The 71,288-nt window shown below is 47.4% G+C and overlaps 2 protein-coding genes across 3 annotated transcripts in view; both read right to left on the minus strand.

The window, feature by feature from the left end:
* Positions 1-202: 202 nt before the first annotated feature.
* On the minus strand, positions 203-28,049 carry CCM2L (CCM2 like scaffold protein). 2 transcript variants are annotated; one of them, XM_061630810.1, is made up of 10 exons: positions 27,980-28,049; positions 19,867-20,034; positions 17,504-17,587; positions 16,019-16,202; positions 13,849-14,294; positions 12,961-13,096; positions 11,712-11,775; positions 6,412-6,559; positions 3,575-3,713; positions 204-2,648 (listed from the first exon to the last, which is right to left on the minus strand). In XM_061630810.1, the coding sequence occupies exons 1-10, from the start codon at positions 28,007-28,009 to the stop codon at positions 2,374-2,376; spliced, it is 1,674 nt and encodes a 557-aa protein (XP_061486794.1). In that variant the 5' UTR covers positions 28,010-28,049; the 3' UTR covers positions 204-2,373. The 2 variants fall into 2 exon arrangements, with proteins under 2 accessions (XP_061486795.1, XP_061486794.1); XM_061630811.1 differs by lacking the exon at positions 19,867-20,034 and having other exon boundaries at positions 203-2,648; positions 27,980-28,040.
* A 22,541-nt stretch (positions 28,050-50,590) lies between these two features.
* Positions 50,591-71,288, minus strand: part of XKR7 (XK related 7) — a gene marked incomplete at its 5' end in the record, with an annotated part of 75,475 nt that continues 54,777 nt past the window's right edge. The window contains 2 exons of the mRNA XM_061630819.1: positions 50,591-51,552; positions 56,025-56,224. Of these exons, the coding sequence (XP_061486803.1) occupies positions 50,591-51,552; positions 56,025-56,224 (1,162 nt within the window). The remainder of the gene's footprint in view (positions 51,553-56,024; positions 56,225-71,288) is intronic.

The following is a 71,288-nucleotide window of genomic DNA, read 5'->3' on the forward strand; positions in this document are numbered from 1 at the left end:
ATGCACAGACACACATGCATGCAGACATACCAAAGACACAATCAGGCCAACTGCATAAGGCTACGGCTGATGGTGAGTCACCCGCTGCAGACTTCTGCTCTGTGTTATTGCAAAGGCACCAGGTGAATTAAAATGGCCAGAAAAGGGAGTGAGCCCCCCCCCCCATGACAAAACGGCCAAGGAACTAAAAAGCAATCTGGCACTTCCACCTCAAGACAGAAGTTCTCAAACTCTGGTCCTTGAGTTTCATTCAGCTGGTTCGTGGCACGTCACATTCTCCTTGATTTTGTAATTGTACATTGATCGCTTCTCTTGTTTTTCAAATTGCATTTTTATCGTATTACAATTTGAATTCAATATACAGGAAATAAAATAAGCAATAGAATGCAGTTATAAATCATACAGCACCTAGCACAGCTCAGTGCAATTGCTACACCAGGCAGAAAAACCGTAACGTGCTGCCAAGATCCTCAGCCATTTTCAAGTAGTCCACGGGGGGGGGGGGGGAGTTGGGGAAGGGCTGCCAATAAAGGGCTTTACGTTCCCACTGCATGTGTTCTCCAGTAGACCAGCAGAGGGCAGCCTTGCTCCATTGAACCTTGCTTGGAGGTGGGCTGCTCTACCAGCCAGAATGCAGGAGGTAAACCCAAAGACCTCCTCGGAGGCATCTTCTGGAGCTGAGAGAGCAGCAGGAGTATGTAAGCTGCAGAGAGCAAGCCATGGCTGCGGCAGGTACGATAATAATAATAATAATAAACTTTAATTTATAGGCCGCCTATCTGGCCAATGGCCACTCTAGGCGGCTTACAGTAAAATATGATAAAATACAATAAATAAAATATAGTCAATACATTACATACAAGTTCAGTATAATAAATTATCAGCATTTCAATACAAGGCTAATTTATCCTAGAAGTCTCAGAGGCTGTAAAGGCCTGGTTAAAGAGCCAAGTCTTCAGGCCCCGGCGAAATATTTCTAGGGAAGGGGCATGTCGAAGATCTATTGGGAGGGAGTTCCAGATCGAGGGGGCCGCCACAGAGAAAGCTCTCTCCCGAGTCTTCACCAGCCTAGCCACTTTAGTTGGCGGGACTCAGAGCAGGTCCTGTGTGGCAGATCTCGTAGGGCGGCACAATTTATGACGGTGGAGGCGCTCCGTCAGATATACTGGGCCTAAACCGTATAGGGCTTTAAAGGTTAATACCAACACCTTGAATTGAGCCCGGAAAATAACTGGAAGCCAGTGGAGATTGTAAAGCATTGGAGTAATATGATCGTATCGGCGGCTATTCGTGAGTAAACGAGCCGCCGTATTTTGTACCAGCTGTAGTTTCCGGACTGTTTTCAAGGGTAGCCCCACGTAGAGCGCATTGCAGTAGTCTAAACGAGAGGTGACCAGAGCGTGCACTACAAGGAGCTGGTGAACAGGAAGATAGGGTTGCAGCCTTCGAACGAGGCGCAGTTAACCCCAAGCTGCTCGGCACACCGATGAAACTTGGGCCTCCATAGACAGCTCGGAATCAAGAATCACCCCAAGACTGCGGACCTGATTTTTCAGGGGCAATTGAGAATGGTCAGAGAATGAGCAGGACCCTGCTGGATCAGACCAAACGTCCATTTAGTCCAGCATCCTGTGTCACACAGTGGCCAGCCAGAGCCCCCACCCCACCCCAGGAAGTTCACAAGCAGGACATGAGCATGCCAGCCCTCTCCCACTCGTGGCCCCCAGCAAATACTATTGAGGCAGCTGGACTGCCACTTCTCGGGGATGCTTCAAGTTGGATTCCTGCATTGAGGAAGGGGTCAGACTAGATGACCTTACAGATCCCTTCCAACTCATTCTAGGATTCTATGAGTGGTATACTGCCTCCCAATGCTGGATGTTCCCATGCTGATCAGTTTCACAACTGTGAAGAGAAGAGAGAAAAGGGCAACTCGTGTCTGCTGTGGGACCCAGAAATCCCCTCATCATTGTCACTGACTCAATTCCTCTTCCAGTATTGTCTGTCTTAGCAGAAGGATTCGGAGCAGTATTAGTTGTCTCTCCATATAAAGGCTGGGGAAGGGCCATGGCTCAGCGGCAGGATACCTATTTTGCATGCAGAAGGGCCCAGGTTCAATCTCCAGGTAGGACTAGGAATGACGCCTGCTTGAAACCTTGGAGAGCTGCTGCCAGCCAGAGTAGGCATTACTGAGCTAGATGGTTGAACTCAGAATAAGGCAGTATCCTATGTTCCTGCCTGGAACCTGCATAGAAGTGTTGGTCTGGTGTAGCCAACGAGGCAGAAGCTGGACCAAGAGTCTCACTCAGTATTAGGTGCTTTCCGAAGTTCCTGGCTCGCCTCCTCCACCTTCCAGGCCTCGGCGCCTCCTCCTCAGAGATAGTTGCCTTCATCATCCTCTTCCTCTTCGTCGTGCGCCAGGGCCTCAATGTCGTGGGTGATGTCTGTGATCATGCGATTGAAAGACTCCGACTCGGAGCGCAGGGACCAGCTGTCGTAGCTGCGCACGGCTGAGGCCGAGGTGTTGCTCATGCTCCGCTTGATGCGCCCAAAGCTGTCGGTCAGGATGCCCCCTTCCCGGATGCCAATGTTTTCCAGGAAGCTCTCAAAGTAGCCAATGTCCTGATCGGGAATGAACGGCCGCATCCCTGTGAAGAAAGAAGGGAAGGCAGAGAAAGACGTGGGAGAGGCGTGTGAAGACGCCCTTGCCCTTAAGACCACTTGGAGCCCAGAGGGCTAAATACCTCCCAGCTTAGACCTTGGCTTAGGAAGGGCTAGCTCATCACAGAGGTGAAAGCACTGGCGGCTGGTGGCTCCATGTCAGTGGGGCAGTGGAATCTGCTCCAGGTTTTAGTTTTACGTTCTTAACTCACTGCTCGTCCCTGACATCGCATTGGAACTCATTTCCAGAATGCTGAGATTGTATCCTAGAACAATGACAGGAGGACCAAGCCTGGCATAGTCTGCACCCTGGCCCAACCCCTCCCCTCCCCACCTGCCCATGTGTGTGACAAGGGCTGCCGGGTATTCTGCAATTTCATAACAAGAATGCAGAATAAGCAAGGGATGTGGCAGTTGGGGGGTAGAACTGAAGCGCCCAAGAATCTCAGCTTTCATTTAATTTTTTTTATGTGGAAGTTACTAGAACCGAGGGCTGCAAGGATAGATGGGACAGAATGTGTGTTCCACTAACTGAAGATAACTGGCACCGAATTCGGGGCACATAGGTATGCAAATTATGTGCTCCATCGTGAGGCAGGACCATAGCTCAGTGGCAGAGCATCTGCCTTGGATCCAGAAGGTCCGGGTTTCAACCCTTGGCACCTCCAGTTTTTGAAAGAGGATGAGGAGCAGGTGATGGGAAATAGAATCATAGAATAGTAGAATTGGAAGGGGCCTATAAGGCCATCAAGTCCAACCCCCTGCTCAATGCAGGAATTCAAATCAGACAGAAATGTCTCTGCCTGAGTCTCTGGACAGACTGTTGCCAGTCGAGAGATGAAACTGGGCTTGATGAACAAATTGTCTGATGTTTCCATCTCTTTTTCCCCCCAGCAGAGTTTTTTTCATTTACCCAACAGAAGGAACTTCCGCTTTTCTCCATAGAGTTGGAGAAGACCAGCACAGTATTCCTCCACCGCTAGCCCCATGCGATATTCCCTGAGCAACAGCGCAAACTGCTGGATCTCCTGCGGGGTCAACTTGTTTCTCAGCTGTAGGGCAAAAAGACAGGACAGTTACATCAAAGCGTTGAACTAAAAATTATAATTTGCTTTGAGACAATGGCCAGAGATGCAAAAATGGAGGGCAGATGTCCTAGGGCCCCTCCAGATGCCCTTCTTAAAATGTGCATTCATGACGATTTCTGCTTGTGACGCTATTGCAATCCCGCTTTCAAAACTCTTTGTCCCTGCAGAAGTGTTGGGGCAGACTTACTGCTTCGTTTCCACTTGGTGCATGTCCTGTAGCTTCCTGCTGAAATCCTACACATTTTTACATTACAAATGTTCTGGAGGAGGTTCCTTTGCTGCACTTTTGTCATGCGACAGTGCTCCTCCAGACAGCAGTGATGTGGTAACATTGTGGAAGCAGAACAACTAATAAAGCAGAATGACGTGTGCATGGCCCAGTATAAATCCAACACTAACGCACTATTATTGGCAGAGCTTGGAAAAGTTACTTTTTTGAACTACAATTCCCATCAGCCCCAGTCAGCATGGCCACTGGATTGGGCTGATGGGAGTTGTAGTTCAAAAAAGTAACTTTTCCAAGCTCTGGTTTGCTTGTGGGTATATTCTGTAACATGTGATTGACCCAATAAATTATTGGGTCAATCACATGTTACAGAATATACCCACAAGCAAACACACAAACACCAGTCTGGATAGGCACATACACACCTTTTGGACTTGTCCTAAGATGATAAACCTTTGGTGAGAGGTGATGGGGATTACATATGAAATTCTGAGTAGCAATGCACTCTTAACACCAAAATATGCTTTATACTGGGATATTTGAAAGGCAAGTAAATGAAGCAATCATAGAATCATAGAATAGTAGAATTGGGAGGGGCCTGTAAGGCCATCGAGTCCAACCCCCTGCTCAATACCGGTATCCAACGTAAAACATCCTCGAGGAAACTTTGGAACTTGCAACAGCTATGATTAGTGGTGGCTGGTGTCCGTTGGGACTGGAAGGGCAGATGGCAGTGTCGGGCCAAGTGAACTCATTGTACTTTTGTTTCTATTCTTCAGGGTAACACTGAGACAAAGGAACAGGAAGCTGATAGGCGGGGCCATCTGAGCGAACCGGCTGAAAATAAGAAGGTAGGCAGGCGGGGGTTGGTGGGCAGTGCCCCATTTGCCCAAATGGACGGGCCTCCACTGGCTAGGAGTGCTGCTGTCAGACTAGTCATAGCAAGAAACCGGGCATGAGAGAAACCAGCTGGCATCTTGCAATGGTGTAAGACACACAGGACACAGCTTTGTTGACAAAACTACTCACAGATTAGAAAAGAGATTTTGAAGCATGTGCTCCAAACAAATTTACTGAAAAATTGAGTCAGTCTGTGAACTGTTGGAATGTAAAATTTCAAGACAAAAGTTCATCATCATATATTGTTTTCTTTCATATAATTCAACATCCTGCTTATAACAGTAACCAAGAAACCTAATAAGAGTATACTACAGCCTTTAAAGCATAATTGACCTTTTGTATATAGATACATGGATTATGAAATTAAATTAAATTATAAACTGAATCCTTGCAAGACGGAGGCGCTGTGGGTTGGTGGTTCCCGAGTTTGGATAATTGGTCAGTTGCCTGCTTTGGATGGGGTCGAACTCCCTCTGAAAGAGCAGGTCCGTAGTCTGGGGGTTGCTCCTGGATCCATCTTTGTCGCTAGAGGCCCAGGTGACCTCAGTGGCTAGGAGTGCCTTTTACCAGCTTTGGCTGGTAAGACAGCTGCAGACGTTTCTGGACAGGGATAGCCTGACCACTGTTGTCCACGCACTGGTAACCTCCAGGCTGGATTACTGTAATGTGCTCTATGTGGGGCTGCACTTGAGGTTAGTCCAGAAGCTGCAGCTGGTGCAAAATGTGGTGGTGAGACTGCTCACTGGGGCAGAGTATCGCCAGCCTGTCACCCCGCTGCTGAAAGAATTGCACTGGCTGCTACCGGGCCAAGTTCAAGGTTCTGGTCTTGGTGTACAAAGCCCTATACAGCTTGGGACCAGGATACCTGAAAGACCATCTTACCCCTTATATACCCAGTCGATCCCTGTGCTCTGCAGGTGAGGGCCTCCTGCAGATACCATGTTGTCAGACCTTTAGTGTGGTGGAACCTACCCTGTGGAATTCCCTCCCCTTACAGGCACCATCTCTGTTATCTTTTGGCACCTATTGAAGACCTTCCTCTTTCAACAAGCCTTTTAAGTAGAGACCTTATCCCAGTCTGCGTCTGTGTTGGAATTGCTTTTTAATATGTTTTTTAAACCTTTTTTTTATTTAAGAAAAACAATATGTTTTTAACCTTTTTTCTTTTTTAAAAATGTCTTCAAAGCTTTTAACAAAAATGTTTTTAAAGATGTTTTGTTTTAATGTATTTTAAAGTCTTTTTTAAATGATGTTTTAAAGTGTTTTTAGTGCTATTGTTTGCCACCCTGGGCTCCTGCTGGGAGGAAGGGCAGGATATAAATCAAATGATAAATAAATAAATAAATAAATATTTCATGTTTGCATATATAAAGGAAATTGTTTTTTTCTTTTGTAATGAGATTTTAATGATAATAAAGACGATAATGATAACAATAGGATTGTTACAAGGAAGGAGTTCCAGAAGCACTTAACGGCTGCAAATTTCATGGATTCCAGGTGCACCATTCTCCCCCTTTCCGTGCAAACCCTACTGACCGTGATCATGTAGTCCTGCAGTTGCTCCAGGCCAGCCCCGCTCTGGTCGCTCCCGCTGCAGGCCGTAGCCAGGCTGTGATGTGACTGATGAAAGGAGGGGGAGGAGGCACCACTGCAGTAGGCTTCAAAGGTGTCGTGGGAACCATCACTGAGGAAAGAAGGAATCAGTTCAGCAACACTTCTCAGCTTTTGGTAGAAGAAGAGCTTCAGCTCAGCATCTGTCGCAGAGTAGTGAAATTAGGTATTTTGAGCGTATGAGTGAACTTTGTGCGTTTGAATCTTTGCTAAAGATTACACCTTCCCTGGAATTAGTCAGACAGAGACTTTAAGCTTTAAAATAAGAAATAACCACTTTATTCTGGAAGTACATACTTGACAGGAAAGAGTTCTACATGTAGCTAGCTAGCTAAGTTGGAGACGCAAACACTAAGCCTAGTGTTGGACCTCATGCTTGGAGGAGAGGGAGAGACCAAGAGAATACTGTATGTCTGCTCTCCCTCTCAAGAGAAAAGAAGGAGGAAGAAGATGTGGTCAACATCCTTTGCATATCAGTCTAGCAGGAGGGGACAGAAAGCAGGAGACCAAAGGATAGGTATTAGCCTAGCAACCAGGAGGTCTCCTCTCTAGCTACCCTTTTTAACCCCATGCAGCCTCAACCCACAAGTTGGAGTTGAACCACATATTCCAACAGCATCTGCTTTGCAGGTAGAATCTCCCAGGTTTAGTTCCCAACATCTCCAGGTAGGGAGGGGGAAAGCAGTGGAGGCTTGTGGCTCAGTGGAACAGTTAATCCGTTCCGGGTTTTAGTATGAACTTTCAAGGACCTGTCCAAGGTACCCAGCTTGGCCAGCTCCTGGAAAGTTCAGGCTAAAAGCCAGAGTGGATTCACGGCCTCATTGACATCAGAGCCGCTAGTCTCCGCTGGGGAAAAGACTCCCTGCTTGAAACCCTAGAGAGCTGCTGCCAGTCAGTGCAGACAGTAGTGAGGTAGATGGACTGAGCTTCCTATGTTCCTAAGAAGACAACTTTGGGCAATGCAGTTGGCTTTCCCTACACCTTTAGACCTGAGGAGATGTTGATCTAGATCCGCCTTCCCCAACCTGCTGCCCTCCAGCTCTTTCAGTCTACAACTCCCATCAGCCCCAGGCAGCATGGCCATGGTCCCATGTAGTCCAAACAGCTGGAGGGCATTGGGATGGCCAAGGCTGCCTTAGAACCACAGAACTGGAAGAGGCTTCAAACATCTTTGTCAGTTAATTACATGAGTTTTTGGCTGATCTGTCAATGAATTGATCAATATAAATCTGCAGACATTTGCATCTGAACAAAACCAGCTGTTCTGAGAAGCATAGTTAATGTGTCCTTAGAATATGTATGCATGTGCTCTAGCAGGTGCTGTCCTGTAGAAGCTGGGTGCCTTGAAAGAAAATTGCTCTCCTCAAATTGCACCTGCCATCTTATCTGTTGTGTTTGAAAGCTCTTGGTTCAGAAACAATTTTTTAAAAATCCCATGCCAGGTTAACAGGGGGAACCTTTTTGATAGATCCAAAGGTGTTTAATTGATTAATGCTGTTGGAAATGGGGCAAGAGCAACTCCTGTTTTGTTCTTTTGTTTAAGCTCCAGAGGGAAGATAGAGCTAGGGTCCTCCAGATGGACAGGCTTGTTTACCTTTTACCTGTGATGCTCTGACTGACTTCCTTCTGTCACTAGACTGATACGTCTTTAGGGAGCTTATCTGCCCCTCCTCCTCCTGCCCTTTCCCTTTCTTTGTCCTTGGACTGTCCAGGAGAGAGGAGACATCCCTTTGTCTCTGCTCTCTCTCTAAGCATGGGGCTAACTCCCGCACCTGGGAGTTATGCCTCCAACTTAGCTAGTTAGTTAGAACTAAGTATGCCTTTTCTATCTACTATGTATTTCTATAAATAAAGGAGCTTTTATAATAATAATAAAAATTTATTTTTGAGTCGCCTATCTGGCCAAGTGAACGGCCACTCTAGGCGACGTACAAAATACAAAATACAATAATGCCATAAAATACAATATAAAAACCAAGAAGGACCATAATCAGTAATTAATAAAACACCAGTTAGTAACAAAGTTAAAAGACTAACCCACCCCAGCAATCCCATAGGCCTGTCTGAACAACCAGGTCTTCAAGGTCCGGCGGAAACTTGACAGGGAGGGGGCATGGCGAAGGTCGAACGGGAGGGAATTCCAGAGGGTAGGAGCCACGATCGAGAATGCCCTCTCTCTAGTCCACACCAGCCTAGCTAGTTTAACTGGTGGGACCGAGAGAAGGTCTTGTGTGGCTGATCTTGTTAGGCGGCATAATTGGTGATGCTGGAGGTGCTCCTTCAGATAAACTGGGCCGAGACCGTATAGGGTTTTAAAGGTCAATACCAACACCTTGAATTGGGCTCGGTAGACAACTGGTAACCAGTGTAGATCTATTAACACCGGAGTAATGTGATCACGGCAACGGCTGTTCTTACTCAAACGTGCCGCTGCATTCTGTACCAGCTGTAGTTTCCGGACCGTTTTCAAGGGTACCCCCACATAGAGCGCATTACAGTAGTCTAAGCGGGAGGAGACCAGGGCATGTATTACCCGTGGGAGCAAATGAACAGGAAGGTAGGGTTGCAGCCTTCGTATCAGATGTAATTGATACCAAGCTGCCCGGCTCACTGTCGAAATCTGAGCCTCCATGGACAGCTGGGAGTCAAGAATGACCCCGAGGCTGTGGACCTGGTCTTTCAGGGGCAGTCTTACCCCATCGAACATCAGGTCTATATCTCCCAACCTTTCCTTGTCTCCCACGAGCAATACCTCAGTCTTGTCGGGGTTTAGTTTCAGCCTATTCCTTCCCATCCAACCACTTATGGATTCCAGGCACTTGGACATGGTCTCCACAGCCAACTCTGGTGAGGACTTAAAGGAGAGATAGAGCTGAGTGTCATCCGCATATTGGTGACACTGCAGCCCAAAACTCCTGATGATGGCCCCCAGCGGCTTTACGTAGATGTTGAATAGCATGGGGGAGAGGATAGAACCCTGTGGTACTCCACAATTGAGAGGCCAAGGGTCTGATACCTCATCCCCCAATGCCACCCGTTGACGCCTGTCTGAGAGATAGGAATGGAGCCACTGTAAAACAGTGCCCCCTATTCCCAATCCCTCCAGGCGATCTAAAAGGATACCGTGGTCAACAGTATCAAAGGCCGCTGAGAGATCCAGGAGGACAAGGAAGGTATATTCTCCCCTATCCAATGCCCTCCTCATATCATCTACCAGAGCGACCAAGGCCGTTTCAGTTCCATGTCCTGTCCTGAAGCCCGATTGGAATGGATCTAAATAATCTGCTTCATCCAAGTGTGTCTGTAACTGTTTGGCCACCACTCGCTCAGTCACCTTGCCCAAGAATGGTAGATTAGAGACTGGGCGGAAGTTATTCAACTCTTGAGGATCCAAGGAGGACTTTTTCAAGATGGGCTTTATTATAGCCTCCTTGAGGGCTAATGGCATTGCACCCTCTTCCAAGGATGCATTTACCATTGCCCGGATCCATTCTCTCAGCCTCTCTTTGCAGCTCATAATGAGCCACGAAGGGCAAGGATCTAGTAGACAGGTGGTTGGCTTCACAGTAGAGAGCACCTTGTCCACTTCCTGAGAAGGAAGAGGCTGAAACCGATCCCATCGGACCAAAATGCCACTGACCGCCTCCGGCTCGCTTCCTGTGTCCATGGCCTATGGGATCGTACTCTTCAGGCACTCGATTTTATCTGCAAAGTGTTTAGCAAATATGTTGCAGGAGGCTTTAGAATGCTCCATGGGTTCCTGAGCTACTGGACCGACCAGGCTTCGGACCACTTGGAACAACCTCCTGGGACAACACTCTGCCGACGCAATAGAGGCAGCAAAGAAGTCCCTCTTTGTTGCCTTTGTTGCCACCTGGTAGGCAGCTATTGCTGTTCTAACCCGTGTCCGATCGCCTTCAGAGCGAGATTTCCGCCACCGGCGCTCTAGTCGTCTCACCTCCTGTCTCAGACCCCGCAACCGTGGAGTGTACCAGGGTGCTATCTGAGCTCTATTCAGGGGGAGAGGACGTTTCGGAGCCACCTGGTCTACCGCCCTAGTGATCTCCCTATTCCACTCCATCACCAGGGTTTCGACCGGGTGTCCTTCAGCCGGCTCCACATCTCCCAGCCCATTCAGGAATCCCTTAGATTCCATCAGGCGTCTGGGGCGGACCATCTTAATAGGTCCTCGACCCCTGCGGAGGGTGAGCGGCATTGAGAGGCCTATATTTACCAGATAGTGGTCTGACCATGACACGGGGTTAGAAGAAACAGCCCCCATTTCCAGATCATTTCCCTCCCCTCCTGAGACAAACACAAGGTCAAGAGCATGACCGGCTACATGGGTGGGCCCTATATTACTAAGGTGCAGTTCCCAGGAAGTCATGGTTTCCATGAAATCTCGAGGGGCTCCCATGAGAGCGGTCTCAGCATGCACGTTGAAGTCCCCCAAAACTAATAGGTTGGGGGAGAGCAATCGCACAGCCGAGACCACCTCGAGCACCTCCGCCAGGGAGTCTGCTGTGCAGCGAGGTGGGCGGTACACAAGCAGAATCCCTAAACTGCCCTTTGGGCCCAACCTCCAGTACATGCAATCGACAACCTTGGTCTCACGGAGAGGGGGTCTGGCGAAAACCAAGGACCCCCAATAGATGACTGCCACTCCGCCTCCCCGCCTGCCAACCCTCAGCTGTTGTGCATATCGGAAACCGGCCGGACGCATGGCCTCAAGTGTAGGAGCTGAGGCCTCATCCAGCCAGGTCTCCGTAATACACACCAGGTCCGCGTTCTCAACCAGAATCATATCATGGATGATTGTTGTTTTTTGTACCACGGACCTGGCGTTACACAACAGCAATTGAAGGTTGGATGGAGTCCTGCGTCCCGCAGTTATCTTCTGGTTATGGACAGGCCCGGAACAGGCCTTTCTTATCTTACTAAGTCTCAAGTCTCAGTGATGCTGACGCAGGGTAAAAACCTGCTTTCTTAGGCAAACGCACGCACACGCTGGCAGACTCGCATTTCAACATCCGCTGTTACTCTGCTGCTGTGGCACTGCTTTTATACGAAATCAAGCAACACACAGCACAACAAATGCAACCACCTGAGCGACTAAACAGGTCAGCCTTCTCCAACCCAGTACACGTCAGATGTTCTGAGCAAGAACTCTCAGACACCATGCCACAGACATCCAATTTGTTACCAGCACAGGGAGCAGGACTCACAAAGAGCTACAGCAGCTGAAATCAGCGTCGTAGCCATACGTCCCATCCGTCCGGCAGCTCTCACCTGGAGACATGTAACACAAGTGGTGATGAGGTAGGAGAGTGAGACTTCTGTATTGCTAACCCTCAGATTCCCACACACCCTCCCTTTCCTTTCCTTTCCAAATCTGTAACCTGAAGTGCATCACTTTACAACCATCTTCTAGTTCGCGTAGTGCCCTCCAGAATTTTTGGACTCAAGCTCCCATCAGCCCCAATTGGCATGGCTCAGCGGTCGGGGGTGATGACAGTTGTAGCGTAAAACATCTGGAAGGCATCAGGGAACCTATTTCCATCTGTTTATTTCATGGCCCAAAGAATATTTACAATGCTAAGAAATGTTTGCATTTGCTACCAATTAATTAGCATATTCAAATTAGTGCAGTTATCTCCTCCTGCTGCTGTTCCCTTGTTTAGGAAGAACAACTGGATATAGGTGCACTACAAATATATAAGGTCAGTTTTGTGCTCATGGCTTGCCTCAAATAATCCTGGGAATTGTAGTTTGGGGAGGGTGCCGATAATGTTCTGTTTAGGATACCTAGCTCACCCTGACAGAACTACAGTTCAAAAGGCCAACACTATTTTGGTTGAAATGGGATTCATGAAATAATCAGTATCATGAAATAATGGCCGGGGGTGTGGTTGTCTGGGGTCATGGGTGTGTGTGTGTGTCATAGGCCCCTGCCTTTTTTGGGAGCAGGGTCCCAACTAGGGCCCTGCGTATAAGCCAATCAGCATTAAAGGGGTGTGTGTTACCAAAAAGAGAAGAGTCTTTTGTGCTGATTGGAGCCAGCCAGAGTGAAAGGAGGTGAGTCAGCCACTGAGAAGACTCTTCTCAGTAGCTAACACAGCTTTCACTTTCATGCTGATTGGCTCTTGGGATGCCTGCTGTAGTGGAGTGTGGACTCATATGATGACAGGGAGAGCAAAGGAGATAAGGGAAAGTGGGGAAAGGGGTGTGACTATCATGAAGGGACTCTGCGCTGGACATCAGGAAAAACTTCCTAACGGTTAGAGCCATACAACAATGGAACCAATTACCTAGAGAGGTGGTGGGTTCTCCCGACACTGGAGGCATTCAAGAGGCAGCAGGACAGCCATCTGTCGGGAATGCTTTGATTTGGATTCCTGCATTGAGCAGGGGGTTGGACTCAATGGCCTTGTAGGCCCCTTCCAACTCTACTATTCTATGATTCTATGTACTCACTTCGGCTGGATAGCCAAGGACGCTTTGGTGTGGATGTGTAGTGATAGCCAGCCCGGTCCACGCACTCAATGGTTTGGTCCCCATAGATGATCTGGAAAACCTGGCAGATGAGAGCACATGATTCCTCGGCTGTGTCCTGCACCTCAGGAAGAAAGAGCGGTCAGATCTGCAGTCTGTATGAACTGTCCAGAGGATATGATTAATAAGGTGGTATATCAGTGCCATGAACCAAGGGTAGCTAACCCACAGACCAGAGGTGATATCTCTCCCACACACACACCAAGGTTTTTTGTGGCCTCCAAAGGACCCCTCCCGCAATTTGTCACTTTAAATTTTTTAAAACTTTTAAAACATTTTTTTTAAATTTCACCTGTGGGTCTCCCACTGTGATGCCATGATGCCAAAGGGTTTTTTTTTGTTGCACGCCCCCCATTTGTCCATTAAAAATTAAAAAATTAAAAATCAATTAAAAATCAATTAAAAATATTAAATTAAATTTTAAAAAATATTAGTTTGCTGATGGTTCTCACGGGTCCCCCACAGTGAATCTTAGATCCCTACAGGGTTTTTTTGTGATGGTCCCAAGACCCTTCCTGCCCAATAAGTCCTTTTAAAAAGAAAAATGTAAAATTGGCCACATCAGTTTTTACACTTCATCCACACCCACTTTGATAGCTGGCCCCTGGTGGGCTGTCAGTCAACGTGGCCCTCGACTTGGAAAAGCTTAGCCACCCTTGCCAGAAACGAACGACAAAACAGACAGGACTGTGGGCCTGTCTCTCCGTGTGTATCTACCCATACAAAAGCACTTGATTTTGCTATGCTTTTTTTTTTACAACAATATCTTTTTTGGGGGGAGGGCAGAGATGTGGGGGGCCAGTCACTCACTCTGTTAGCCACAGCCAGGATGATGAGGTTGCAGTAGGCTCCGGGGCTGGGCTCCTTGGGGTCCAGGGGGTTGTTCCCAGTGTTTCTGCCCTCCCAGCTGCCCCCAGCTTTGCCTGCAGGGCGGCGCTCCCAGCTCCCACTGTAGGTCTGCCTGCGCTCCCAGCTCCCAAAGGGCCTGCTGCCTGCGGGCCCCTGCCGCTTCTCCCAGCTGCCCGTGCCTTGCTTCCTCTCCAGGCTCCCGCCCCCGCTCGGCCTCCCCTCCACCCCACTCCGGGCCATTTTCCAGTCCAGGCTGCAGATGGTGTGGCGCCGTTCCATGGTACCCCCCAGCTGCCGGGGCTCCATTGGTCTCTTCTCAGCTGGTCCCCCGGGGAATATCTTCTCTTGTGCACTTCCTGGGTAAATGTCCAAGCTGCCCCCTGCAGGGACCGGGTCAACACCTAAGCCTGGAAAGAACAACAAAGGCAACAAGCAGATGTCTAGGAAACTCTTAACGGAGACGAGGCTATTATATTTGCCCATCTCTCACCTGTCAGGGTAGCAGAGAGGGCGGTTCTCCTGTTTTAACCTCACATCAGCCCTGTGAGGCAGGTTAGGCAAAGAGATAGTGATAGGCTCCAGGGCAGCCGGTGAGCTTTGTGACTGAATAGGAATTTGAACCTGGATCTTCCCACGCCAAGTCTGGCCTTCTATTCATAAACCACACTGGCTCTCTATATTTCGAATCCTAAGACTCCCTTGGTTAAGAGCGGGGTGCTATTCCCCATCTAATGACACAGTGCAGCTCACTTATAACGGCCCTTAGACAAAGTCAGCAGCCACTTATACTGTCCAGATTTAAGAAACCAGTTCCAGACTACCCTCCTATTTGGGGAGAGCAAGAAATGGAGTCAGTTCAGACAGCTTTCCTTGGGGCTGGACTCAGAATAAGCAAGGTCTGGAGCGGTCTTGCATGAAAAGAACCCTGAATTCTTGTATATTTGCCAACAAGAGTGCCCCAGATCTCATGAAGAGGCTCTTGATTCTTCCACCTGTACAAGAATTCTTGAAAGGCTGGCAACATTGAACAGACCCAAGCACCTATCCCTCTATGTGGCCAGGCCAGCTCACCAGCAGAGGGAGTCCTTGGCCTGCTCTCTGCTGTGCACTAGCATCACCAATGCAGCTGGCCAGGAGGTGGTACTGCAGTTGTCAGATGATACAAGGGGCTAATGGAGTTTTCGTTGGTCCTGAGCCTCAGAATCTGGCCTGAGCAATTCCCCTTTAGCATGGAGATCAAGTGCTTGTAGTCCATTTGCTTGCTTGCCTGCCTACTTTCACCTTCACCAGCTAATAACCTTCTTGCTGTCTGGTTCTGGCATGGTTGTGTCCCCAGGCTGCCAAGAAATCACCTGACAAAGCTGCAGCCTGAATCCTCAACACTAGCATATTCCATTATTTTTTATTTGTTGCAGCATACATGTTTTAAAAATGTTTTAGAAACAGAGTCCCTCAGGTAAAATAACCTATTGTTAGTGTTTTTTTAGTGTTTAATTATGATGGCTTACTGAATCTGCTTTACCATCCACTTCCATTTGCTTTCAAATTGGCACCTCGAGTATATATATATATATATAGCCGAAGCTCTCTGGGAGGTTTACAGCAATCAAAAACATCAAAACAAATATACAATTTAAAGCACATATTTTAAAAACAATTTAAAACACAATTTTAAAATTTAAAACAATATAAAAACAATTTAAAACACATGCTAAAATGCCTGGGAGTACACACTTATTCCATAATAAGGTTCTCCAGCTAGCTGAATTTTAGGAATTAAAGACCTACACATCAGTGCTCTAAGCAGACCCCACTGTAATAGGAAGGTAGCAGGCGAGAAAACCCTTCTCATTCACACATTGAGGGGGTGGGGGAGGATCCAGTTATCCTGGTTTATAACCCAAAGCATCTGAACTCAGGAAACATTAGAGGAAAAAGTTCTGATAGCAGAAGAAGCAGCAGCTAACAAAAAAGGGAAGGTGCTGTAAATAGGGTGAACCAATTAAACCAGGATATGCTCAAGCACGCATGTCTAAATGATGCTGCATCAATGCTCGTTCTGTGCTGAGGCCCAGGTGCTTGGACCTGCTTCCCACGGAGGAATTCTCCTGCCCAGTGAGCAAACGCATACCTGTTTTGAGCACCAGGAGGTGCAGAGCATCATCCCGCAGGTAGGAGGCAGCCGCAATCTCATGGGTGGGGATCCTCAAGATGAGCTCCTCGTTGTCCCTCCAGGTAAGAAGCAGGCAGCGTGCCGAAAGGCTCAGGATGCTGTCCTGGTCGGGGGTCGTCTTCAGAGGAAGCTCTTTTAATTGCTATAGAAGACCCAGAGCAAGGGGGGGGGAACGTCAATCAGTGCCAGGTGATGTTTCACTTCCCTGGAAAGGACGTGGCCTTCCTCAGCCGGGAATCTCCAGGGCAGCTGGCTGGGGGTGATGGGAGCCGTAGTCCAAAACTGCTGGCCTAGAGGGCTCTAGGTTGGGGAAGACTGGGGTACATGGCCATGGGCTCTATTCAGCCTTCTCTGATCACTAGCACAAGGGCTCTTGTGAGCTTTAATGTTGCGAAACAGCAGCATCCAATGCAAGAGTTGTACTAGCGGGAATGCCTGCATCAGATTGCACCGTCTATTTTGGTTCCAGGGGACTGTGCCAGGTGGGCAACTGGTTGGCCACTGTAAGAACAGGATGCTGGACTAGATGGGCCATTGGCCTGATCCAGCAAACTCGTCTTATGTTCTTATATTACTATCTTATTGCACAATAAAGTTACCAGCAACCTGCTTATGCGTCCGCTTGCACAACAATATTCCGCTGGCACAAAACATTACGCCACTGGTATTCAAACGCATAATGTCTCTGACAGTGGAGATAAAACACAGAATCATGGCAGCAGCCACTGATAGTCTTATCCTCCATGGATTTGTCTAATCCCCTTTTAAAGCCTTCCAAGTTGGTGGCCATCACTGCCTCTTGAGGGAACGAATTCCATAGTTTTTTTTAAATATATTTTTAAGGATGTTTTGTTTTAATATATTTTAAAGTCTGATTTTATGATGTTTTAGAGTGTTCTTAGTGCTTTTGTTTGCCACCCAGGGCTCTTACTGGGAGGAAAGGCGGAACATAAATCTAATAAACAAACAAACAATTTGCTGTGTGAAGAAACACTTTCTTTTGTCTGTCTTGAATCTTCTTAATTTGAGCAGAGGCATGCTATACATTTATGCAAATTTGTGTTGTGGTGTGGATCTGCACCCCAGGCCCTTTAAGGACCTAGCGACATCCTTGCATCTGCCTCCAGCTTCCGGAGAAAATAGGACAATGACCATTTCTAAAGCCTCTGCAGTATGATGACTTCTGTCCTGACCCCTTCGGCCATAGTGTGTGTGTGTGTGTTGTGTTTATAGTTGAGAGGTAGAAAGTGGAGTGCTCACTGTGGTCAAAGGAAACTTGTTTTGGCTGCTCCACACTGCAAAAGACATGCAGCATTGCTTACAAGTCTTTTTAGCCCATCTGGATCCCTTTACAACTTATCAGTACTACACCCAGCACTCAGTCTGGCACATGGCTGTTAAATGAGCAACACCATAGTGCACTGAAGAATGTTGGACGCTTACCCTTGCGGTGTCCAGCAACTGCAACAGCTCATCACGACTGGAAGGATTCAAAGAAGCCGTTATCCAAGTCAGGTGACCTAAAAACTTGGGATGAAGAGAAAATGAGAAAAGATAACGAGGGAAGTGGGTTCGTGGGAATGTCCAGCACAATATTCCGCACTGAAAGCCGGGTGCGGGGTGGGACATGTGGTGAAGACAGATTGTACAAATTAAGAACACACACTTAGCTATGCTTCACTCATTTTATGTTGCTTTCATAAGTTATCAGATAATTTGGCATTTTGGGGGCATGGAACAGAGGAACAGTGCAGGCATGGGTTGATGCCAACTAGGGACTGCCTAGGGAGGTGGTGGGATCCCCTTCGCTGGATGTCTTCAAGCAGAGGCTGGACAGCTGTGTGCGGGAGATGCTCTAGCTGTGGATTTCCTGCTGTGAGCAGGGGGTTGGACTCGATGGCCTACAAGGCCCCTTCCAACTCTATGATTCTATGATTCTATGGTGGTCTTATTGGCTTACAGCTCTCACTCTTACAAAGGAACATAGAATTTACCAAGTCAGACTACTGGTCCATTAAACCAACCATATTGTTGATAGTGACACTGACTCGCAGTGGCTCTCCAGGGACTCAGGCAGAGGAACGACTTTTGCAGTCCCACCTGGAGATGCTGATGGGGAGTCAAGCTTGGGCTTTCTGAATGCAAAGCAGGTGTTCTGCCACTAATCAACCTGGACCCTTCCTAATGACAACAAGTGTGGGGAACTTCAGGTGTGTGTGGGGGAAGCTGGCTGAATGTGGTCCTTCAAATCTCTGTATCTGGTTACATCCCCTCCTCAGTCACACCCACTATTGGCCATGCATCACACTCTCCTTCAGTGTTAGGCCATATCCTTTAGGCTAGATTACTGCAATGTGTTATATGTGGGGCTGCCTTTGAAGACTGTTTGGCAGAATTCACCAGCCAAATTGCTCACTGGGGGAAGAAGGTTTTGAGCACATAACACCAATTCTGGCACAACTGCACTGGCCACCAATTAGTTTCTGGGCTCAATTCAAAGTGCTGGTTTTGACCTATAAAGCCTTATTCAGCTCAGGAACCCAATACCTCAAGGACTGCCTCTCCCCATATGAACCAACCCGGACCCTGTGTTTAGCATCTGAGACGCTTTTTTGTGTGCCCCCTCTCAGGGAGGTACTGAGGGTGGAGACACAAGAGTGAGTCTTCTCAGTGGTGGGCCCCTGTTCATGAAACACTCTCCCCAGAGAGACACGCCTGGCGCCATATTTATTTTTAGGTGGCAGGCAAAAACATTTCTCCCAGGCATTCGGCTCTTAATTTTGGAAGGTTTTTTGAGGGCTTTTGACATTGTAGCCTTTTTAAGAAGGTGGCCTGTTCCACTGCCTTTTATACACATGCACTGTGTTTTTTAACTTTTAGTTTTTTATATTGGTTTTAATCTTTTTGTTGATTGTAAGTCACTTTGGGTTCACTTTTCTGGAGGAAAATGACTAATAAATTTAATAAACAAATAAATTCCACACTATACATCTAAAGCACCCCCAGCGGTGGCTGGTGACTCCATGTCAGTGGGACAGTGGAATCCGCTCTGGGTTTTAGTCTGAACTTTCAAGGAGCCCCAAAGAATCCTGGGAGTTGTAGTTTGTTAAAGGTGCTGGAATTGTAGCACTGTGAGGGTAAACCACAGTTCCCAAGGATTTCCCAGGGAGAAGCAAAAACTGGCTAGAATGTGTCAGTGAACTCTGTTCGTGGTTCTTGATTCCCTGGATGGAAGATACAAAAGGGTGTGTGAGTGTGTTTAGAAACTAGCCTACTGAGCAAAGTTAGAAATTTGCATTCATTGCTCCGCGCATTTTTGCTTGTGGCCCTACCCAGAATTGGTATGTGGAGCCCGGAAGGCTGTCCAGAAGAGAATGTGGCCCTTGGGCTGAAAAGAGTTCCCCAGCCTGTACCTGCACCAACTCCCTACAAAGATGCTGGCTAGCTTTAAGAGTAGCACATGTCAGCTGAATCGTCACAGTTTTAGCCTTCACATTGATGTTATAGTGGTTAAGGCATTTAAGAAATGTATTTCTGTGATGCATATAACAACAACCTTGTAAGGTTGCATGTAGCATGCAGGTTTTTAAAAATGCAGATAACATGAGCTGGGAGGGAGTTCGATAATAAATGAGGTCAGAGCAGGCATGGAGAGGGAATTCACTCCTTGGGCCCCCTTCTATGGTCCCAAGGAAAAATATTTCTGCTGAAAATCTGCACTGGGATGAAATCCGTGATGGGATGCCTTCACATGCTTCTTCTCCAAGTTGTGTGGAAGTCCACCCTAGGCCCCTTGCCACCCTCACCTTCACTTCCTTTTCCACGTAGTCATGGAGGAGGATCTGAGGGTCGATGAGATAGTCTGGAGGGTACAGTGGGACGGAGTGCAAAGGACGGCGGCACAGACTGCTCTTGAGGGCCTGCCTGCGGGCCGCCTTCGGGAAAACCAGCCGCTTGATGGGAGACACGAAGCCCTAGTGGGAAGAGGTGAGAGGGGAGGCCCCTCATCAGTAAAGTGATGCAGTGCCTGGCAAGGGAAGGGGCTGCTGTGGGAAATGGGCCATAGATTGCTGAAATGCTGCCAGATGGCCTCCTTGCAAAAATGGCCGTGATACATGCAGGGAGCTATGCACACTTGCTGCCAAAATACCAAATTAAGTTCTGTGTCAAGAAAAATAAAAAGCCAAAATTAAATGCCATTTGCATGTCATTGTTATTTTGCATTATTTATTTCTGCTTCTGCTTTGGCAATCAATGGAAAGGAAGAAGAAGCGATGCAAGGCAAGGAAGCCCAAACTTTGTGGCCCTACGCAGCTCCTTCCCCCCTCCCATTCCTGGAGAGCAACTTGCATAGCCCCTTCTTCTGCAAAGATTGCCCCCCACTTGCCAGACAACTTCATCTAGAAGCACTCATTAAGTTCCCTCTGTGTTCTGTTGTTGTTGTTGTTGTTATGTGCCTCCAAGTCGACTACGACTTATGGCGACCCTATGAATCAGCGACCTCCAATAGCATCTATCACGAACCACCCTGTTCAGAACTTGTAAATTCAGGTCTGTGGCTTCATTTATGGAATCAATCCTTCTCTTGTTTGGCCTTCCTCTTTTTCTACTCCCTTCTGTTTTCCCCTTCTGTTTCCTATATCCCCTCCTTTTTTCAGCTGGAGAGATTGCCACTTTTCCCACTCCCCAATGGATCTCATTCCAAAAGCTGGAGAGAGATCCCCTCGCAATCAGGAGACTGTCCCCTGTCATCGTTGATGAAACATTTGCTGCTCATCCTGTCCTATCAGCAAGCAATCGGCTTTACAAAGAACGGCAGGTCAGCAGCCGTGTAAGACCTACGTTTCTTCCTGCTTGGGACAGAACAAAATGCTATGAGAATCTATTTTCCAATTGACTTAAAAATGAGGAAGGACAACCGAGTCTACCATGATGGGAGCTATCATGGTCTTGTTCCCTTTTAAAGCTATGTTATCTGATCCATGAGGGTGCTTTTTCCTGTTCTGTTCACTGCGGTTGTATACACGCCATTTATTTAAAGCACATGGCTTTCCCCAAAGAATCCTGGGAGCTGTAGTCCCTCATCGAGCTACAATTCCCAGCACCCTTAACAAACTAGAGTTCCCAGGATTCTATGTGCTTTAAATGTACTCTAAATGTTTGGTGTGTATGCAGCCTGTCATGGTCCATTTAGAGGAGTCCTCAGAGGAGGAGGAGGACGACTCAGGGGCAGCAGCAGCAGAGAAGGAACAAGCGGAATCTCCGAGGATGCAGCTCCAGCAATCCCTCAGATGGAGAGTGTCCAGGACATGGCTGAAGCCCCCCAGTCGGATTCAGCGAATGAACAGGAGGCTCCCCTCCCCCCTGCAGAGCGAAGACACCATTGAGTATTGCAACAACGCCGTCGGTCTGACCGTTTAAGACAAGCAAGCTCTTAGAAGCCGGGAGGCTGATTACCTGCACCTGTCTTAGGGAGTGGGATTTAAAAGGTAGTTCATGACTGCAGCAGGCTGCTGACTCCAACATCAGCCGTGACCTCCACGTGAGGCCCAGCTTCCAGAACCCAGACCCTCAGACTGAACTCTTGCCTCACTGGACCCAGATTTCCCTGACTGCTCTTTTCGGACATTTTCTTGGTACTTTGCTCAGAAACTCTCCTCTGACCTTCCCTTGTCCTGTTCCTGTTATCTGCCCAGACTTGGCAGATTTACAACCCAGCTGACTGCCGGCTAATTAGTTTACAGCCCAGAGCAGATTCACTGCTCCACTGACATTGGTGCCCCCAGTCCCCACTGAATGTTTGTGAAATTAATCCCCTGTCTGGAAGCACCCTTCAATGGAAAAACAAGGAGACTCTTTTTGTCTATCAAATGCCAGATGATCCATCTCTTCCTATCTCTCTCATAGCCAAGGAGACCTTGCTGACTTAGGACCATACTTGGTGACAAAGGGTGCTTCCAGACTGTCCTTTTGGGTTGGATTCAATCACATATCTGCAAATTTGGATTCTGCAACTAAAGCTGATTTGGAGCTCTTGTGTAACAAACCCATTTCCCCAAAATATCAGACTTTATGCAATAAGGAAATTGATGGGAAAATACACTGAAAGGTGTGGGATAACATTTGCTTGATTTAACCTCACCACAAACAAATCAGAATAGCTGGCCGAGTAACATTGTTTTCCAAGATAAGGTCTTTAACACTGAGTCCATAAGTGACTGTGGAGGCCAATTCTGGATCCACACAGCCTCCCACAGTGAGGACATAGGTTTCCAGATGGAAGATGGTCGCGATGAGTTGTTTGACGTGCCTTCTGCTTAGCTTGTTTGTCCCGTTCGCCCTGTACTCGTGCTTCTTCAAAGTCCATAGCACCTTTGATAATGTCCAAGCTCCATTTGGGACGTTCATGGGCTAAGACTTCCCAGTTGTTGATGTTCATGTTACATTTTTTTAGATTCGCTTTAAGAACATCTTTAAACCTCTTTTGCTGTCCACTGATGTTCCATTTTCCATCCTTAAGTTGGGAGTAAAGTAGCTGCTTTGGAAGACGGTGATCAGGCATTCGAACCACCTGGCTGGTCCAGCGAAGTTGATGTTGAAGGATCATTGTTTCAACACTGGTAGTCTTTGCTTCTTCCAAAGAGGTAAGAGGTATTCAGAGGTGGTTTACCATTGCCTTCCTCTGAGTTTGGATGCATCTTAGTCTTGTGTCTCAGCTTTGACCATTCTGCCTTGGGTGACCCTGCTAGGAGTCTAGCCTCTTGGTCTAGACACCTGATGGCATTGCTGTCAGCTTCTTTGACATTCTCAAACCGCCTCACCATGTTAAGGTGTGCATCAAAGGCTCTTACCATATATGGAGCGAGAAAGGCCAGATGTCCAAGCTGGATTTAGAAAAGGAAGAGCCACCAGAGATCTTATTGCAAACATACGTTGGATAATGGAACGGACCAAGGAATTTCAGAAGAAAATCACCCTGTGCTTTATAGATTACAGCAAAGCCTTTGATTGTGTAGATCATGAAAAACTATGGAATGCTTTAAAAGAAATGGGGGTGCCACATGTTGCTGTGTGTTTCTGTTGCTAAATTTGTTTAAAGCAGCACAACAGCAGCAGAGAGTAACAGAGGATGTTAAAATACAAGTGTGTGCCAGTGTGTGAGCGTTTACCTAAGAAAGCAGGCTTTTACCCTGCATCAGGATCCCTGAGACTGGAGACTTAGTAAAATAAGAAAAGCTAGTTTATTTGTAGAAATACATAGTAGATAGAAAGGCATACCTATTTCTAACTAACTAACTAAGTTGGAGGCATAACGCCCAGGTGCGGGAGTTAGCCCCATGGCAGGAGAGAGAGCAGAGACAAAGGAATGTCTCCTCTCTCCCGGGAGAAGAGATGAAAGGGCGGAAGGAGGAGGGGCAGGTAAGCTTCCCTAAAGACGTCACAGTCTAGTGACAGAAGTAAGTAAGTCAGAGCATCACAGGTAAAGGTAGTCAAGCCTAGCCATCTGGAGGACCCTAACTCTATCTCCCTTCTGGAACATAAACAAAAGAACAAAACAGGAGTTGCTCTTGCCCCACTTCCAACACCACAGCATCTGATTGTCCTGATGCGCAACCTATACTATGAACAAGAGGCTTCTGTTAGGACAGAATATGGAGAAATCTATTGGTTAAGAACATAAGAACATAAGAAGAGCCTGCTGGATCAGGCCAGTGGCCCATCTAGTCCAGCATCCTGTTCTCACAGTGGCCAACCAGGTGCCTGGGGGAAGCCCGCAAGCAGGACCCGAGTGCAAGAACACTCTCCCCTCCTGAGGCTTCCGGCAACTGGTTTTCAGAAGCATGCTGCCTCTGACTAGGGTGGCAGAGCACAGCCATCATGGCTAGTAGCCCATCGGTTCCCCATCGGAAAGGGTTTGAGACAGGGGTGTATTTTATCACCCTATTTGTTTAATCTATATGCAGAACATATCATATGGAAAGCAGGATTGAACCAAGATAAAGGAGGTGTGAGAATTGGAGGCAGACGATACCATACTACTAGTAGAAACCAGTAATGGTTTGAAACGAATGCAGATGAAAGTTAAAGAGGAAAGCAGAAAAACAGGACTACAGCTGAATGACAAGAAGACTAAAGTAATGACAACAGAAGATTTAAGTAACTTTAAAACTGATGAGACATTGAACTTGTCAAGGATTATCAATACCTTGGCACAATCATTAACCAAAATGGAGACAATGGTCGAAACAGAAGAAAGCTAGGACTGGGGAGGGCAGCTATGAGAGAACTAGAAAAAGTCCTCAAATGCAAAGATGTATTACTGAACACCAAAGTCAGGATCATTCAGACCATGGTATTCCCGATCTCTATGTATGGATGTGAAAGTTGGACAGTGAAGAAAGCGGATAAGAGAAAAATCAACTCATTTGAAATGTGGTGCTGGAGGAGAGCTTTGCGCATACCATGGACTGCGAAAAAGACCAATAATTGGGTGTTAGAACAAATTAAACCAGAACTATCACTAGAAGCTAAAATGATGAAACTGAGGTTATCCTATTTTGGACACATCATGAGAAGACATGATTCACTAGAAAAGAAAATAATGCTGGGAAAAACAGAAAGGAGAAGAAAAAGAGGAAGGCCAAACAAGAGATGGATTGATTCCATAAAGGAAGCCACAGACCTGAACTTACAAGATCTGAACAGGGTGGTTCATGACAGATGCTTTTGGAGGTCACTGATTCATGGGGTCACCATAAGTTGTGATCAACTTGAAGGCACATAACAAGAACTGTCAAGACCTGGCTCTGGATCATTCTCTCTTTTGCTTTACACTGCCCAGAGAGCTTCGGCTATGGGGCAGTATATAAATGTAATAAATAAATAAATAAATTTACAGTGCTACACCATGAATGTGAACACTGGGATGGGGGGTGGGGCAGGTAAAACAAAAAAACTAAAAACACAGAAATATAACAGTGGTGAAATAACCCACCCCCTAAAAGACATTACAACATCAAGAACCCTCCAAAAGCCCTCTGAAATTAGGAGCTAAGTGCCTGTGAGAAGAGACATATTTCTGCCTGGCACCTAAAGATAGATAATGATGGTGCCAGGCATGCCTCCCTGGGGAGAGCATTCCATAAGCAGGGGGCAACCACTGAGAAGGCCCACTTGTGTTGCCCCATCTGCACCTCCTTTGGAGGGGGCACACGAAGAAGGGCCTCAGATGCTGAACGCAGGGTCCAGGTTGGCTCATATGGGGAGAGGCAGTCCTTGAGGTATTGGATTCTCTTTTAGGGCTGCAGAGATTTAATCAAACCTGAGCACCTACCTTCAAGCATTTCATCACCACCTTCAGGACTAGCACCTGCTTTCATTTCCAAAATGAAAACTAAGATTCTCAGGATGGTGAAATTATTCAGCCCATCTCACCCGGACAGGGCAGTTCCAGACTATCCCCAGCCCTATAGGATACAGGGCTATAACATACCTGTACTGCCAGGTGAGTCTGCTTTGAACATTTGTAGTTTTGCCTGATCTGGGTCAATTACTGCTCTTGCAATAGGATTAATTTTACCTGCTTTACTGACATAGAACTTTAATTTGGAGTCATTTTTTGAAAGGAAGTAAAAAAATGTGTTTGGGTCACCCCGTCAAATCTACTAGGAAAATCTAACCGGCCCCCTAGGAACCTCTGGCCCACAGCTGTCCATGGAGAGGAGGAGGTCACCCTAGATTATGGCTGACAGTGGGTGGTGGCGCTCAGAGGAAGGGCTGTAGCGCAGTGGTGGAGCATTTGCTTTGAGTGCAGAAGGTCCCCAGTTCAATCCCCATCATCTTCAGGTAGGGCTGGGCATGTAGCCTCTCTGAAACCCTGGAAAGGCGCTGCCAATCAGTGCAGACTTTACTGAACTAGATAGTCCAACTGTCTGACTCACTGTAAAGTAGTTTATTTCTAAACGGAGAAGGTGCTGGGCACAGACCTCAGGGGAGCTCTGCCATCTAACCCATGTCTGGGGAAAGTTGCTGGTAATTAGTCAGTGGCGATGGCTGGCACTCTGTTCATGCTCAGAGGCATTGCGTCTGATTTTGCATACTCTGGGGCTGAACTTCCAGAACTGAAAACAAATTCTGGAGCTTTGCCTTGGCTCAGGCAAAGCTCAGGGGGAAAGGAAATAGTATCTGGGAGTGGGGTAGGGGATGGGCAGAATGTTGGAAGTGGGGCAAGAGCAACTCCTGTTTTGTTCTTTTGTTCGTGCTCCAGAAGGGAGAGAGAGTTAGGGTCCTCCAGATGGCTAGGCTTGATTACCTTTACCTGTGATGCTCTGACTGACTTCCTTCTGTCGCTAGACTGTTAAGTCTTTAGGGAAGCTTACCTGCCCCTCCTCCTTCAGCCCTTTCCATTCCATTCTTCTTCGACTGTCCGGGAGAGAGGAGACATCCCTTTCTCTGCTCTCTCCAAGCCATGAGGCTAACCCCTACACCTGGGTGTTACGCTTCCAACTTAGTTAGTTAGAACTAGGTTTGCCTTTTCTATCTACTATGTATTTCTATAAATAAAGTAGCATTTCTTATTTTACAAAGTCTCCAGTCTCAGTGATGCTGATGCAGGGTAAAAGCCTACTTTCTTAGACAAACGCACGCACACGCTGGCACACTCGCATTTCAACACCTGCTGTTACTCTCTGCTGCTGTGGTGCTGCTTTTAAACGAAATTAAGCAACACAATTACACACAGCCAACACAGAAAAAATGTGCAGTCCTAAAATAGAGTCTATGATGCAGGGTGATGAGCTTAATTAAACCTCCACTGTTGGAAGCCGTATGTTTCTGCATACCAGTTGCTGGAAATGGCAGGAGGAGAGACCATTGCTCTTGCGCTCAGGCGCTGCTTACGGGATTCCCATAATGGACGTCTGGTTGGCCACTGTGAAATACAGGATGTTGGACTAGGCGGACCGTTGCCCTGATCCAGTAGCAGGGATGGGTGAGAATTTAGATTCAGTTCGCATTTCAAGCAGAATTTATCAAATTTGCACTTTCCGAAACAATATGAGAACCGAAACACAGCCATCCTTCGAAATTCACATTTATTAGAATTGTGGGATGCAGTTCGCCAACTAAACAACATTTACAAAAATGCATCTAAGAGGGGAAAGTGTGCATAAAAACGAATATATGAGTAAAAATAACATGCAGAAAGGTGTGATGAGAAACGGCTTGCAAAAATGTGGACCTTTGTCAACACTGCCTACAAAAAATGTGTTTATTTGGAGAAATTCACACTAAAATGGTGGGGAATTTTCATGAGGATTCTTTTTAAAAAAATTTGCAGATTGCTGTAGAGATGTAGAGGACTGAATTTATCATTGGAAAAATGAGAAACTGGGAGAAGCGAAACAGACGGACCTTTCCATCCCTATGCAGTAGCCAGGTTCTTCTGATGTTCTTTACAGCATGCCAGGAGCAGAGGTCGCGGTCATGATGGGGGGTTGTTGTGGGGAAACCCCTGTTTGCTGGCTCCTCCTCCTCCTTTCCATAGGCCACACTCTTCTTTTTTGGAATAAATCCGTGTGGGGTTTGCATAGCAAGAGGAGCGAACACCCTTTGGGTCCCCTACACACCTTACACAGCCTTCACCAGCCTGGCCCCCTCCAGAAGTTGTAGACTACAACTCCCATCTGCCCCAGCCAGCTGTGCTGTGAGCTGTAGTCTACAACCTCTGGAAGGGCCCAGGCTGGCAAAGGCTCCCTTAACAGATCTGAGGATCTGTACCCAGAAACCACACGCAGCATTCCCCATCAGGTCCTGGAATGGAGGTGGTGGAAACTGATGCCCCCCCCAATAAAACACACAACAACATGCCCCCCAGAAAAGCCTCCCCGCATGCAGCATCCAGCCCCCCTCCGTGCTTACCTTTTTCCCTTTCTTTGCTTCACATGCCATGTCCTTGCACTGCTCCTGTCCCCAGGAAGGCAGCTCTTCCTCTGCGCCACCCACCCTTTGTTTTCTCCATCCTGTCTCGGAAACTCCACCAGCAAACCGGCCCTGATGTCAACGCGCCAAGTTCCTGCCCCTCCTGGAATTGATAAGCAGATGGAACTGTTGCCGAACGGTAAGGGGTTGGAGGCCTGTGGGATGTTGCCCTGCAAAGGCCTGGAATTGCTCTCTCTCTCTCTCTCTGTGTACATGCCTTGAAGGGCTCACGGCCCGGGGACACCGGCGAGGAACCATAGCACAGTGCTAGAAAATCCGGCTTGCATGCAGAAGGCCCCAGGTTGGAGCCCTGGTGTCTCCAGGCAGCCCTAGGAAAGGTTCCCTGTCTGAAACCCTGGATAGCCTCTGCCAGTCAGTGTAGGAACAACTGAGCTGTATGGACCAGTATGCATACCATGGACTGCGAAAAAGACAAATAATTGGGTCATAGAACAAATTAAACCAGAACTATCACTAGAAGCTAAAACGATGAAACTGAGGTTATCATAGTTTGGACACATAATGAGAAGACACGATTCACTAGAAAAGACAATAATGCTGGGAAAAACAGAAGGGAGCAGAAAAAGAGGAAGGCCAAACAAGAGATGGATTGATTCCATAAAGGAAGCCACAGACCTGAACTTACAAGATCTGAACAGGGTGGTCCATGACAAATGCTCTTGGAGGTCACTGATTCATAGGGTCGCCATAAGTCCTAATTGACTTGAAGGCACATAACAACAACAACAAAGGCTGTTTCTTAGGTTCCTACAATCTACAGGGCATCACATTGTCTAACCTGCCATACACTACCATTTTACAATGCAACAGGGTCCTGGGTGCTAAGTACGCATGTCAAAGGCATCAGGTGCCTGAATTGCAGAAGTGGTAACGGTAAGGCAGCCCGCTCTGTTCCCAGGCTACATTCACATTCTGGCCTCCTTTTGGCCCAGGTAGAGATCCTGGGGGCAGTGAGATAACAGCCATTCCAAATGATGTCTTTCTCCAATGTTTATTGCCCCATCAGTTCTCACATGTGACTTGTGAGTAGTCGAAACTGGTGGCTCCATGTCAGTGGGGCAGTGAAATCCACTCTGGCTTTTAGTCTGAACTTTCAAGGAGCTGTTCAGAGCACCTTGGACAGCTCCTTGAAAACTCAAACCAAAACCTGGATTGGATTCACTGCCCCACTGACATTGGAGCCACTAGTCTCCACTGCTTGCCAGATATGTTATATTATTCCATGGGTTGCTAATGCAGTGCCTGTGGGCACACATTCTCCTGCAGAGACCATCCCTGGCACCCTCAGAGTCCCATTCCCCACCACCACCTCAGATGACCAGTAAAAGACTTTCCCCAAACTGAATTGCAATGGGGGAGGGGCAGTTTTGGGGGCTGCAGCTGGTGAGGTAAGGGTTAACCTTTGCCAGGAAGGGTTAGCCATGGAGATAAGCGTTAACCTTTTTTCTGCAATCCTAATTGTTGCACATGCGGGTGGGGAGGGGATGTGTGATCTTTCTGGAGATTGCAGCTGGGAGCTGCACTCTGCAGGAATGTCACCTTCTACCCCATTATGCTTGAAAATAAAAAAGCAAAAATGCTATTTTCAGCCCTAATTGTTGATTGGTGGGGGAAATGTATGTGTGTGTCTGGTTGCGATTCATGGCTGAGTCCTGCATTGTTGCTGTGTGTTCGCGCATGATTTGTGACGTGTGCATAGCACCGGGGACAGTTCCTCTGGTTTGCAGATGTGCCTGTAGGCCCAAAAATCTCGATGAGCCCTGGATTTATTTCCCCATAGGATGGAGTAGGATGGGACCGTAGTTCAGTGGCCCCGAAGGAGGTCCCAAGTTCCATGCCTGGCATTTCCAGTGACAAGGATCAATTTGGTAGGGAACAGGAGAGACCCGCCCCTGCCTGCCACCCCAGAGAGCTGCCGCAGTCAAAGGAAATGGCCCTGGATGGAGAAATAGTTTCACCTGGTCTACAGCAGCTTCCAATGGAAACCAAATCCATAAAATCATATATCAGTTAAACACTAAGCAGCGCCAAGATTAAAATGAGAAAATGGAAACAAAAAATAAGTGTTTTTCTGGTGTTATTTGAACAATGGTCAAGGCAGGAAGGGCTTGATCAGCGGGGACTGGGAATTATATGCAATGGGGCCGTCTTCTGTTCCATCAGTAAGCCAGCCTTCGCTGGCCTGGGGCTGTCCAGCTGTTTTGGACTACAACTCCCATCAGCCCCAGCCAGCACAGCAGCTGTAGTCCAAAACATCTGGAGGGCACCAAGCTGGGAAAGGCTGCCCTGACCCCCATTCCAAGCCCACAGATATCTGCATGTATCACCCAGCCAGTGAGTGCCTGTTCTCAGCCCGTATGACATTCCCTCATATCTCTCTCCATGGCAGTCATCTTTTGACTCTCCAGTGCTCCTTTGGGGACCAGAATAAATGCCCTCTCCTTCCCACAGCTGAACATCCCCGCCACATTCAGCCAGCCTGCCCCCTTCCATCCCCCCCATGACCAGAAGTAACAAAAGAACTGAAGTTTTAGCTCAGAACAACTGGACACTGTCAAAGGCTGCCCCTTCCTTTATATTCCATGTTTTGATTTGATTTTAAGCTGCTCTGAACATCTTCATTTCTTGTGTGTGGTGGAAAGGCAGAGTGTAAGTATCCCAACAAATCAAATCAAATAAGCTTGATGGGTTGTCAGTTCTGACTGCCAGTGCCTCCCAGTCTTGTTACCTGATATTCTTTTTAAGCAGTGGTGCCAGGAATGGAACACATTCATGTGCAGGGATGGGCATGTTCTGCATGCAAAGCGTGCCCACTGAATTACGACCCCTCTCTGCTCCCCGTCCCTGCCTAAGTAGCTGGCACTGACAGTGCTGTGGTGTGTGTGTCCATATGCATGTGAAGGCAGCATTCAGCTTTCATTCAGGTACTTCCTTCCCAGCACTGAGACAGAGTGGGAAAGGGCACTCCGCACCATACCCCAACTACAGATGATCAAGACTTCTGTTGCAAGGAGAGGTGCTGGGAGTGAATACCTCTTCTTCTCCCTACACCAACCCCTTTTGCAACAGATCAGCATGGTCCTTTTGCCCAGAAATTGAGTTGTCATAAGACCATTGCAACTGGTAACTAGCTATCATCATCATCATCATTATTATTATTTGAAATGGCAGGCAGCCTAGACAATACGAATATAAGCAAGCTAGCAAAAAAATTGGTCAGATGACAATCATAATCATGGCTAGTAGCCCCCAAGAGACCTCTTCTTCACTGTGTGCATCTGATCTTTTCATTAATCAGGAATAAAAGGCTGTGACCTTGCACATGACCCCTAAGAAATTAGAGCGTAAAGACAGCCCTGCTGGGTCAGATCCAGAGCTTGGAAAAGTTACTTTTTTGAACTACAACTCCCATCAGCCCAATCCAGTGGCCATGCTGGCTGGGGCTGATGGGAGTTGTAGTTTAAAAAAAGTAACTTTGTCTGCTTAGAACACCACTCAGTGGCCAGCTCTTGAGTCTTTTTTTTTATGCTAACCGGCCTGTGCATTTGTATAAAATGTCTCTTGAGCAGCCAGTCATGTTTATTTTTTTTTTTGTATTTTGCTTTTAAATGCTTTTATGTAAACCACCATAATGTTTTGTGAGAGGGGTGTATATAAATACGGTTATACACAAACACACAAATAAATAAGTTGTATCTGTATTTGCAGATAACATGGACCGCGAAAAAGACAAATAATTGGGTGTTAGAACAAATTAAACCAAAACTATCACTAGAAGCTAAAATGATGAAACTGAGATTATCATATTTTGGACACGTAATGAGAAGAGATGATTCACTAGAAAAGACAATAATGCTGGGGAAAACAGAAGGGAGTAGAAAAAGAGGAAGGCCAAACAAGAGATGGATTGATTCCATAAAGGAAGCCACAGACCTGAACTTACAATATGTGAACAGGGTGCTTTATAACAGATGCTCTTGGAGGCCACTGATTCATTGTTGTTGTTATGTGCCTTCAAATCGATTTTGATTTATGGTGACCAGGGCCAGTTCTAAAGGGCGGCCAGGTTGGGCAGTGGCCCAAGGGCCCCAGAGCTACAGGAGCCCCTGAGGGGCCCTCCATTCCCATTCTGTGATCCGCGCCCCCCACGCCCCCCCTTACCTGTCAGCCGGCTTTTTAGCATTGCCCTTAATGAAGATGGTGGCTGCAGCTTCCCTAAGGTACTGAAGCCGCTGCCACCATCTTAGTTGATGGCAGAGATGTGCACGCATAGCCCTCCGTGGCACAGAGTGGTAAGCGGCGGTAACACAGCCGAAGCTCTGCTCATGGCCGGAGTTCGATTCCAACGGAAGGAGGAAGTCGAATCTCCGGTAAAAGGGGTCGAGGTCCACTCAGCCTTCCATCCATCCGTGGTCGGTAAAATCAGTACCCGGCATATGCTGGGGGTAAAGAAAGGCCGGGGAAGGAACTGGTAATCCCACCCCATATATACGGTCTGCCTAGTAAATGTCGCAAGACGGCACCCTAAGAGTCAGAAACGACTTGCACTACAAGTGTAGGGACATCTTTACCTTTTAGCATGCACGTGTGCCATCAACAAAGATGGTGGCGGAGGCTTCATTCCCCTTAGGGAAACCGCGGCCTCCATCTTCATTAAGGGCAATGGTAAAGACTAGACAGGTAGGGGGGCCGTGGGGGGGCACGGGGGGGTGCATGCATGTGCGTATGCATGTGCGCGCACACCCACCCACCCACCAGGGGGCAGGGCAAGCTGATGCCCAAGAGCCCCCACATGCCTGGAGCCGGCGCTGATGGTGACCCTATGATTCATAGGGTCGCCATAAGTCATAATTGACTTGAGGGCACATAACAACAGATCAAGATCAAAGCTCATTATCGTGTAGCCTCCCCACCAACAAATCAGAACAAATGCTCAATAAGACTGGACAGAGTCTAAATTCCCTGTAAGATTTGTGCAAGTGATTCAGGATGAATCATCAATCACCAAGTTACCTGGAGGTAGGGTTGCCAGGTCCATGGCCTGAGACTGATCCTATATCTTTAGGAGAGAAAAAAAGTCAGCCATGTGCAGGTGTTCTTGCAACCCTGTAATGGGAAAAACCATAAGGTGGAATTCTCCCTCCTCCCTGCACAACTTTTAAAGATACAAAAGACCTCTTGGAGGCTGGGCCTGGCAACCAAGAGGTCTTCTATATCTTTAAAAGTTGTGCAGGGGGAAGGGAGAATTCCACCTTGTGATTTTTCCTATTACAGAGTTGCAAGAACACCAGCACTTGGCTGACTTTCTCTTCTCCTAAAGATACAGGATCAGTCTCAGGGATTGAACCTGGCAACCCTACCTGGAGGAGCTCTGAGTCTGATCCGTTTTTAAACTACCTAAGCAAGTGACCATCATCAGATCTTGTGGCAATGAGTTCCAGAAGTGAATTGCATCCTGTGTGAAGAAGTACTGGCTCCCAAGCAATCCTGCAATTAGAAGTCCCTATGGCATGCAAAGGAGAAGCAACCGGCCAGTGGCCAACTGCAAATTGTCGGTGGAAAAAGAAAGGCTCCACCAAAACAGGTTTATTGAAATGAATTTAATATCATGTTGCAGCAGAATTAAAAATATACAAAAAGTTTGTGGTATACAAAAGTCTCAGTACAGATCCTTGTCCGCTCCTCCCTTCCCGCATGTCTGCATGGGGGAGTTGACAGAAATAGGAGGCATTTGATTTACATGGTGGGGAGGTTCAGATCCCAGGAGGGTGGGAGAAGGGGAGGTATTTATAGGGAGAAGGTGTCAGGGTGATGTCCCCCATGTCATTGGCTGGCACAGTGTGCATTAGAGCAGCCTGCCTGGCCAGACAGGTCTCTTGAGTTCTAAACAGGCTTTCTTGAACATCATGACTCCATAGACCATACGGAATGACTCTCATCTCAGAACTTCATACTTCCCTTTCCCCTTTTGACAGTTTGATCTGGTGATCCTGTTTCTAATTCACGCCAATGCAAGCCAAGATTCCGACATCCTTAATTTGAAGGGTGTGCGTGTGTGTAAAAAGCATAAAGCTCCTCCAGACACACATCTGCCCTACCCCTAACCAGTGTTGATCCTAGAAACCAAACTGACACCCACTTCCCCTTCCCTACTTGCCACAACCTCAGATAGAACGGAATCCAGACCAAAGGAATCCAGGCACAAAATTCTGCATGTGAGCCTTTAACCTGGGCCATAAATGCCTGTTTCTGGGTTCAGTGGCAGGCTTTAACCAGGGAGAGGAGGCATGAGAGTTCAAAACCAAGTCTGGGTTTTTAGATTTCTTGCATTGATCTGATGAATATGATGTACCTCTGCAGTGTGGCGCTCCTCATTCAGGATCCAGATAACAGTAAAGTATATGTTTTCAAAGATTTAATCACTCTTTGTTTGGTTAATTCAGCCCTGTTTTCATCATCATCATTGTTGCTGGTTGCTTGGGGGGATGTTTTTACAGAGCTCCTTCGCCACAATCCCCACCCAATTCCCCACTTAGATTCCCATATTCAGAGATGGTTGTTCCAACTTCTGATCCATCTTCAGATCTCCCAAACACACACACACACACACACACCTGGTCCACATCAAGGACAGCAGTTATGACACAAACAAAATGTCACAGCATGGAAAGGGATCCATTTTCATGGGGGTGGGGTGGGGGAGGGAGAGGCAATGCTTTTGCACGTTCTTTTAATTTCCCATCAATCACTCTCCTTTCTTGGCGCATATGCGCGCACACACATCCTCATGCACATCCTTAGGGGGAAAGATGCTGGCTGTAGGGGTTTCCACTTCAGATCTACTCTGATTATTGCAAAGGTTGTGAGAGCTCGCAGGCCAGGAGGCTGAGAAGACCGTGGTGAGGGTGCATAGAGAGTAGATCCCTTTTTGTCAGCCAGATCTCCACCTTCTCCAGCAAAAGCTCTCCTCTCTAGGGTACTTCCCCCCCTTTTCTTTTTAAAATAAGTTTCACTCAGCTCTCTGAGGCTTCCCAGCCCTTCTGAAAGACCCACAGAAGGTCATTTCAAGGTCATTGCGAAGTATGTCGTTTTTTCCACGTGTGGAGATAGCAAAACAGCACAAACACAGACAAAAACCCCATCAGGACCATGGACTCCTTCATAATGCCCTTCTCAGAAAGGCTCACAAAGCAAAGGGAGCTTTAGTGCCCATTAAAACCCATAGCCATTTGTGGGGGGGGGGAGGACTGTGCACTCCTTACCCCAAAATATGTGTTCCCAGGGAATGTGGTGTCTTTGTTTCAGGTAACAATGGCAGGCAGCACCAGATACCTCAAGCTGCCTTTGTTTGTTTTTTTCCACTTGAGCCCTCCTGAACATCTAATTGTTATTATTTTGCCCGTTCAAAATAATTCCCTCAGCAAAACAAGCAGCACTGGAAGGACTGGGGTGTACTGCATTTTAGGGACTTGCCCAGCTGCATAAGCAATCCAAGTGCTTATCAGAAGTGCCATTAAATTTAAAAATTGGCGCCTGAGTCTGCTTTCTTCCTCTTCCCTCCTTGTCCCTTGCCTTTTGTGTCGTGCCTGTTAGCATGCAAACCTGTGGGCAGGGACTATCTTGTCTGAAAATATGGCATTTAAGTCACTCTGGAAGCCTTTTTGGCTGACGAGCAGGGTACAAATACTCCAAGTGAATAAAATAAACAAATAAGTAAATGGGCTGGAAAGAACTCTTAGGCCTCAGTCATCTTAGGGGCACCAGGGAAGGAATGTGCGCGGCCGGAGAGGTGAGTCTCAGAATCTTTTGTTCTGGGGCTCATCTCTCAAGGCAAGATGTGCAGCTGCACAGAGTTTTGGGCTGTCCCTCTGGGTCCACTAACCCACATTCAGGAAACTTATCATGCCCCAGGAGGTGGTGGCGGTGAGACTCATATAAAATTCAGAGTGGCCCTATTAAACCCCCGACCCCAGAACTGAGATAAGGCAGGATTCTGTGCCTGGCCAACTTTCACCTCTTGCTAGAGCCGCAGCTTCTCTCCTCTTGAGGAGGAAATGTTGGATGAAAGGGTGCACAATCCTGCCCTTTCAAACACTCCAATAGAAAACTAGGATCTATGGCACTATCGTGCTCTTGGACTGACAACTGCACATATCAGGTCATCCATGTGGGCAAACATTGTACCATCAAGAGTTGGCACAATTTTCCAGGAAGGCCACCTTTGCAGGAGAAAATGTGAGCTTTCTCCTGCAAACACCTGTGAGAAACTGTGGACTTTTTGCTATTTTTTAAGGTCCCTCCTATGAACGGTGATGGTCAGTTGTTACCTCTGTGTCATAATGATTTGCTGGACTACGACCTGGGAGACCAGGGTTCGAATCCCCACACAGCCATAAAGGTCACTGGGTGACCTTGGGCCAGTCACTGCCTCTCAACCTCAGAGGAAGGCAGTGGTAACCCACCTTTGATTACTGGTTACCATGAAAGCCCTATTCGTAGGGTCTCCACAAGTCGGGATCAACTCAAAGGCAGTCCATTTCCATTTTCAAAGCATTGAGCAATCAAAGCTTATCCTCATGGCTACTAGCCATGGTGACTATGTTCAAACTCCACTTTGTAGTAGGCAGTCTGCCTTTGAAAACCAGTTGCTGGGAATCACAAGTGGAAGAGTGCAACTCGTGCACTCAGATCTTGCTTGGAAGCTTCCCATAATGGGCATCTGGTTGGCCAATGAGAGAACAGAACGTTGCATTAGACGGGCCTATGGCACATTTTACCAAATTCTTCCAAGCTACACTGGAAGTGGAATGGACTGTGAAAGACCAAGCCAAATTGTGTTTGCATGTGTTTGCATTTTGACAAATTTGTAGGGCAGTACAATATCTCAGAGAGGAGGTCTGGTCTCCTGCTCCCCTGGTGCATTCACAATAGCTGCCCAATTTCCCCACTTTTTAAAGTTTGATAGATATATCTGTGGGCTATAGGTACATTCTTAAACTGTGAGGTGTTTTGCCTATTAGTGCATTTCTCTGCTTTTTAATCCAGGAGGTAAGAAATGGGATCCCATGCAAGTTTGCTGAGAATGGATTGATCATATACATGCTTATTGAGTTCAGTGGGATTTACTCCCCTGCAATCTTGCTTAGGATAGTTGAAACTGACTTCAGGGGATGGGGAGAGGAGGAGGAGGAGGAGGAAGGGGAGGAAGGGCAGAGGGGAGGAGGAGGATGGGAGCAGGCAGGAGGGGGAGGGGAGGAGAAGGACAGGTTTGATCATTTGCATGTTTATTGAGTTCAGTGGGATTTACTCCTGTACAATCATGCTTAGGATAGGTGAAACTGACCAGGGAGGTGGGAGGGAAGGCTGAAGTGGGCAGGGGAGGAGGAAGAAGGAAGAGGGGAGGGGAGGAGGAAGGGAGAGGAGAGGGGAAGGAGGAGAAGAGCAGGTCTGATCATTTGCATGCTTATTGAGTTCAATGGGATTTACTCCTATGCAATCATGGTCTGGATAGGTAAAACTGGCCATGGGGGGGAGGAGGAGAGGGAAGGAGAAAGGGAGGGGAGAGGGGAGCAGAAGGAGGGGGAGGGGGAAGGAGGGGAATGGGCAAAGGAGAGAGGAGGGGAGGGGAGGACAGGTTTGATCATTTGTATGCTTATAGAGTTCAATGGTATTTACTTCCATGCAATCATGATTATGATAGGTAAAACTGACCATGGGGAGGAGGAAAGGGAGGGGGAGGAGGGAGAGGGGGAAGGAGGGGACTGGAAGGGGATGGGGATGGGGAGGGAGGGGCAAAGGAAGAGGGAGGGAAGAGGCAAGAGGGAGGGGATAGGAGAGAGGAGAAGGGAGGGTGGGTTTGATCATTTGCATGCTTTTTGAGTTCAGTGGGATTTATTTCTGTGCAATCATGTTTAGGATAGGTGAAACTGAACTAGGGAAGGGGCAGGGAGGGGAGGGGGAGGAGATTGGGTGGGCAGGCACTGGGCAGTGGGGAAGCCCCTTTCCTTTCCAAAAGGAAAACATTGTGAACAGCATCATTGCTTTTCAGCATTTTCCCCACCTTTTTATTCTACAGCAGACACATGTAGCCTCCTACCAAAATTTAAATCAAAGCTGTCCCTGGCCACATCCATACCAGATCTTTATTTCACTTTAGACAATCCTGGCTTCTCCAAAGAATCCTGGGAAGTGTAGTTTGTGAAGGGTGCTGAGAGTTGCTAGGAGATGCCCTGTTCCCCTCACAGAGCTTCAATCAGAGCGTCTGACTGCTAAGCCACTCTGGCCACTGGAGCTCTGTCAGGGGAATAGGACTCTCCTCTCAGCACCCTTCACAAACTACACTTCCCAGGATTCTTTCAGGGAAGCCCTGACTGTCTCACATGAAATCAACATCTAGTGTGGGTGTGGCCCCCTGATTAGCCAAGCCAAGCAGCTGTGAGTCTGGCTTTCAGAACACTGACAGTTGGTTCTTACTGAGCATGCTCAACATTATAATTGGATTCCAGCCAAAATGTCTTAAATTAAAAAAATCAGCCAGGCATTTTTTTTAACTTTTAAACTGCAGAAGATGAAGGTCAGAGTATGGGGCAAAGTCAATAATAGGATTACACATACTCAGTGAACATGGCTGATTTTTAATTCATTTCAACAAAAATCTGACTGAAAAAAATCCAAAAGGATTCTGGGTTTCCCCCCTCTCTTTTTAGACTTTGAACTCTCAATTCTCTCTGACTGTTTTGTGCATCGCCATGAAAATTTAGAGGGTTGTTAAACAAGCGTTTCTGCGTTCAGGACTATAAGTTTTGTAAGGTTTTATTTTGAAATGAGCTTATGGGAAGCATTAGAGTGGCATGGAAGGTATTTTCAATTTAACATGGCAGAATGCGAAAAATCCACACTGGCTATAGTATACTGCCACTCTTGTGGCTGTATAATATGAAATAAAACAATTAATAAAATAAAATACAGCATCCAGCACAGTGCATTACAATGGCTACAACAGGCAGAAAAATCATCCAGTGGTCTGTCAAGACCTTCAGCAATTTTCAAATAGTTCATGGGGGGAAAATTTGTGGGAGCCCCTGGCCTATTGTTTACCCTAATGCAGAGATTACCAAATCTTTTCTTACACCCAAGGACCCCTTGAAAATTGCTAAGGGTCTTGGATAAATACTTAATGATTTTTCTGCCTATAGTAGCAATTGTAATATGCTAGATGCCATGTGATTCTCTTAATTGCTTCTCTTATTTCTTATGTTGTATTTTATTGGATTGCAATTTCAATTCTATAGAATTCAAGTAACTATTCAAATAAAAATAAAAATATAATTAAAAACCAATATGAATACATAACGCAGATACGCTGTGAACCACCTGAATGAAGTCTGCAGGCCGCTTGTGGCCCACAGACCACAGTTTGGGAACCCTTGCCCTAATGCAGCCATGGGAAGCATGTTCCAGCCTGAGGGCCACATTCCTTTCTAGGCAACCTTCTGAGGGCCACATGCCAGTGGTGGGTGGAGCCAAAGGCAAAGCAGGTAGGGCAATGAATGTAAATGTTACCTTTGTACAGGAGGCTAGTTAATATGCACACACCCCTTTATCCTCCATCCAAGCAAACAGGAGTCATGATCAGAGTTTAAGGACACATTGCAGCCAGGCAAAAACACTCAAGGAGGGTGTGTCTCATGGGAGGGGGCCTGGGAATGTCCTGGGGGCCAGATAGAGAGGCTTGGAGGGCCATATTTGGCCCCCAGGCCTGAGGTTCTCCACCCTAACATGATGTCACAGAGAGGGATGAAGACAAATCCTGGCCCAAAGTAAATATAATTCCCTCTATAGGGTCGCCATAAGTTTGAATCGACTTGAAGGCAGTCCATTTCCATTTCATTTTGAATGTGCAGGCTGTGAATTCCATGATTTATGTGGCCAAAACAACACCACTCATTTTGCCAAGATTCAGAGGAGGATAAGGTACAAAACATCTTTAGGAAAAAAACATGCAAGGGAGGGGAGGAACCTCCAAAAATAGCTCACTGAGCTCTGAGCATGCTCAGGGGCTACAGAATGCTGACTGACTGTTGGTGGGGGGTTGCTGGGCGACAGAAAACCAGGTGGGAAAGGGAATGGAATGGAGTCATATGGAGGAGGGCATGGCTGGCTAGCTGGCTGGCCACCCCATACTGCAATGTTTTGTTGCAGATTTCCCCTGACCTCTGTTACTACATGGTTCAGTATTGCTTCCTTCTTACTCTCGCAATGCAGACTTGGTGCCTATGAAGGAAAATCAGGCTGAGCTGCAAAGGGAGGAGTGCATAGGGTGCTGCAACTGAATTCAGAGTTCTGCTCTGGCACCCATTTTCAGTGTTAGGTTTCAGCCCTTTAACAAAATTGGAGAGCTCCCTGGATCATATGCCAAACTCCTTTCCCTAATCACTGCTTAACCACAATCAGCATCCCCCCCACAAAGATAAGCTAATGACTGTCCTTTTTCTTCTTCAAGTAATAAAAATATACTTCTAAAGTTTTTTCCCCACCTCGGCTGCTTTCAAGAGCCAGTGTGGTGTAGTGGTTAAGGTGCTGGACTACGCCCTGGGAGACCAGGGTTCGAATCCCCACATAGCCATGAAGCTCACTGGGTGACCTTGGGCCAGTCACTGCCTCTCAGCCTCGTGAAATCCCTGTTCATAGGGTCACCATAAGTCGGAATCGACTTGAAGGCAGTACATTTACATTTAGGCTGCTTTCAGAGGTCCTACGACATCTAGTGGAGGCCTTGAGGCCAGCAACTGCAGCAACCAAAGTGTAGGGTCAGGCCAACAACGTCATCATCACATTGCCAACACATAGGATCCAGTAAGCCGCTAGGTCAGCCTTCGCCAGCCTGCCGCCCTCCAGACATTTTGTGCTATAGTTTCCCTCAGCCCCAGCCAGCAGCATGTTGCTTCAGCATCAGTCAGAAGTAGGGTTGCCAGGTTCAGGGCTGATCCTGTATCTTTAGGAGAAGAGAAAGTCAGCCAAGTGGTTGCCCTCCAAGAGGTCTTCTGTATCTTTAAAAGTTGTGCAGGGGGAAGGGAGAATTCCACCTTGTGGTTTTTCTCATTACAGTGTTGCAAGAACACCTGCACTTGGCTGACTTTCTCGTCTCCTAAAGATACAGGATCAGTCTCAGGCCCTGAATCTGGCAACCCTAGTCAGAAGTGTGAACCCTTTTGCAACCAGTTTTTAAAAATACCCACCTCCGCTCGGTGACACCACACCGACTTGCATTGGGTTGAGAAGCCACCAGCCCCGCTGCAAACCTCCCATGCCCCTGACAAATGACCAGATGCTCTGGAACCTAGAAAGCTGCCTTGTACTGAACCAATCCGTTGTCCACCTAACTCAGTATTGTCTGCAATGACCAGCAGCAGCTCTCCAGGGTTGCAGACTGGGTTCTCAACCAAACCTGCCTGTAGATGCCGAGGAATGAACCTGGGACCTTCTACAAGCAGAGCAGATGCTTTGCCCTTGAGCTATGGCCTTTTCCCTTTCTTGGGAGGAAAGAATCTTCAGCAGCTATACCCTTTATCCAGCTGGCTTGGCCCAGCTTAGATAAGCTAAGAGTTTCCACCAACTGGGGTGGGAGTGGCAGAGTAAGGCAGGCAGGCAGGCATTAAGAGGGCAGGACCCAGAGAACAGCTGGGTCTTCCACCAGGACCAGCATCAGAACCTGGCAAAAGCCCGGGGCAGAGGGCCCACTGTGGCTGTCCGTGGCATCCCTTCACTTCTTTTTAAACAATTATTTCTAATGGCCTGGGAGGAAAGGTTAACCCCCTCCCCCTTCCCGTAGTCCTGATCGAATTCGGCTGCTTTGAAAAGAAATCAGAAGTTATTAAAAGCAACAGGAGCGCTGATCATGGACCTCTAATGTCTCATTTAGTTCCTGCCTCCCCTCCCCCAGCTAAAAGAAATATATCCAGACCTCTCACAATAACGTGCATTTTGCTGTTTTGAAATAAAAAGAAGAGAGCTTCTTGCGTTCCATGTTGCTTTGCTTATTTTGCCAAGTTTAAAAACGAAGCACCACCGCATTCAGTGTGACAGCCATAATGGAGTTCATGTGGAAGAGGGCTGTGCATGCTGCTATCCTAGCAGGTAGGGAACAAACAACCCTCAAGGTGAAATAACCACCCAGGTTACTCCGCAGTAGTAACCTGCTAGTTTGCCCTCCGTTTCTTTGCTGCTCCTGCCAAATTTTAAAGCCGGTCCTCTAGATTATTGCCTCCATGTTCCGAAACAGCCTCACCAGCAAGGAAGGCTCCCCAGTGGTAGACAACAGTCAAAGAGCAAAGCAATATGGACAAATCTGTCCCCTTCAAAACCTCCCCTTCCTCTCAGCACCCTGGCAGGCGCTGGGGCCTCAGCTGCAGCCTGCCTTTGCCATCAGGTAGGAATCAGATGGCACGGGTTCCGATCTGCCACAGAAGCTGGGAAGGCGTTGCTAATTGCCTCGTTGGAGCTGCACATGGAAGATTGCAGCACAGGCTGTTCAGGGAAAGGAATACATGGAGCCAACCACGTGCAGATGGCTGCGTTGCTGAAATTGTGGGGCGCCTCTCCAGCTGCTCCGTTGTCAGACCTGCACTTTGCACTGAGCAACAGTGCCCACTTCCTGCTGCTGTGGCCCTTTAGACACTGTGCGGGGGCCTTAGAGTGATATTGCCGTGCTGGTGTCATCAAGTGCGGAATACATTATCCTTGTCAAAATCCTCTACATAAACAGAGGAAGCTTCCTTTTACCCAGACAAACCATTGCTCCTTATGAGCTCAATATTGTCTACACTGACTGGCAGCAGCTCTCCAGCATTTCAGACAGGGGTCTTTCCCAGTCCTACCTGCAGATGCCAGCGATTGAACCTGGGACCTTCTGCACACAGAGCAGATTAACTGCAGAGCTGTGGCCCTTCCTCTGCGTGCCCCCGATCACCTCCTGTATCCTGGCTACCATCTTCCCTGACGTTACCCCTCCTCTTCAGCTCATCACCAGTCTGTCACTCTCCTGTCTCCTTCCTTGCATATAGGAAGAGCCCTGTAGCTCCATCAGGTCAGAAGGGGCCCATCTAGTCCAGCATCCTGTTCTCACAGTGGCCAATCAGATGCTTCATCAGGAAGCCCACAAGCAGGACCTGAGGCCAGAGGGAACATATCACGCTTCTCCCTCCCTCCCTCTCCAACTACTCCTCAACTTCCCTTCTGCCTGTTGCCTCCCAATTTCTGGAGTGTGCTGCTCACTTCTGCTGCCTGGACTCTCTCCACCAACTTCCTGCAATCTGCTTCACTCCATCAAAACTTTCTGCAACAGAATTCTGGGGACCTCATCGCTGCCAAAGCCAACCCTTTATGTTCCATGCTTTCCCCTCCTTGACGGCTCTGCTGCCTTAGATACTGTTAATCGCTCCCTTCTGTTTGATCCCCTTTGTGCCTTGAGGTTTCCATGATTTGGTTAGCCTCAGCTGGCAAGCCACTCGATCCGCGGAGGGGAGATCTACACCCCATCAGTAGGTGACTTCATTGAACCCCATGGGGTTCAGTACCACCTATGTACCAACCAGTGGAGACTGGTGGCTCCGATGTCTGTGGGGCAGTTTCAGTCCAAATTCCAGGTTTTAGTCCAAGCTTTCAAGAATCATAGAATCATAGAATTGTAGAGTTGGAAGGGGCCTACAAGGCCATCGAGTCCAAACCCCTGCTCAATGCAGGAATCCAAATCAAAGCATTCCCGACAGATGGCTGTCCAGCTGTCCAAGGTGCCCAACTAAAACCCAGAGCAGATTCACTGCCCCACTGACATTGGAGCAGTGGGGTCTCTACTGCTGGCTACAGGGATCATACAACTCCTTTGTTGCAACAGCTCCACTGGCTGTCAGTTTGTTTCCGGGCACATTTCAAAATGCTGGTTTTGACCTATAAAGCCCTACACAGCTTAGGCCCAGGCTATTTGTCAGACCGTATCTCCCTATATGAACCTGCCCGGGCCCTGAGATCTTTGGGAGAGGCCCTCCTTTCAGTCCCACCACCGTCACAAGTGCGATTGGTGGGGATGCAAGATAGGGCCTTTTCGGCAGCTGCCCCTAGGGTTTGGAACTCCTTCCGAGGGAGGCAAGAATGGCCCCCTCTTTACTGTCCTTTCATCGACAGGTGAAGACTTATTTATTCCAGCAGGCTTTTGGAGTAGAAGTTGTTTAGGACAGGACTTCTAGAGGTATCCCGTATTGTTTTAAGGTTTGATCACATTATTCTTAAATTGGTTTTAGGTATTTTTAAAAGGTAAAAGTGTCCCCGCACTTGTAGTGCGAGTCGTTTCCAACTCTTAGGGTGACGTCTTGCGATGTTTACTAGGCAGACTGTATATATGGGGTGGGATTGCCAGTTCCTTCCCCGGCCTTTCTTTACCCCCCAGCGTATGCCGGGTACTCATTTTACCGACCACGGATGGATGGAAGGCTGAGTGGACCTCGACCCCTTTTACCGGAGATTCAACTTCCTCCTTCCGTTGGAATCGAACTCCGGCCGTGAGCAGAGCTTTGGCTGCGTTACCGCCGCTTACCACTCTGCGCCACTTTTAGGTGATGTTTAATTGTTTTAATGCTGTAATGAGTTTAATTCTATTTCAAATGTAGATTTTTATATGTCCAAATTATATGTACCCATTTTTAGTTGTAAGCCGCCCTGAGTTCCAGTTTTGGAAAAAGGGTGGGGTATAAATACAGACAATAATAATAATAATAATAATAATAATAATAATAATAATAATAATAATAATAATAATAATAATAATAATACTGGTACCAACAATACCAAGCTCTACCTCCCTATCCCAGAACATCCCCTGCCCTCACCCTCCACCCAATAATCCTGCATCTCCAACTGCCTGTCCAGTACTCTCACTTGGATGTCTGATCCTTATCTCCAACTCAGTCAAGTACAAGAGCAAACATGGTGTCTCCAGATAGGGCTGGGAAAGGCTTCTGCTTGAAACCCTGGAGAGCTGCTATCTGACTTGATATAAAGCGTCTTCCTAGGTTCACGTGATGTCAACGGCCCTCTGTCAATAGGCAGAAGGGTGTTGCTATCTCTCTGGTCCGCCTTCTCTTCTTCGCTCCCCATATTGCTGCGCTGGGCTCCTGCTGGGAGGAAGGGCGGGATATAAATCAAATAATAAATAAATAAATATTCAGCCTGTTGCAAGATTGCAAAAAGGCAGCCCTTGACCGTTTTCTCCTTGGTGGGAACTCTGGTTTCTGCTGTGCTTCTTTCCTGCCTTGACTACTGCAATCTTCACCTTCTCGGGCTGCCTTCTGCTATCACTTTCATCCAAAAGTGCCATCAAAAACCGCACCGGCCCACCCTGCCTGCACTTGTCATCCAGACCATTGTTTGGATGGGTCCTCCCTTGGAGAGGAGTCTCCATCAGGGTGAGGGCGTTTACAAACCCTCTTCACAGCATGAAACAGATTCTATGTTTTAACAATGTTTTTAATATGTTCTATAGACTTTTTAGTGTTTTGTCATTTGTTTGCTGTCCTGGGCTCCTTCTGGGAGGAAGGCCGGGATAAAAATTTAAATAATGCATAAATAAATAATTTTCAGGTAGGGTCAGGGTAGGAATGAGTATGTCTTTTGGCTGAAATCCCAAAGAGCCACTGCCATTCAGTGTAGGCTGTACTGAGCTAGATGGGCCATTGGTTTGACTCAGTAAAAGGCAGCTTCCTATTTTCCTGTCTGTCCCAAATTATCTCTTCTGACCTTGGAAAGAAAGTGCTCTTTGGGGAAGAGCCATAGATCTGTGGTAGCATCTCTGAGTAGGGCTGGGAGAGACCACAAAACCTTGGTGAGCTGCTGCCAGTCAGTGCAGACAATACTGAGCTAGATGGAACTATGGTCTGGCTCAGGATAAAGCAGCTTCCTATATCACTTTTCTGTCAGAGTTAAGATCCAGCAGGATTTCATAGCAACTGTGTGGCTGTAACCAAGCACTTTAAGTAAGAAAGAGGGAGGGAGAGGAGGAATATTTGGGGGCTTGCCTGAGCCAAGTCCCAGTAAAGCCTGGTCACTTGCATTTGGCTCCAGGTCTGTCATGTGCACCTGCCCAGGTATCACCTGCCCAGTATATGAAGAGGGCACTCTGGAGACCATCTAGCAAATGATTATGAGATGCTATTTAGAGCCTCATGAAAACAGGAACCTGCCAAACAAGCACCCATTCTAGGGCTCTGGTTGATGACTGGATCTTTTCCCCAGAGTGCCTAGAATGACATGTCCATCTCTTTCCCTTGTTAATGCTACTGGTGGGGGCCTCAGTGAACACTGTTAATCACTGCTGAGGTAGATAATTTTTCACATTGAACGGAAGCAAAGCAATGGGCAGCCGCTTTCAGCTGAGTTCCTGAAACAGATGGGAAATGCAAGCAGGATGGATCCAGACCGCTTGCACAGCTGTCATTCTTGCATGGAGCGTGAGGTGCCCCCCCCCACTCTGCAATCAATACCTTTCATTTTTCCCTGACTCCTATCCCTGCTCACCCAGCTGCAGGCATTTTTGTAGCAAATCCAGCACCAAAGATTATAAACGGATGAATATAGACGAACTCTTGCACAGTTAAAGGCAGGACTGTGTGCATTCCATGTATCTGGAATTGTGCCGTGACAATGCAGTATTTAATACTGGCCACGGAATGTCAGCTCTCCAAAGCAAGTTTCTAGCCCTTATGCATGCAAAGATAAGCTTGGAAATGTATGGGCAATGCCTGGTGAACTCTCAGAGTCTGAATGGGTTCAAGTGCTCTCCATACCCCCATCAGAATTATGCAAAATGCGAAGGTTCCTAGTTACATAATTTCTCTGCATTGCAGAATTAAAGTTCCCTTGTCACAGAATATGGATGTGTGAGCACTGAGTATGCAAGACTTGGTTAGAGCTGCAAAGGGGAGACTTGTTTAGTAGTCCAGTTAAGAAAAGCTCTAGAGAGTCAAATTCAAATGGGTTGGACAGTCAAACTTTCCACCTAGCAGATGCCCAGGGACCCCACCCATAATTTTGCACAAAAAAACTGTACCAATTTTGGTGGGAGAGGTTGTCCGTAGTAGGACCAGTTGACAGTTTCTAAAAATACTTTTAACCCTGCCACACTGAGGGCATAATTGCCTAGACTCATGGATGCTTAATAATGTATGTGGAATATACCAAGGATGCCTCAGGCCACATAGGAGCTCCCAAAGGACAAGACTTTATAATCCAGTTAATTTTGTTCCTGTTTAGATCTCTTGTTCCTTTCCTACACTCTGCCGGGGATAGTATCAGTCTAGGTGTGGTCATCTCATCTTGTTATTTTTGACTTTTCTGCTTTTGAACACGTACACTTTTAAGAAAAATGTGCTGTGTAACTCAAAAGCTTGTTCCCAGTATTTGAAACATTAGCAGTGCAATCATATTCATTTTTACTCAGAAGGATGCCCCACTGAGTTCAATGGGGAATACTCCCAGGAAAGTATGTGCAGGATTGTAGCCCAAGGCTGCAGTTTCTAAACACACTTACAAGACAGCAAATCCCATTGATCTCAGCAGGACTGACTTCTGAGTAGCCAAGCATATGATCACACTGGACGTTAGTCAAATAAAAGGTATCACAGAACCATAGAGTTGGAAGGGGCCTATAAGGCCATCAAATCCAACCTCCTGCTCATTGCAGGAATCCAATCTTCTTCCTTGTGCTGTACATCTTATTCAGGGGATGGGGCAGACATGATTATTTAGGTTCACACCACATTTTAAATGTAAACCACTGGCCTCATAAAAGCCTTTGAATAAATCCTTCAGTCTTCATCCCAACTCAAATTAAACTTAAATATGTATAACATTCATCCTTTGCTATTTGTGAATTTCTCTTTCTTCCTCTTTCCCCCCTCCCCCTCCACACACATGGTTGATGATTTTGGAGGAGACACAAGAGTCAGTTCCCTGCCCCAAGTAGCTTACAGTCAAATCTTCATTAGGACAATTACTTTACTAGGCCAACTAAAGTGTTATAGAAATGTAGAACTCATCATCAGGCTAGATGGCAAACATTTGCTTACCATCACCACAAACATCAGCATTCTGAGGAACTTGAAAGCTGCTACTATATTTTGTAACATTTTGGTTGGCCTGAGATTAATATTACCCTAATATGAATTTAAGATTTGTTTCCCTTGTGGGCCACAGGGTTGCATTATTATGTTCTTAGGTGTGTATGCACGGGGGTGTGTGTGTGTGGCTATTTCTTTGTACAGCACTCTTAGTATCCATGGTACTTTTTGGAACTACGCATAGAGATAAGAAAGCAAGTTAGCCATGTTGGCCCACTAGGGATGCCAGGTTCAGGGCCTGAGACTGACCCTGTATCTTTAGGAGAAGAGAAAGTCAGCCAAGTGCAGGTGTTCCTGCAACACTGTAATGGGAAAAACCACAAGGTGGAATTCTCCCTTCCCCCTGCACAACTTTCAAAGATACAGAAGACCTCTTGGAGGCTGGGCTTGGCAACCAAGAGGTCTTCTGTATCTTTAAAAGTCCTAAAGGGGGAAGGGAGAATTCCACCTTGCGGTTTTTCCCATTGCAGAGTTGCAAGAACACCTGAACTTGGCTGACATCCTCTTCTCCTAAAGATACAGGATCAGTCTCAGGCCAAGAACCTGGCATCCCTAGTGGGCCAACATGGCTAACTTGCTTTCTTATCTCTATGCGTAGTTCCAAAAAGTACCATGGATACTAAGAGTGCTGTACAAAGAAATAGCCACATACACACACACCCGTGCATACACACCTAAGAACATAATAACAAGTGCCATGTAGCTGCATCAGCCAGTGGCCCATCTAGTCCAGCATCCTGTTCTCACGGTGGCCAACCAGATGCCCCAATGGGAAGCCCTCAGACAGGACTTGAGTGCAAGAGCACTCTTCCCTCCGGCAGTTTCTAGCGACTGGTATTCAGAAGCATCCTGCATGTGACCATGGAGGCAAAAGCATAGCCTTGATGGCTTTCTCCTCCAGGGATTTGTCTCATCCTCCTTTAAAGCCCTCCAAGTTGGTGGCCATCTCTGCCTCCTGTGGGAGTGAGTTCCACAGTTTAACTATGTGCTTTCGTTTGTCTGTCCTGAATCTTCCAGATTCCAGGCCTGCTCCGGGTCACTCATTCCATGGGACCAACACTGCTACAATCACCCTGAACCAGAGCTTGGACAAGTGGCTGGGGCTGATGGGAGTTGTAGTTCAAAAAAGTCACTTGTCCAAGCTCTGCCCTGAACACAGCTTTGTTGGACAGTGGGAGAAAGGACATCGTCTGGGCAGCCACAAAGGAGCCACTTGCATCACCACCCCTGTCAGGGGAAAGAGCTTTCCACAGCGTGTTAAACAGGAGGCAACCAGTCATGTTCCTTCTGCCTGGAACATTCGCAGCACCTTCTTAAGGCATATCTACACTACAGACTAACCTGGCAAAATGGCCATGCCCCCTCCCTATGAACCCTGGGAGCTGTAGTTCTGTGAGGGGAGCTGTGACTCTTAATAGAACACTCAGCACCTTTACCAAACTACAGTTTCCAGGATTCCCTGGGGAAGTTAAAGAGGTATAAAACCAAATGCCCCAAATCAGCCTTCCCCAACCTGATGCCCTCCAGCGGACTACAACTACAACTCCCATCAGCCCCAGCCAGCACAGAAGCTGTAGTCCAAAACATCCGGAGGGCACCAGACTTCGGAAGGCTGTCCTGACCCCCACTCCAAGCCCCACAGATATCTGCATGTATCACCCAGCCAGTGAGTGCCTGTTCTCAGCCCCTATGATTTATTCCCTCATATCTCTCTCCATGACAGCCATCTTTTGACTCTCCAATGCTCCTTTGGGGACCAGAATAAATGCCCCCTCCTTCCCACAGCTGAACATCCCCGCCACGTTCAGCCAGCCTGCCCCCTTCCATCCCCCCCATGACCAGAAGTAACAAAATCCATGGACTCAGGAGGCTGTAGCTATCTGGTCTCAGAAAAAAGGCGAGGTATTTGGGGAGAATTCCCAGCCTCCTTTTTGGAGGAACATATGGGGGGGCTCCCCTCTTTCAGGGCAGGAGGAGAAACAGCACCGCCTGTCCAAAGGAGAGCTGGGTGGGGGCTGAGGAGCAACCCTATGGCTGCACAGCCCATACGACAAGCTTGCAGAGGATAGATAGCACCAGTTGCCCTCACAAGCCCCTATCTGTGAGAGGAGTTGGAGGCAGCACAAGGGAAGGCCTGGGAGTCATCAGTGCCAAATGGAGGAGGAGGAACAAACCAAAATGGCTAACAAGAGATGGGGGTGGGGATGCTGCGTTCTGGGCCTCCATCACCTCACCCCAGAGATGAAGGGGAGAGAAAGGTAGGCCAGCTCATCCTGGCTGCTTAGAAGCCAGGCGTGGCCTCAGGCTCACGTACAGCCCCTGCAGCGTGACCCACGCCCAGGGGAATCCACGGCTCAACGCCATTTTACACTGTGGTCTCATATTCCAGCAGCTCCTGAGATGCCCCCATGGTGCGGTACTGCAGGCGCGGAGTAGCCGGAGAGGTGTATTCCAGCGCCAGGATAGTCTTACGGAGGCGCCGGTCGATGAAATGGGCGTCCCAGGCAGGATATTTCTTCCGAGGCAAGTCAATACGAATGACAGGTCCCTCTGTCCGTGGGGCCCGTGGAATTGGGGTTGGGGGCACGCTGGGCCTCACCTGAAAGACTGGGACACAGCTGTCTCTGTCCCCGGGCACCCCCTCCCTCTCGGCCCCTGTAGTCCTCGGCAAGGAGCGCGGGGGGCTGGTGATCACGTCCGCGGGGGGGGCCATGCCACAGGGGACCGCGGTGGGCTCCTCGCCACACAGGCAGCCCATGTTCTGGGCCCCAAAAATGGTTCCGTTTGGGTGCAAGAGGCAATAGTAGATGAACATGAAGAAGACCCCTAAGGCAAAGCTAGAGGTGACAACGCAGACAATGATTAAGGCGTTGGACTCAGAGACCACATATTGGTCCCGGAACCAATACCAGAGACCCGTCAGGGCAGCGTTCTCTGACAGCGTGATGATATAATAGATGGACATGCGGCACCGGCTGCGGCCTTCCTTGACGTTGAACCAGCAGAAGATGTAGATGATGCCGACCACCATGTTGTAGATAATCTCCTCCCACTTGGACATGCAGAAATCTGTCTCGCCTTGGATGATCCAGAAGGTCATGATGCACCAGTGGGTGACGATGAAGATGCCAAAGTAGAGCTGGAACACGGAGGCGAACAGGGCAAAGGCAATGGCTCGGGCGGCAATGGTGAAGAGGTGCCAGAGGACCTGCACCACCGCCCCTTTGTAAGACATGGGCATCTTGTCTTCCCGAGAGTCTCGCAGCACCTTTTGGTATGAGGCAAGAGTCCAAGCCAGGGACACCAGCGAGGCAGAAGCTGAGAGACCTGCCCAGGTGAAAAAAAAAAAAAGAGAAAAGGGAAGCCAGGAATTAGGGGGAGGAGAAATGGTGCTCCTGAGGGACCATGGGGGACAGAGATGGTGGTAGTGCTGGAGGAAGCAAGAGAGTGGGGTGGAGACCAGAAGAGGGAAAAGTGGGTCAGTAGGAAGGTTGGACCAAGAGGAAGGCAGGAGGGAAGGAGATGGAAGGGATGGAGAGAGAGTGCAGAGATGGATGCGGAGATACAGAAGGCACTGGTGGCTGGGTGGCTCCATGTCAGTAGGGCAGTGGAATCCACTCTGGGTTTTAGCTTCCTTAATTCCTCTCAGTCACTTTCAGCCCTCCTGTCCTAACACATGTGCCAGATTTCTCTTGTTCCACAGCCCTTCCTTCTCATTCTCCTGCTGCATTGCCCTTTCCTGGACTCTCCTGCCTGTCTCACCCCTCTCTATCACCTGAGCACCTCAGCCAATAGCAGCCAGAGGGTGTTCTCCCTGTCCTGCTTCTCTGTGACATCAGGGCAGCCCAGCCAATCACTGTCAGAGGCTTCATCACCAGCACTTTCACAACATTCCTTAGCGCACAACAAATATTGATTGGGTAAATATGCAGAGATTGATCTCTCCATAGCTGCAGGCCACAATAGCCAGGAACCAGAGCTCGGAAGTAATTCGTTACAAGTAACGGATTACTTATAATTCATTACCTTTTTGAAGAACGAATGGGAATCCCTTTACATTTTGATTGTAATAGAACTAGAAGTAATTTTATTACTTTTGTAGAGTAATTGTAACATTTCTGGCATTGCTTTTGGGCATTACTTGTGGGGGAAGCCTTGTGCTCCTCTGATTTGTGGATTAAAATCATGTGCCTCAAACTGGGCTTCTGTGCAGCATCGCTCTTCCCTCCTGCTCTGTGGGTGGGTAGGAGGCGATGAGGGAGGAGGCGGAGAGTGAGACGTGGTGGAGTGGAGAAAACAATTGTTTAAAAAAATGGATGGTGGTGGAGAAGAATGGAGGGAAAAAGGAGCTGGAGGGCAAGAACACGGATAAAGGAGGAGAAGGAGGCAGCAGCAGAATGGAGATAAAGAACTGTGGAGGTGAGAGATGTGTGTGTGAATACTGTGTTTGCACTTGGCGCAAGTGGTCTCCACCACTGTCTCTGGCTACTGTGATGCATTTGCAGTACTTTAACTTTTTTACATCTCAGGGGAAAGTGTTTGCTTGGGTGAGTGTCCCTTAGTTGGTGGCAGGGCAGGGTCCGGTTAAGTGAGAGAGATTATGCTTGCTGACTGAGTGGGGGGGGTGGCACTTGGTTTGACATGCAAAGATCTGAGCTGTGGCCTCTGCCTCCCTCCCCACTTCCCTTACCAGCGGAGAGACCACTATTGCTATCTTATGGATAAAAAGAACTATTCTACTGCTTCTGTATGTGTGTTTTTATTTTTAATGTTGTTTTAGGCTACTTAGATGTGTGGCAGCCAAGGCCAACACCTTGTAGGCTTCTTTTTAAAAAAGTAACTGAAATGTAATTGTAGTGATCACTTTTGAGAAAAAGCAAAGTAATCAGTTACTTTCAGAGCAATTGCGATTGTAACAGTAATTACTACCTTTTTGGACCATGCAATTGTAACTGTAATTTTCAAAAATTAATTTTCCAAGCTCTGCCAGGAACACAGCCATGTTCAAAGAGAGCACATCTCAGTCAGTCAGAAGCCAGGGACTAACAATGGCCAGTGGCTAGCTCCATGGCACACTGCTTGTGAACAACCCTCCCTGGCATATCCAGCAGGCCACCTAGGAAAGAAGAATGGGGAGTTAAATAGTTTGATTGTTACTCTGGTTAGGGGTGGCTGGATCTGTCAATTTCAGTTCTCTCGCTTCTCGTCTTTCCAATCTTAAATCCAGTTCTCCACATTTCTGCAGCAATTTGCAAATGTTTTTTTTAAAAATCCTTATGACAATTCTTCAGCATTTGATTTCTCCTAATAAAGACAAATGTGTATGCAGTTTCGACTAATGTACACGTTTTTGTAAGCCGAGTCTTCTAACATATTGCACTGTTGTATGTTGTTTTCACTAATACATTCATTTTCATGCATGCTTTCCCCCAATATATGTATTTTTGCAGACATTGATTGGAAAACTGCCTTGCAAAATTCGGATAAGGATGAATTTCTAAAGGTGGCTGTGTTTCAGTTCCCCTATTGTTTTGTGAAGTCCAAATGGAATAGACTGAGCTTCAGATTCAAACAGAATCAAACGTCTCCCCCATCTCTAACTCTGGTCTGGTGTGGTCATTCTTATGATGTGAACAGGAAAAATGAGTAGAAGCAGCTCTGGATGGTGGGAAGAGGGGAGATGCAGAGAGAAAGGAAAGAAGGCGGAAGACTGAAAGAGAAAAGGGTGGAGGGAGAGAGAAAATAGCTGTGTAAGACGGGAAGAAAAGTGGTACAGCAGCGAGCGTTACAGGGTCAAGGATGGAGGGAAAGGAAGACATACAACATTTCTGAAAATTTCGAAGGCATGGAAAAAAGAACAGCTTTCTCTCTGTGTGTTGTTTTTAAAAATGGAAATGCTTGGGGTGAAATGAAATAATTGCAGCATTTGGGTGCAAGTCAATGCATGTCTACTCTGTCTTACAATGCATGTTAGTTCCACTGGGGTCAATGGGACTTACTCCCAGTTAAATGTGTGTTGGATTGCAGCCTTTATTGATTATTAAACTTGGTGGCAATGCATTCACACATTACCTGCCAGAACACTGTAAAGAAGATACAAAAAAAAAGGGGGGGGGAATCTGGGAAATTAACAGTGCAATTCTAGGCATCCTTACTCAAAAGTAAGCCCCACACCATTCAAGCCAAGAGGACTTCCACAACCCTATATATATATATATATCTGTTCAGAAGGAAGACCCACTGAGTTCAATGGGGCTTACTCCCAGAAAGAGGCATGAGGGCATAGGATTGCAGCCTTACTCACTGGTAAGTGTGCCCAAGAATGCAGCCTGAGAGTGCAAGCCTATGCCGGCTTCCTGAGAAGTAAGTGCCACTGGTCTCTTGGACTTACTCCCTAGTAAGTATGTTTGGGATTGCAGGCTGAATTGCTATATTCTGTTATGAAAGCTTTTTCTCAGAAAAAAGTTGGAAGCTGGGGACAACTTGTGAAAGCTCCCAGGTGACAGCTGGGAGGGCCTGTTATTTTCTGTGAGGGTGGGGTGGGGAGAACTGAGATCTACTTTCATATAGAGAAAAGAATGTGTACTTGTACAATATTTTTGTATTTTATATACTCTGGTCCTGATTTCCCCTTCCCTTATTTCTTAGGTTGTTGCTATTATATATGTACGTTTTGCTATTGTACCTGAGCTAGGTAGGTAATAACTTAATGTTATGAGACTTTGTATTTTGTCATGTATTTCTAATTATAATTGTTTATAATTGTGTATATTGTAGATATTATGTGTATTGTGTAGATATTATTGTGTAGATATTATGTTATGTATTGACATCTATTGTTATATTCTGTGCTGTAAGCCACCCTGTGGTCTCTTGACAAAGGGGGGTATATAACTTTAATGATAAATAATAACAATAATAATCATAATGAAAAATCATAATTAGGGGAAAGGAATGCAGTGCTCCCCATCTGCCCAACCCTGGTTACCGAATTAAATCCTCCTCCCATCATTTCCTCTAGGATCCATTGACAGGGAGCACTTCCAAGCAAGTTGTTTATTGCGCATCTATTCCAACTTGTTTGCAGGTAGGTCAGATGACGTTGCATCAAAGCAAGCGAGACCCACACTGTCCAGTGCATTCTCCCATTGCGTTCCTTATCGCGAAAAGCCTGATCTTACGGGGAAGCTGGTGTGTTGCGCATGACTGCCAAAGCAACTACAATTGCCAGCAGAGGGCAGCAAGGTGGGTTGCACCCCTCACCTGACCTCTGTCTGGTTGAGTCACTGCGGGATACCAGGATGGAGAGCAGGAAGGAGGTGGCGCCGGATGTCCATTGTTGATAATTGTGCAACATGAATTTGCCAGTATGTGACTGAATCCCAAAAATAGTGGAAGCAATCTGGGTCAGGAAATGCAATTTGTCCCTCAATGCTAGCTGTTGCCTGGAAAGCAATGGCAGGAGAGGGCAGTTGCCTTGATACCCTGGGCCGCCCTGGGCTCCTACTGGGAGGAGGGGCGGGATATAAATCAATCAATCAAACAAACAAACAAACAAATAAATAAAACCCTGATTGTTGTGAGCTCCCCAGAGGCATCTGACTGTGGGCAACTGGGAAGTGGGATGGGGGTGCCCTCCAGAGGTTTTGGACTACAACTCCCATTAGCCCCAGAGCTGGCTGGGGCTGATGGGAGCTGTAGTCCAAAACTTCTGGAAGGCTCCTGGTTGGCAGAGGCTGATACACTGAGACGGGCCTTGATCTGAGCCATCGAGACAGTTCTTAGAAGGCTCCACTCACCCTGCAATGGCTCGATGCGGTTCTGCTGCACCATGATGCTCAGCTGCAGCACCAGCTGTGGAGCGCTCTTAAGGAAGGTCTCCAGGAGACGCAGCATGCTGATGTCAGCGCTTTCGAACATCATCCTCCAGTAGAAGTGACGCCGGCGATGCTCTGACTGCCAGCGGCTCTGGAGACCCAGGTACAGGGTTCGCAGGTACCTGCACACAAGGGAGGAAGAGACAAGACAGCAGGTGAAGAGCAGAGAGGGGCTCCTTCTTGGTCTTCCTGCACAGGACAGCGAAGCTGGCAGTCAGGACCCAACTGAGAATTCTTGGATCAGGAGTCTTATTCCTTCACCACTAGAGGGAGCTACTGGTCTCTGTGTCTGGGTAACACAGCGGCGCTACTACAGCAGGCCAGAAAGGGTACTGCAGCTTTTATCCAAGCAAGAAATGGATGACTATCCTAAACCAATATGGTCTTATTTGGCTTCATATAACTGCTGACTCCAGCTTGGCTTCTCAGTTGGAGCAACAAGCTATGCTGATCACAGTCTGTCTGGACTCCTCCTTGCACCTCTGCTGCAAGGGTGGGGACCTAGGGCAATCCCATCAGCCCCTGCAGTCAGTATGGGCAATATTCCAGCAACTACTGGTGTGAGCAGGTGTCTCAGGTTCCTCAACCATGCTGTACTGGACTGTCGAGCAGCTTCCAGCTTGGCTTCTAGGTGAGTACGTGGTGCTTCTCAGCTCGAGTTAAGCAAACAAACAAATGTCTGAAAAATGGAAATGGACTGCCTTCGAGTCGACCCCGACTTATGGCGACCCTACGAATAAGGTTTTCATGGTAAGCGGTATTCAGAGGGGGTTTACCATTGCCTCCCTCTGAGGCTGAGAGGCAGTGACTGGCCCCAGGTCACCCAGTGAGGGGATTCCAACCCTGGTCTCCCAAGTCGTAGTCCAACACCTTAACCACTACACCACACTGGCTCCCAAACAAATGTATAGCCTGCCTTAAAAAAAAAAAAGTCCTCACAAGGCAGCAATGATTTATCATCAGAATAATTGTTGAGTAATTATTTAAACAGCACTACGTTTGCAGCACTTTGTAAATTCCATAAGCAAAGAGGCAAGGTCCCTGCTCGAGGAGGTTACAATCTAAATGCGAAGAGTAGGGAAGGGAAGAGAGAAGAGGAATGGGAAATGCAAGGGGAACAAAAGGTTAATATCAGTGAGTGGCTTCTCAGATACTAAAGCTTCCTTCTGCTTGAGTTGGGCAGGCTTGAAGTCTGAAGCGAAGAGGTGGAAGAATTTATTTATTTATTTACTATGACTATTGCTGCTGCTGCTACTGCTACTACTGTTGTTGTCACTTTTCTCACCAGGTGACCCAAAGCGACTTATACAGAGGCAGGAAATACGGGGGAAAGTGCCTTCTGCAGAGTTAGACCATTGGTCTGTCTACCTCCACATTGTCTAGAGCAGTAGCCCTCCAGATGTGGTCAGACCAGTTCCCACCATCCCTGACTGTTGGCCTTGCTGCTAATGGGAGTTAGGAGTCAAGCATCTGGAGGACCCCTTCTCTGATCCACACTGACTGGCGGCAGCCCTGCAGGGTTTCAGACAGAGGTCCTTCCCAGCCCTACCTACAGATGCCGGGGGTTGAACCTGGGATGTTCTTCATGCATAGTATAGGCATTCCTACAGCACTACTGAGCTACTCTAGGGCTAACTTCTGAGAGGAGTTTCCAAGTCTATGGGGCAATGGGGGGGATTGTTTGAGAGACTGTGAGACTTTCAGGTGGTTGAAGGCCACCAACTTGGATGGCTTTAAAAGAGGATTAGACAAATCCATGGAGGAGAAGGCTATCAGTGGCTACTAGCCATGACGGCTATGTTCTTGCCTCTACGGTCAGAGGCAGCATGCTTCTGAATACCAGATGCTGGAAACCACAAGAGTGGAGAATGCTCAGGTCATTGTTGTGGGCTTCACAGAGGAGGCATCTCATTGGCCTCTGTAAGACCAGGATACTGGACTCGATGGACCATTGCCCTGATCCAGCCAGGCTCTTTTGGTGTTCTTAAAGTGATGGAGCCAGGTGAGTAAAGGTAATGTATGCCTCTGCATAATTTTATTTGCTCTTTATCTAGTTCATGCACTTATTTTTAAATGCAACAGAGACGGCACCCGAAAAGACAACAGAGGCAGTGCCTGTCTAATATTTAAGGGGAGGGAATTCCCTAGGGTAGGCGCCACAACACTGAATGCCCAATTCCTATATTGTGCAGAAAGGACTGATAAAATTACCCTTTCTGCTCCCCTCAAACTAAGATAATATGCAAAAAAATAGAATGCACAGTAAAACCAATACTGCTCAAAGTAGGGTTGCCAGGCCCAGCCTCCAAGAGGTCTTCTGTATCTTTAAAAGTTGTGCAGGGGGAAGGGAGAATTCCACCTTGTGGTTTTTCCCATTACAATGTTGCAAGAACACCCGCACTTGGCTGACTTTCTCTTCTCCTAAAGATACAGGATCAGTCTCAGGCCATGGACCTGGCAACCCTAGCCCAAAGTCTTACAATCAGAATTCACAAACTCCATTTTGAACAAACAACAGTGTGCTGAGATCCAGTTTTGTAGGTCTGGTGGGTTTGTACCATTTCCCTCAAGCCCAGTCCTGATCCAACGAGCTAGATGTGACAGACCTATCTCCTATTATGTAAATCATCTGATTGATTTCAAGTGGGCATGCAGTGGAATCACATGCAAGGTTACTCAGAAATGCCCCCCACTGATTTTCACAGGGCTTGCTTCGAAGCACCAGGAAAAGCGGCTGGAGGATGCTCTCAATCTCCCCCCCCCCCGCTGGTGGAGAAGGAGGTCCCACCACCTCCTTGCATTGGCTGAAAGTTCTTCAGCCATGTCTCCTCTGGTGTCCGTGCTCGGATGGCAGTAGAGGATTAAAAGGGGAATGTTGGGGGCATATCATAGGAACATGGGAGGCTACCATTGCTCCATCTAGCCTATCCTCCTCCTCTCCTCATCTCCTGCCTTTCCTGAGCCTGATGCGTGGCAAACAACAAGCGATATAACAATTAAACACCTTGAAATCAATTCCAATGCAGACACAGACTGGGAAAGATCTCCACTTAAAAGGCTTGTTGAAAGAGGAAGGTCTTCAGGAGGCACCAAAAGGACAACAGAGACGGCACCCATCTAATATTTAAGGGGAGCGAGTTCCCTAGGGTAGGTGCACCCAATTCCTATATTGTGCAGAAAGGACTTGCTGATAAGGTGGCATTTACAGGAGGCCATAGCCTGCAGACCGCAGTGATTGACTGGCTATATGAGGCGAGATGAACGTTCAAGTATTGCCCACACAGTATTGTCAACACTGACTGGCAGCGGCTCTGTAGAGTTCAAGATGGCATTCTCTCCTAGCCCAACTTGGAGATGCCAGGGATTGAAACTGGGGTCTTCGAGTGGGTAATTCCTTTACATTTTGATTGTAATAGAACTAGGAGTAATTTTATTACTTTCGTGGAGTAATTGTAATGTTCCCAGGATTACTTTTGGGCATTACTTGGGGGGGGAGCAGGGGAAGTCTTATGTTCCTCTGATTCATAGATAAAAATCATGTGCCTCAAACTGGGCTTCTGTGCAGCGTCACTCTTCCCCTATGCTCTGTGGGTGGGTAGGAAGCGACGAGGGAGGAGGTGAAGAGTGAGACAGGGTGGAGTGAAGAAAACTCTTGTTTAAAAAAATGGATGGTGGTGGTGAAGAACAGAGTGGAGGGGAAAAGGAGCCGGAGGGCAAGAACATGGATAAAGGAGGAGAAGGAGGCAGCAGCAGAATGGAGATAAAGAACCGTGGAGGTGAAAGATGACAATATATGTGTTTGTGAGTGGGTGAGTGAGTACTGTGTTTGCACTTGGCACACAAAGTGGCGTCCACCACCCTCTCTGGCTACTGTGCTGCATTTGCAGTATTTTAACTTTTTTGCATCTCAGGGGAAAATGTTTGCTTGGGTGAGTTTCCCTTAGTTGGTGGCAGGGCAGGGTCCAGGAGGTGGTTAAGTGAGAGAGATTATGCTTGCTGCCTGAGTGGGGGGGTGCACTTGGCTTGATGTGCAAAGATTTGAGTAGTGGCCTCTGCCTCCCTTCCCACCCAGGGAGACCATCACTGTTATCTTACAGAAAAAAATAATTATTCTACTGCTTCTGTATGTGTGTTTTTATTTTTAATGTTGTTTTAGGCTACTTAGATGTGCAGCAGCCAAGGCCAGCACCTTTAGGCATTTTTTTTAAAAAGTAACTGAAATGTAACTGTAGTGATTACTTTTGAGAAAAAGCAAAGTAATCAGTTACTTTCAGAGCAATTGTAACCATAATGGTAATTACTACTTTTTGGGCCATGTAATTGTAACTGTAATTGATTACTTTTTAAAAGTAACCTGCCAAGGTCTGGTTCTACTACTGAGCTATGGCGCAATTGGTGGTCCACACGGGAAGCTGCCTTGTACCAAATCAGACCATCCATCTAGTTCAGTATTGTCAACACTGAGTTTCAGCTGCTCTCCAGGTTCCAGAAAGGGACCTTTCCCTACTTGGACACACTGGGGATTGAACCTGGGACTTTCTGCATGCCAAGCAGGTGTTCTCTCACTCAGTGGTAGCTAGTACCCATTGGGGCTGGGAGGGCAGAGAGCAGGGATGCCAAGAGTAGGTGGAATGACAGGGCAGTGCCAACTAATTCATACTCTGTCCCCATCCTCTTCTCTGATGAGTTCTGTGAAGGCATCCCTGAGACTTAAGGAGGAAGCTGACAGTCAGCGCAGCTCTCTGGACTAGTTGTAAGTAAGAAGACAGGCAAGCGGAGACTGAGGTTGGGGGGCAGTGAGCCACTGCCCTAATGGACCAGCCTCCACTGCTACCACTGAGCTATGGTCCTTCTCCTCCCATTCCCCTGATGATCCTGACAAGAGAGAAAAGGAATGCCAGCGATACGAAATGCAACGATCAAATCATGTAACAAAATGTGGTGCAGAAGGGTGAGCATGTTTTTTTCTTCTTCAGTAGGCTGGGGAAGGGGTTAAAAGTCTTTGGGCTGCCAGGGAAGCAGTGGAAGAAACCACAAGGATGTCCTAGCATCAGCAAGAATGAGAATAGTGAAGGTTCTGGACAGAGCTGGCGTCAGAGGGCAGCTAGACTGGGCCCTGGCTAAGGGCCCCTACAGCTCAGAGGGGCCCTTGAAGGGCCCTCCTTAGGGTGGGAGGGTAGCGATCACATTCTGCAATCTGCAGCATCGACTCCCGACCCTGCCACATATCACAGAGAGGGAGCTCCCAGCCCCTCCATACATGCCTGGCACCGGCCCTGATTCTTGACACTTGGACCAAAGAGGGATGGTTAATGGAAGGTGGAAAGGCAGTCTTTGCTGGCAACAGGCTAGAGAAGCTCAATGGCTGAAGACGTGTTTCCTAATCTAGGAACCGGAGTCATGGAAAATTCCAGCCCTTAACAGTGACGGCTGGTGGCTCCATGTCAATGGGGCAGTGGGATCCACTCTGGGCTTTAGTCCGAACTGAAGCTGAAGCACTTTGGACAGCTTCTTGAAAGTTCAGACTAAAACCAGGAGCCAATTCCACTGCCCCACTGACATGGAGACACTAGCTCCCACTGCCTCTCAACCAAATCAGCTACATTGGGGCTGCCCCCCTGATCGTACTGCAGGCTTCAGCCTACTTCACCACATACATGAAACAGAATCCACCACAGTCCTCAGCTTTAACAGCACCCCAAACAGTGCTTTGTGATATGCAGATGAAGGAATATGTTGTTTGTAGAGAGCGGGACAGATCTGGCCAGGAATCTCTCGCCCGTCCCTTCCCACTGAAACGACAAAGGAAGATTTGCATTAGACTTTGGGGAGACTATTCTAGTTCAGGGCTCCTGGCAGAGCGGTGGGATGGAGGTCAGGGGGGCAGGGAAGGGACAACAGAGCAGGTACGGTGGAGGTAGGGAAGAGTGTCGATATTTGTGAGGAACTTCTAAAGGGTTGGGCTTTTTTTCCCCTTCGCAGAATCAGAACTACATCTCCCTGAACACCTACACTAAGTGCAGATTGACTGGCAGATGGTCGACACGGTCCCCAGCAACAGAAGCCAAGCGTCCTTTCGTCATCCAGCCCTGCAAGTTCAGTGCTTGAGCGCCATGTGGCTCGGGAGGACCAGCTGTTCCTGCCTTCTTCTCCAGCACATTGGATCAGTGCAATGCACTGCGCCCACTGCCTAGCAAAATACCCCCCCACGCACACACACACACACACAAACACAATGCCCATTATCTTGACAGGCATTTCACTAGATGGCAGATGAAGATTCATTCTGGAGCGAGAGAGCGCGACAGGCAGATGATCTCCAGAATTCCTTTCCCCTCTCCTTGTAAACTAATTTTCGCCTACAGTTGGTGTAAAGGAGGATCTACCTGCAACAGATACGAGTGCCCTCTGGAGGGCAGGAGAGAGCAGTACACAGGAAGTGCAGAATGCCCAACTGGCAGAGGCCAGTGTAACTTCCTTTGCTCCTGCTTTGGTAATAAATAATCAAGGTTGCTGCTTTTCCCCCCTGCATGGCTCCTGTGCTTTTAAAAGTGTGGTCCCTTTCGCAGTAATGGTGAAAAAATTAACTTTTGCTTGTTGATTTCCTGCAGCTGGAAAATGCACAGAGGCCTCACTGAAAAAAGACAGGCAATCCTACCAGCAGCTATTGGCAATAAGAATGTAAGAAGAGCCCGCTGGGTCAGGTCAATGGCCCATCTAGTCCAGCATCCTGTTCTCACAGCGGCCAACCAGATACCCCAATGGGAAGCCCACAAGCAGGACCTGAATGCAAGAGCACTGTCCCCTCCTGCGGTTTCCAGCAACTGGTATTCAGAATACTGCCTCCAACAACGGAGGTGGAACATAGCCATCAGGGTTAGACAATCAAGATTTGGAAAGCCACTGGGAGTTCAAGATAGACCAAATCTTTTGCATGCAAAAGGTCCCAAATTCAAAACTTGGCATCTACATTTAGAAGGATCTCAGCATTGTGCAAAAACCGACCTTGGAAAAAGACTGACATTAGCTGACATCATAAAGAAGAAAGGCCAAAGCATTCTGTCCTACCAGATGGACTCATGGGAAGCCTGCAAGCAGGACCTAAGTGCAACAGTGCTCTCCTCACTTGAGATTCCCAGTAACAGGCATTAAGAGGCAGACTATCCCTGACAGTGGACAGAGAACATAGCCACTGTGGCTAGCAGCCATTGATAGCCTGTTCCTCCATGAATTTCCCCAATCCTCTTTTAAAGACATCCAGGTTGGTGGTGATCACTGCCTCTTGTGGGAGCAAATGCCATATGCACTGTGTGAAGTACTTTCCTTTGCCTGTCCTGAATCTTCCGACATTCAGCTTCCTTGAAAGTCCATGAGTTCTAATACTATGAGAGAGGGGAGGAAATGTCTTGCTATCCACTATCTCCACACTGTGCATAATTTTGTAACCTCTATCATCCCTCCCCCATTATTTAACCTTTTTGTAGATTATAAAGACTCAAATGTTGTGACCTTTCCGGATAGGGGAGTTCCTCCATCCCCAATCATTCCGGTTGCCCTTTTCTGAACCCTTTCCAACTCTATAATATCCTTTTTTGAGGGGAGGTGACCAGAACTGTACACAATATTCCGCATGCGGCTGCACCATAGATTTGTGTAATGGTGTTATGATATTGGCAGTTTTCTTTTCAATCCCTTTCTTAATGGTCCCTAACATGGAATTCACCTTTTTTCACAACTGGCACATGTAGATATATTGTATATAGATGGTACTGACCTAGATAACCCAACTTCCTATCTTCAGTATCCCAGCAGATGGTGTCTTTAGGCCAGCCTTTGGCAACCTGGTGTCCTCCAGATGTTTTGGACTATGACAGCCACGGTGGCTGAGTTGTGGTCTAAAACAACTGGAGAGTGCCAGGTTGGCAAAGGCTGCTTTAGGCTCTTGCTTTTCCCCTTGAGGTGCCCCCTAATTCTGCTTCACTCACAATGAAAACTAATGAGCTGATGTTTGCATTGAGAGGCAGAGCTGGTATCCTGGTTAGGGCTGAACAATTATGTCCCAATGGAGTGGGAGCCCAGCCACCTTATCTTCTCAATTGCTTTCGATAATCATCTCAAATATCAAAGTGGCTTAATCAAAAGACCCCTCCCCCTCAACAGCTCAGCAATTTTATTTTTATTTTTGGCTAGGTACTACTAGAGTTGAAATAATCTGACTTTTATTTAACTGTAGCAACATGAGAGAAAGGAGAACTTGGACATGACACAGACGGACAATTCATAGAATCATAGAATAGTAGAGTTGGAAGGGGCTTATAAGGCCATCCAGTCCAACCCCCTGCTCAATGCAGGAATCCAAATCAAAGCATTCCTGACAGATGGCTGTCCAGCTGCCTCTTGAATGCCTCCAGTTAGCAAAGAGGTTGGTGTCATAAGAGGTATTTTCATAATTTGGATCTTGGAATAATATTTATTTATATATTTATATAAGTATTTGCCCAATTTCCCTGCTTTTTAAAGTTTGATAGAAATATCTGTTGGCTATAGGTACATTCTTAAACCCCAAGGGTTTTTTTTGCCTATTAGTGAATTTTACAATAAGACAGTAAGTGTGCAACCCTACATGCACTTACTGAGAATAAGTCAGATTGAACTCAGCTGAACCTAGTTCTGGGTAGGCATGAGAAAGATTGGTCTCTTAAGACTCTTTCAAACATTACACAGCAGCAATCCTGGCTTTGAGACGGAGCTCAGTCAATCATGGCTCCCTGATAGGTTACCTATATGATACATGTGTTTGCAAACACCTATTTGGTGTATACACAATGTTACATTTTTAGCTATACACGTAAAACAATTGCACATGTCATGTGGGAGAAGACCCTAAGACAGCCTTCAGCAACCTGATGCCCTCCAGCTGTTGTTGGACTACACATTCCACCTCAGCCAGCACAGCCAGGTTGGCAAAGGCTGCCCTAAGATGATGCAGCATTGCTTTTGGTGTGTTCTTGCTTAAATAGCTTATATTTTCCAAACTATCCCAGTCCAGGCATTCACTAACCCAAGGTATGGATATGGCTGCTAGCTTGCCTAGCTTTAATATAAGGATCAGACTAGCTTTTGCCAACCTAGTGCTCTCCACGTTTTAGACTATAGCTCCCATCAGCAACCCCAGCCACTGAAGGATTAGACTAATACAAGGAGGAAGACAGATCTATTGATGGTGATTAGCTATGATGACTAAATCAAATCATCACAGACATGATATACCTCTGATGCTAGAGGCTAACCACTGGGGGAGGGGAATCTCCTCCTCATCCTCCTAGTGAGCTTCAGGAGGCTTCTGGATGGCTGCTGTTGGGAACTAGAACTGATCTAGTCTGATCTAGAAAGTTCCAGAAGGGTAGCCATGTTAAGGCTCTTGTAGAAAAAAGAATAAAGAGTATTGTGGCTCCTTAAAAGACTGACAAATTTATTATGGTGTCAGCTTTTAGGGAATGTCCACTTCATCAGATTCATTAAATGTTGTCCTGAGTTACAGGTACATACACGCATGGTTTCTGGAGGAGGGGATTTTCTGTACTTTTTTGCATTCTGTACTTTTCTGCATTTTCTGGCTTTACTCAAACCTCTCCCATTATTTAAAACCAACACTTTCCCCTTTAGTGTTCCTCCATCTCTGCTTTACTCATACTTCTTCCATTGTTTAAAATGGGGTGTGTGTGCAAAAGGGGTTGCAGAATAGGAATGGGAGGAGGCATGAAAATGGGGGGGTGTCTGTGTAAAAGGGGGAGTTGGGAAAATGAGGGAGGAGGCGGAAAAGGAGTGAGGCTACAAATGGGGGCCAAAGGAGGGGTTGCAAATAAGGTGGGAGAAGGGAGCATAGGAATGAGGGTGAAGATGAAAATGGGTACAAAACTGGCTGAAGAATTAGTGGTGGCTTCTTAATAGGGCAGAATGTGGAAAGGGTGCTTAGTAGATGCAATGTGTGGGAGAAGGCAGAGGTTACAATGTGGGTGGTCTGTGCAAGGGGGTTGCAGAAAAGGAGGAGGAGGAGGAGGCATGGACATGGGGTGAAGGTAAAAACAGGGGTGCACAGTGGGGCTGCAGAACAGAATAGAGAAGTGGCTTCAGAAATGGGGTCAGGAAGATGAAAGGAGAGCTTAGTAGATGCATGGGATGGGAAGGGGAGGCTAAGGGGTTACCATGGCAGGAGTGGCAGGGGTTGGCCAGTGGAGCAAGCAGGGTCACAGCCCCTAGTGTGTGTATATATACACAAAGAGACACACACAGACACCTGCAGCTCAGCTGATGAAGTGGACTGTGGTCCACAAAAGCTTATGCTATATGTATGCAAGTCTTTAAGGTACCACAAGATGCTTTGCTGTTTTTGATCTAGCAAGGCAATTCTTAATGAATACCCATCACAATATATTTTTGAAAGAAACTAATCAGAATTCTGTGCCAATATAAGAAAAAGAGGAAGGCAGTGAATGGAGTGGTGCAGGCAGGTTTTCTAAATTGCCATGATGGACACATAATGTAATGTTTCAGACTAAAAAAAACCTAACAGAAGCTGCCCAAAAACTATAATTAAAAATCAGTGTGAGATTTGCTACATTTCAGTGAAATGTAGATTGCTGCATTATGAAGAGGGAGGGGGAAAGTCCAAACAGGTTGAACTTGCTATTTAGGCGTTAGCAATGAACTATTGTAGTCTTGTGAATATTAAATCATGTTTTGATTGAGGCAAGGTACGTTTCCAAATGAAAGCATTTGGGGAGGTTTTTGTTCCAGTACATGCTTGGAACCAATCTGAGCTTTTCCATTGCCTCACCCTCGTACAGTTTCTCTGCGGTGTAGGGTTGACTGGCCCAGGTTGCTTCACCAATTTAAGCAGATTCCCCAACTCCCCAAGTCTTGCCATAAAACACCAAAGCGACCCATCCCTCCCCAGTCTGTTCTCTGTTTTGCTTTCATACCTATGCAAAGATTTTTTTTTATTTTTTTAAAAAGCCTGACCCAAGATGACTCAAGCCAATCAGGTGTTGTGGCTAGAAAAGACTCCATTTCACCCCTGCAGGGCAGGGTAATGCCACTTCATTTCCTCCCTGATCTCCTTCTAGACAACCAAAGAGCTCCTGGCAAACTACAGCTCTTGAAGTATTCAGCTGGCATTAAAACTTCTCTGGCTACAAAAAGGAGAGAGGTATATGACAGAAGGGGAGAGGCCAGAAGAAGAAGCAGCCTGCTTAAGCCCTTCTGCTCCCACCTGCCCTGCAGAGCAGGCCAGTTGGTTCCAAGCTATCTGGAAAATTGCTGTCACCACTTCCTACACCCCCTTTTCCCAGACAGGAAGAATCGGGGGTGGGGGTCGGGGTGGGGGTGGGGGACCTAAATTAATACTGAGGATCCTAGGATCCTAGGGATGGCATACCCTGCGCTTCCCAGCCAGATGCTGTGAGGTCTAAAGCAAGCAGCCCAAATCTCCCCTCTGTCCCTCCCAGAGATCTGAAGAGTCTGCTTTTCTTAGCACCTCAAAATCCTTTTACGTAGTAGCGGAAATTCCCAAACCTCCCTAGGCAGGTAGAAGGTCAATACCCTGAGAGTTTGTCCACCACAGACCTGATTTTCAAACTGTATTTATTTAGAACAACAGAAACAGGGAAAGAGGCAAATTGGTCAAAGCAGAATCTTGAAATAAAAGGAAGTGTTTAGCTCAGCTAACTACCTGATCCTAAACTGCTGCTTACATTCAGGCTGCTGGTCTCCTCATGAGTAACACAGCTTAGAAGGTGATGCCCAATAATGGATCCTGGGTCAGGTAAACCAGAGTCAAAGGACCAGATGGCCCAGCTTAGTTTTCAAGAGCCCTGTCACCTCCCCCCATCCACCCCAGGGTTGGTTTGAGTGACAGCTGTCAGTCAGTGACCAATCAGATCTCAAGTCTGCTTCTGTGTTGGAATTGCTTTTTAATATGTTTTAAAACCTTTTTTAAAAAACAATAAGTTTTTAAACCTTTTCTTTAAAGATGTCTTCAAAGCTTTTAAAAAAAATTTTTTTTAAGTTCTTTTGTTTTAATGTATGTTAACGTCTGTCTTTTTGATGTTTTAAAGTGTTTTTAGTGCTTTTGTTTGCCGCCCTGGGCTTCTGCTGGGAGGAAGGGTGGGATATAAATCAAATAATAAATAAATAAGTCACAATTCACAGGGAAGGAAAGATGAGCCCTTGCTGGGGTGTGAAGGGTTGCTAGACACTCTGGGATTCAACTTTCTCTTTTCCTGCCAGAAATGCTAAACCCCATCCTGTGGAACAGGATTCCATCTGGGATTTATGTGCTGTCTGGCTTAGCCTAAATGGAGGATAAGAGACCAGATTTTTGTCCCAGTGTGTACAAGCAAGGATTTGAAGCAGGGGCATTGTTAATGAGGGCTAGGGGCCCTGAGTCTGTTGGGCCTCCAGCACAAACCCTCCTGCCAGTCACTCTATGTTTTTTTTGGGGGGGGGGTAGCCAAGCACTACCACTACAAGCTATGTGATCAAAGCATCTCTTTTTTAAAACTCTGAAGCAAAGGCAAGTGGACTGCCAAACTGCCACTGCTGCGCACTCTGCTGAAACCATAAGTGTGTGGAAAAAGAAAAGGTGACTCTCTGGCTTGCCTTCTGGTTTAAGTTAGTTTTTATTAAAGATGAGGCCACAAGTCACTGCGTCTTATAGTAAGAATTCCTCCACCACCTGCAGGGAATGACAATGTGCACCCTGTTTATTTTGAATTCAATTAAGTTTAGGGGAGGGGTAATGATGTGATATCAACGAACAGGGGCAATTGAAAAGAAATTGGTTTTCGAGCAGGATCTGGATCATCTGTGTGGGAAATCAACTGGGACTAATGGTTAAAGTAATAGAACTGATTTCGGGTGATCTGGGATGCGGTACAAATGCATTTAGAGTGATTTGGATGGGAAATAAGTCGGTTTGTCTCCTGTGAAGTGTAAATTCTAGCAATTATTTCTAAATATGCATATAAATTAGCACACACAAAGCTTGAGCAATTCTGTGCCTCTGTGCCTTGAACCTTTTAAGTACCTACAAATGCCCATTTATTTATTTATAAATAATATTTATAGGCCACTTAGGGTGGGCTGGAGTGAGTTGGATGCTGTGGAGTGCCGGCTGTGCTGGGAGGCTCCCGGCTGCACGTGGCTCCCCTGGCCTCTACCAGCAGCGGCCCTCCACCCCGGTGGAGATGTGGCTCCACTAGGAGCCTGCTGGCACGGCCAGGGATCCGCCAAGGACAGCCTGCCTGGAGGAAGGCCAGTGGGAAGCCCAAAATTGGGGCATTCTGGAGATGTGGGGGGGCTGCAGCCATGGGGGGGGAAGTATGCAAGATCCTTCTCATATTCAGACCCGATTGCCCTTCAAACTCAGCCAGCAAAAAGGCCGGCACACTGAATTTTTTAAAATTCCTATTGAGGTCTATGGGGAGCGCTTACTCCCCAGGAGGGCTGTTTGTCACAGCTGGCGCTTCCTGGCTGGCTCCTGCATGCAGCTCCAGGCAGAGCCAGCGTTCAGCCAGGCTGGCAGCTCCTAAGCGGGAGGAAGATCCCACAGACCTTTCCGCCAGCTCCTTCTCCACTGGCCCCCCCTCCACCGGCTTCCGGGCACTTGGATTGCTCTGCCCTAGGGTTGCCAGGCTCAGGGCCTGAGAATGATTCTGTATCTTTAAGAGAAGAGAAAATTCAGTCAAGTGCAGGTGTTCTTGCAACACTGTGATGGGAAAAACCACAAGGTGGAATTCTCCCTTCCCCCTGCACAACGTTTAAAGATACAGAAGACCTCTTGGAGGCTGGGCTTGGCAACTAATGGGCATAGTTGTACCAACTTAAGTTGGCAGTGGGTGCTCTGTGCCAGTGACATCACTTGGGCCTCCAGTAATAAGGATGACTCTAGGAGCACCCCAGGCTGGATACATGTTCCTTCAGATGTAGCGCAACGCCATCAAGAACAGGAAAATTCCTAAACCTGGGAACCTCCGTGGCTGGTGACTGTTCAGACTGGCAAGCAGAAACCAGGGAGGCCAATGGCAGGTGAGGCCAAAGCGAACAACCAGCTGAACTAGAGTCGGTGCCAGGCAGAGCCAGCTCATCCTAGTTTTGTTCCCATCCTCCTGCTGTGATCTACAAGGGCCACGCTAAGATGGAGGAGGAGGACACTGGCAGGCAGCACCATCACCCCGATCGGTTGTAAGAAAGAAGGCAGGCAGGTGAGAGCTGGTTGAGGGAAGTCTGAAGTTGGTGTGGCACCTAATAGACCAGCCTCCAGTGGGAATAAGGCAGATTCCCCATGCTCCTGGTCATAATGGGGGGGGGAGTTTGATTCCAGTCCCCCTCCTGTCTCGAAACTGCCGCCTGCCTTTGTGAAAGAGAGAGATGACGATGGCGGAGAGAGAAGGATTAAGCAAGAGGTAGAGGGGCCATAAAGGTCCCTCCTGACCTAGTAAAGCTGTCACTCAAACGGATGGTTTTTATATTGGATCTATAAAACGCTGCCAGTCGACTCCATTAGCCACCAAGGGCCAGGAGAAAACCTTATTCCTGCACTTTCCGCCCATACATCAGCTGTAAAAAGAGCTGGAGGAGGGGAAGCAGAAGGCTGGTCGCTGTCCTCACTCTGGGACATCAGGCTCCACACAGTCCCAGCTGGCCCTCCATGCAGGAGGTGGCAGATGCCGTGGGCGACAGCAGGGAACGTTCATTTTCTCATCTGCCATCGTAAGTCATGGCTCCTGAGTGGATATGACCTGGGAGATGGTTTCACACACACACACATCTGACATACGTGATGGAAGGCTTAAATGGAGACCGAAACAGTTGTTGGGGGAATTGTCAAGAAATGGGCAAATAGCGGTCCCCAGGGGCTGGTCATGTCATCCATCTATCCTTGGGGAGCGGAAAAGGCCTGCATGGCCCAAACCTTTGCAAGCAATCAGCTGGCCCGGCCATCTGTTACTGAGGAGGATCCTCTGTTGTTGTTTTTTAACCCTACTATTGTAGCTTTTATCACCATATAACAAGGCAAGTTTAAAACAGCGCATAATCCTTGCCCATCCCTCCTTGGTCCTCAAGCTCACTTACAGTATCCTGTCACTGCAAAACACAACACGATCTTTCGCCTGCATATATTTA

Source organism: Rhineura floridana, chromosome 6 (genome assembly GCF_030035675.1).
Source record: "Rhineura floridana isolate rRhiFlo1 chromosome 6, rRhiFlo1.hap2, whole genome shotgun sequence".
NCBI lineage: Eukaryota > Metazoa > Chordata > Lepidosauria > Squamata > Rhineuridae > Rhineura > Rhineura floridana.

Bases quoted from the DNA above. Each gene is read 5' to 3' on its own strand.
- CCM2L (XM_061630810.1), bottom strand. From the start codon at position 28,009: ATGGCATGTGAAGCAAAGAAAGGGAAAAAG. The intron at 14,295-16,018 runs GTATGCGTTTGC...TGTTCTTTCCAG, and splicing joins CCTCCTGGTGCTCAAAACAG to GCTTAGGTGTTGACCCGGTC. The intron at 13,097-13,848 runs GTGAGTGACTGG...CCTGAGGTGCAG, and splicing joins TCCTGGCTGTGGCTAACAGA to GACACAGCCGAGGAATCATG.